Here is a 70,729-nt window from a genome sequence, read left to right as displayed (position 1 = left end):
ACAAGCGACCGTGTTAACAGGCCCTTTCAGTTCAATTCTACCCCCGCTCACTCTGCTTGCGGGCCCAAAAATCCGTCTGTTCTGTTCTGGGCACATGTTCTTAGGAGAACCCTTGCACAGCCCGACCTAAAGCCTGACAGAACATAAAAGTGGAAATATGGAGTAAATGAATTGCTAAAGCTGGTGGCAAACCTGTGCATACATTCACACGACCTCTGCTTAATATAAGAGTAATTTATTTCATTTACAATCAAGTTCATCAGTGATGATCAGCACATCAATTTTATTTGGTATGCCGGTGATAGCCAGCCACAAAATCTTAATGATATCTGTCAAATTTGACAGATTTTGATGCTTTGGATGCAAATAGAGGTAAAAAAAAATTACTTTTTTTGGTACATTGATTATAGGCATATAATCAATTGAAAGTGGCCCCGTTTATTCCGGAACTCCCGCAGTGTCTTATACCACTCATCACACTCCCATGAACCTTCTCAAACACCATTGTGTCCAGCCTGCACCCATGCCACGCCATGCCCATACTCAATTTTTTTTTAAAAACTTCAAGTTGTTGATGGAGTTTTTTTCCAAGAAAAAATGTGAAGAAAAACTTGTGATTATTCTCCTTAGAAAAAACTTTGCTTTTCTTATGTGGGCCTGTTTAAAAAAAATAATAAATCTCACAGATATTAGTTGAGTGAACAAGATTGTGGCTGCGCCACATACTATATACAAGAAACAGGCAGTTTTCTGGTAAGATTTTAATTTGGTCCGATTTGAGGCGACGATGCTTGTCATAGCAGTAGAGTATGCACATTTGATGTGCGGTCTGTGCTATATTCATAATAACTCTGCAGCTGCTCCATTGACATCTGCATCCAAAGGTTAGTACTGCAAGTCCTTAAGTATTCTGCCTGTCAGTATTGTCTCGTTAGCATAAGGATGAACCAAGTCCTGCATAGTTCACTCAGCCTGTCAATAGTGTCAAGAAGAGAAATACACGAGCACCAGAAAAGGCCTCTCAGAAGACTTAAAGTGGAGGTTCCCCTAAGGGAGTAATTTGCTTTTCTCTTTATGATAATTATAAATAATAATTTAAAAGGTCTATAGTGTAAAAGTATCTAAGCTCTAGGCCATGAACAAGCTCATAGACATCAATCTGCGGTTGCATCCCAATAAACAACATCACTTGTACTATCAGAGGTATCAGAATTATCATACACATCATAGTAATTTGCTGGAGTGTGTCAGGGGGAAACCCTGATGCCGTCACTTGATCCCATCAAGCGCCGCGTCTCCGCTCGCGTCTCCGCGTCTCCGCTCGTGTCTCCGCGTCTCCGCACCCTGACACTCTCCCTCCACTGCCCACACCACATCCCACATCCAGTGATCCCCAGTCTTCGACTTCCCTGGCCACCCCTTTCCGGGAGTCTCTCCGCCGGCGGAGTCACCATCAGGGATCACTAATGCCATCGGAGACCTCTCCGGATGTGAACGCACCACTTCCCTCTGAGACCTTGAGCCTATGGCCTTCTAGCCTCTCCGGGCTGTTACTTATCAAGGTCTCCTTACGATCTCTACCCGCTGGACCTCTTGGGTGTCCCCAACCTATGTCAGCGTTCGGGCTTATGTTCGGATGGCTGAGCCTCGCCATGGCTCCGCTCTCCACTCCGCCACCACGGCCCCCGTCATCGGGTCTTCCCCTGGGTGAGGCCTACTGCCGTTAAGGCTCGTGCCTACTGCAGCGCCCCAGGCTGCACGCCCTCACACCTCCACCTCTCTGGAGACGTCCGGGGACGTCTCCGAGTGACCCCTGTCGCTACCCTCCAGTGGTCATGGCTGGCCGCCATTCCCATTGGTCCTCTCCGACACTCCCCGGCCCTTGGGCTAGACCAGACTCCTTCCCTTTCCGCTCCACGCCTTCCCTCTCCGTTTCCGGCCGTCACGTCACGGTCACACACCCGGAGTCGATTCCGATTCCGGTTCCGACTCCGGTTGTCACGGTCACGGTCACAAGCGGAGACGCTCAGAGGCAGCCTGGACCTCCCGAAGCCCTTCTTAGGCCTTCTAAGGATGCCTGGGCTCCTCCCTTGGCATCACGGTCCCAAACCTGCCTCTCCGGAGCTTCAAGGGCTACTCGACACTCACCTAGGGTCCATTAGCGACACCTGACTTCTCCCATGCGTCGTTCGTCGCTATGCAGTCACTCTATCATTACTCCGGTCACTAGTATATAGTAGTGCACCTGAGCAGAGGGCTCCTTGGCTTGTTCTCTAAGGATTCCCCCTCTGCTCAGGTGAGTCTGTAGCGTCCCTTCCTGTTGTAGTAGTTCACTAAGGATTCCCCCTCTGCTCAGGACTCTGATTTCGAGCCTCGCGAGGTTGCCCTTACAGAGTGCTAGAAAATTCTATGCCACAAATTAGATCACATATAGTGCAAATCAATGGTTTATGTGGTGTCAAGACATAGCTTCCCATCTCCGGTTGAAGCAGAAGTGACCAGATGGTGCTTTATGTCACTGCTTTGTAAATGACTGGATATTCTTTCTTGGCGCCAGCATTGAGTAAAATGAATATGGCACTGATTTTAGCACCTAAATGAGAATTCCTAGAATGTGAGGCAGCAAGCAGAGCTGTTCTATACTTTCCACTAACTAAATTTACCTGTGCACCAGCACTAAGTAGAAGTTTGAGATGCTCTGTGTCTCCTCTATATGCAGCGGCCTGGAGAGCTGTTCCATGCTCACCAGCAACCAGATCCACCTGTGCATCTGAGTTAAGAAGAAGCTGGACAGATTCCAGTTGTCCTTCCAATGCAGCAGCCTGAAGAGCAGTGCCATAGTATCCATCAACTAAATCCACCTGTGCACCAGAGCTGAGTAGCAGCTGGAGAGTTTCTGTTCCCCACCATGATACAGCAGCAGCCTGGAGAGCTGTTGCATAGAAGCCAGCAACCAAATCCACCTGTGCCTCTAAGTTGAGCAGAAGCTGAGCAATTTTTGTGCGTCCTTTGTGTGCAGCAGCCTGCAGAGCTGTTCCATAGTAGCCACCAACCAAATTGACATTTGCACCTGAGTTGAGCAGCAGCTGGACAATTTCTGCTTCCCCCATATATACAGCAGTCTGAAGAGGAAATCCATAGTGGCCACCAACCAGATTGACCTCCGCACCTGAATTGAGCAGCACCTTGACAATTTCTATTTCTCTCACATATATAGCAGTCTGCAGAACACTTCCATAGTAACCAGAGATCAAATTGATCTGTGCACCTGAGTGGAGTAGGAGTTGAACAATTTTTGTTTCCCTTGTGTATGCAGCTGCCTGCAGAGCAGATCCATAGTATGTAGGAGCAACTAAATCCACCTGTGCACCTGATTTAAGCAGAAGCTGGACAGCATCTGTCTGTCCATTCTGTGCTGCAGCCTGGAGAGCACTTCCATAGTGACCAGCAATCAAATCTACTAGTGCACCTGAGTTGAGCAGCAGTTGAAGAGTTTCTGTATGTCCCTTAAATGCAGCAGCCTGGAGAGCTGTTCCATAGTAACCAGCAACTACATCTACCTGTGCATCTGAGTGGAGTAAGAGCTGAAGAGTTTCTGTTTTTCCTGTGTATGCAGCTGCCTGCAGAGCAGATCCATAGTATGTAGGAACAACTAAATCTACCTGTGCACCTGATTCAAGTAGAAGTTGAACAATATCTGTGTTGCCACATAGTGCTGCTGCCTGGAGAGGACTGCCATAGTAGCCAGCAACCAAATCTACCTTTGCATCTAAGTTGAGGAGAACCTGAACAATTTCTGTATATCCCTCATATGCAGCAGCCTGAAGAGCTGTACCATAGTAACCACCAACCAGATCCACATATGCACCTGAGTGGAGTAAGAGCTGAATAATTTCTGTTTGTCCTGTGCATACAGCAGCCTGTAGGACTGTTCCATAGTAGCCAGCAACCAAATTGACCGGTGCACCTGAATTGAGTAGGAGCTGAACTATTTCAATGTTTTGCTCATATACAGCAGCATGCAATGGAGTTCCAAAGTAACCAGCAATCAAATCCACCTGTGCACCTAAGTTTAGTAGGCATTGAACAGTCTCTGTCCGAGTCCTTCCCATGTATGCAGCAGCCTGGAGAGCTGTTCCATCTCGACCCACAATTAAATCCACCTGTGCACCATATTTTACCAGAAGCTGTATAATCTCAGGATATCCTGCATATGCAGCAGCCTGAAGGGCTGTATAATACTTTCCAGCAACCAGATCTACCTGGGCACCTGAGTCAAGCAGAAGCTGAACAATCACTGTTCTTCCTTTCAATGCAGCAGCCTGGAGAGCTGTTCCATATTTGCCTTCAATTCTGTCTATTTGACAATCCTGCTCTATCAGAAATTGGACAATTCCTTTATTGCCACTCCATGCAGCTGCATGTAATGCAGTCCCATAATGTCCATCAAGAAAATTTATTGCACCTTGCCTATCCTTTGAAAATAATGTTTTAAACAGTTCTTCATGACCTAATAGAGCAGCAAAAATTATTGCTATATCTGGCCCCTCCATACTACTTGAGAGATGCTCTGATAACTGAAGCAGATTTCCAAATACTGCAATAGCGATGGCCAAGTCCGGTTCGGTCCGGTTCTTGGCCATTTTTGGCCGAACGCCGTGTCAGGGTTCGGGTCGGGCCAACGGGCCCTATACGGCCCATCGGGCCCTCACCACCCTTAGAGCCCTAGGGCTTGACAAGCCCTCATAATTCACAAGCTCAAAGCAATGAGCAACAACACTAATATCCCAGAGAAGGGACATAATCACGGATCGCGCTTTAGTCAGCCATCAAGCCATCATGACCCGCCATCAGGGATCATGATGCGCCGCCGGACGCCCTTGACAGCGGGCCCAATCGGCCCTAGACAACCACAGGGTCCAGGAGGGAGCTCCTTACTGTTGCATTGCCAAACACTCCTTAGTGTCGACTTTGGCATGGCTCCTTTCCAGAGGAATGGTCCCTGGGCTCCTAGCGGAGCGACCAGGGACGACCAGAGACATCCCCTGCTCCCTTCTGATCGACCCTCAGCGGGCCCGATCGGCCCCTAGCGCCCACAGTATATAAAGACTAGAGTATTACTCCTGTACCTTAGGTTTAGCATTGAAGTCTCTTCCTTTGAACCCTACTCCGGCCTGGTCCCCTAGAGCGGGGTTGCTGCAACCATACCCCGGGAAAGGGGCGTCTAGACGACTTCCAACACCCAGGCTAGCTTGCCTCATTGACCTGAGCCCTTGGTTGGGCTGGACAGCTCAGGCTCTTGTCTCTTATGTTCACCCTTGTCCTAGCCACTTCTTCCTGCTCTCTGGCCTCAAGCTCTGGGTTCCCCTGGTACGGGGCGATGGGAGGGTGCGGGCCCGATCGGGCCCGCATGTCACGCGTCACACCGCGCCGTCACGCGGTGTCTAGGAGCCACAGCGACTCGTTACTCCAGGAAAGGAGATATGTCGCCCCTTGGACTGGCAACCCTTCTCAAGCGCTCCAGGGGTCTCGGGCCCGCAGCCCCTGTTGCGGGGCGACTCCCCTCGACCCCCGAACCGTCGGGCGTGACCGCGTTACGTCACGCCCCGCCCGAACGGCTTGTTCAACTGGCCCAGCCTATGCCTTGCCCTATGTCTTGGGCACCAACTCTACTAGGCAGCGATCTTTGGCTATGGACTCGTTCCCTTCAGCAGGGGTAGGAAACTCTAGACGACTACTCGTATCCTGTGACACCGCTGTCACACAACGTGGCAGGGGCGTCTCGAGTCGCCCCGAGCTGTCCCTACCCTGCTCTCTATTGCAGCAGTGGCCCCATCTACGCTGCCTGGTTGCCAACCACCCAGCTATGGGGGTTGAACCATCTTTCCCACACTTGTCAGGCTGGCAGGAGACCGTCACGTGGGCCCGGGCCGGCCCTGTTCCTGACACGCCGGACCGCCGGTTCGGTTCAAAATCGGATTTGGCCGAACGTGAACGCCGAACGGCGGTTCGAACCGGCCCCGAACTGGCACTTTTTAGCCCAAAATGGCCGAACCTGGCCGAACCGAGGGCCAGGTTCGGTTCGGAAACGGCATTCGCCGAACCTGAACGCTGAACGCGGGTTCAGTCCGGTCCGGTTCGGGTTCGAACCGAAATCCCGAACCGGACCTGGCCATCGCTATACTGCAACAGAAAGAGGTGTCAATCTTAAATCTATCTTTCTCAAATTACGCCATGGCACTGACCACCATTGACCATACACCAGTCTTTTTGACAAATAAATGATGTGTTCTATACATTTGATCAACTCAGATTGAAGTACTACTTCTGCTGAACCCTTTGCATGGAACAGAATATTTTGGGCATATTCAAACAGATAGTAATCGTCTATATTTCGCTGAGCAGTCAGGGGGACCAGTCCCAAATAGATACACAAGATATGTGTGATCCTGATATGCATATCTGAAAATGGGGCATATTTGATTTTCTCTAGAAAGTCCTGGGCTGTATAGTGCACAAGCCGTATATCTGAGGACTTGTCCTGGATAATGAGCCCACCACATATCTTGATGATATAGCCAATTCTAACCAGCTGCTTAGAACTAGGCAGTTGTGTAGTTTTTGTTGTCATAGCAAGTGCTGTCTGCAGTTCAGATCCTGTCAGTGGATATCTGGCATGTGAAACCCATCCCAGAGCAAGCATTGCAAGCTCTGCTTGCTTTGCTGGTTGATGCTTGATATGCTCTATGGTTCGGCTATATCCAATGTCCAGATCATCTGGCAAATCATCCAGTGCTTGCTCCAATGCCTCCACTGTTAGCACAGTACTTAAAAGCTGGATGTGTAGCTGGACCATCAGGAACCTAGAGATACCTCAGCCTGTTACATATTTATATATGCATAAACTTACATGCCATTAGCCTTGATAATCATTTTGTTAATCACTTCCTCTCTAAGATCAATATCTTCAGACAGAAACTCCCTAAGAGTTTGATGCTGGTCTATCTCTGCTGTGACATATGATTTTATATCTTCTTCATTTGCCTGCAATGCTATCATAGTCATTGAATACTGGGAGGGCAGAACTAGATGAGGCCTTGACATTATCATCAAGTTCACATTCCCTCCAAACTGGAGAAATTGTGTGAGTAATGGATGATATTCACCATGCTGGTATTCATCCATTGCATCCACCACAATATAGACAATTCTGAAAGTAGCTGATAGTGAAGAAACAAGCTTTTGGATCTCAGATAAGCTGGGATGGGTGCCCTTTTCCCTATGGGAGTTGTAGAGATCTCTGGCCTGTAAGATATCCTTATTTATCTTGAGCTGTCTCCAGATAGCTGCCACAAGATTCTTTTCAGTTTGGATCTCTGTCTCCTTGAAGTTCAGATAAACTGCAGCCACTCCAATTTCAGAATCCAGCTGTTGAAGCTGGGAAAAATAGTCCACCACTTTAGATCTGTAAACAATTTCTTAGTATATATGGTCCAGTCAAATCTGGAATATTACGCCAGCACTGTTTTCCCCATTCCAGCTGGTAACATAAGTAACTACTAGTCTAAAATATATCTTGTTGACTCACGGATGCCTGTACACCAAAGTATGCTTCCTGTTGTTGATTTCCATTTCACGAATTCTGGATGCTCCAACAGCCAGTCTCCAGTGTTCTTCTTCCTGATCTCAGAGATAGCCTGATGCCGAAGGAAGAAGTTGATTGGCGAGATCCAGTTGATTAGATACATGTCTTCTTGGACTGTGATAGCTTATAATTATGGCATAACACTTGCTGGAGGTGGACCTACACTCTGTGTTTGCTGCACCATGTATGCTATACATTTTAGGTGAGATTGATAGAGCAAGTTGAACACTAATACACACTGGGTATAGTCTCCAGTCACATAGATCTGTGGGCCATGACCATCACCTCCATGACCCCCATTCAGACCACCACCTCCACCAGTTCCACCTGCAGCAATCACTTCAAATGCGGCCCTAAGCCAGGGCAAGACCATACCTGCGACATTGACGACAGACATTGCGGGGGTATGAGAGGATGCTGGTCAAGAGCAAGATGCAATGCGCATGGGAGTCGGGGCTTCCGCAATGAATTGGCTTGATGCTGCGAGGCAAAGAAGCAACACATCTGACCAATCACACGTGTCCGACATTGATCCGAGGGTCTTTGATTTGACAGGCCTTGATCTTCTCTCTTGACCTTCGCCGTCACTTACTTTGCCCGCTGGTCGAATGAGGGGCAAGTACGGTGCCTTCCGCGGCGCCGACGGGTCAACCGCCTCCGAGTGGCGCCCACTGCTCGATGGCGCGCCTGGGAGATGAGCTCGAGAGAAAACTTGAACGTGCGTGTGCCTCTCTCTGTTGACGGCCACACACCGCTGATGTGGTGGTATGCTCCTAGGAAAAGGACGCACACCGAGGGCGATGAGTGCCCGAAATCTGCTGCTTTCCTGCTTCGCACTGCTGGTGTATCCCTCAACCGAGTGCACACACGCGACCAAGCTTAAGGCACGACGAGAAAGGCTGGTGCTTACACTCTCCGCTACAACGCGTCCGCTCGATATATCGCGTGTGTCGGTTACGGTGTTGGACCCCCTTTTGGTAGTGTCATATCGAAGGAGGCCGGAGACCGGCCGGCTCCACTTTGCGTCTTGGACAAGTTTCCCTGCCAGCGTATCTGGGTTCGAGCCGAGGTAGACCCGCGGCAAGTGTTCGCGGCTGCTCGGATGCATATTGGGGTCTGTTTCTGTTTCTTTTTTCTGGTCGAGTTTGCACTGGTGGCCGACGCGCGAGCGCCGGGCGGGCTTGGGACTGCGTTGGCGGGGACTCGAAGGGGGGGCGGACCTCTTGGACTAGCAGCGGGACTCGGAAGTCGTGTCATCGTGTCTTGTCTTCACGACGCAATCGATGGGGTTGCAAACTTGTCGAATACAGCCCTGGGCGGAACCCCTGTTGCGCCCGCGGCCGCGCTGTGGTGCCTCTTTGCTTATCACGGCTTGTCGTTGAGAGCTTGCAAAATGACGATTCGTTGGATCCGCGGGGGACGCACGGACGAAATGTTGCGTTGCGAGGGCCGAGTGCGGCCAGATCAGACGCTGGGTTATGCATGACTTCGGTCTTGTCGCTGAGTGAGCCATGGGTATATCACGCCCCGGTCCGACTAGCGCCATGGCCAGGCACCAGCCCAGCCCGCAACGGGTAGATCGATAGCTATCGTATCATGTGCGATATCACTATCGCCATCGCTCTGGCTTGCTTCCGGAGGACGACGCATGCGCACCCGCGGGCGGGAGCTACAACACCACGGCTTAGCCCAGGGCCGCCGCCGCCCAGCTGCAGCGCGTCGACGCTTCCTAAGTTCCTTCCTCCGCTCGCCGCCCTCCGCCGCGCGACCCGACCCGGTGATCTGCGCAGTGGCGCCAAGCGGCATCACCAAGGGGACACGTGCACGTGCCACGGGCGTGCTTACTGCACCCGGCGATCGCTGGTCATATGCTGCTGCGTCGGCTAGCGGCGATCTGCGTTCCTCTCTCTCTCTCTTGTCTTCCACCACCTCCACCTTCCTTTACCGCGCCGCCGCTGACCCCCAAGTAAAGGCAACGATGTCCGCGCCCGGCCCGCCGCCGCCGCCGCCCGACCTCGCCGCGATGTGCGTCTTTGCTGTTGACCGGGGGAAAGGAAAGAGATGACGTATGTGGCAGAACGAGCGCGACGCTGGTCGGGTCGCTGCTGAACTTTATGCTGTACGGCGCGCTCGCGGTGCAAGTCTGTGCGTGTTGCTTTTGTGTTTGACAAAACAAGAGGCTGACAGGGTTAAGATGTTTACAACATCTGCTTCCCGACAGACCGCGCGCCGATAAAGTACCTCGGTGCGCCCCCTTCCTTCTCTCCAAACTACGTAAGCTCACGTGCCCAGTGTACACGGTCTTCGCCCTCCAAACGCTGTGCCTCGCGCTGAACGGGGCAGACGCGCAGTTCTGGTACGCGGCGCATTTCGGGGACCTGCGGGCCTTCGCGGACGTGCGCTTCTCCGCGTTCTACACGCCGATCATGGGCTCGCTCGTCGCGCTCGCCGTCCAGCTGTTCTACTGCGTCCGCATCACGGTGTTCCGCACCGGGAGCCGCGCGGTGCGGGGGGTAGTAGGGGTAATCGCGCTGGCGGCGGTGATGCAGGCGGTCGGCGGGATGGGCGGGGGAATTAAGGCGTATGTCGCGGGGAATCAGGAGCACGACCAGGCGCGGACGGTGCTCGTATACGTGCGTTACCAGTCCTTACCTATGGATACCGGCTTACGAAGACAGATGTGGCTCGTCGGCGACGCGGTCGCGGACATCCTCATCGCGGTGACGATGACGCACATCGTGTGTCCCTTCCCTTACGTTCCGGAGGGAAATGCTGACGTCAGTCCAGCTCCGCCAAGCGACCGCGGAGAGCACGAAGCAGATCGTGCGCGGCGTCGTGCGGCTCGTGATCGAGACCAACGCGCTGTCCAGTGCGTCCCTCCCTCCTCTCCATTCACCGCTCACGTCAGCAGCCACCGTCGCCCTCCTCGGCCTCATCCTCTTCGCCGGCGTCCCCGGCACGACCTACTTCATCGCCCCGTGCGTCCGCTTCCCCTTGCTTTCCCTCCGATTTACCCACTGTCGCAGGACGATGATCCTCCCCGGCCTATACGCCAACACGCTGCTCGTCGTCCTCAACAACCGCGCCTTCGCGACCGGCGCCGCCGTCCGCGCGCTCACCCGGCCCGGCGCCTCCGGGTCCGCCTCCGACGACGTGCGCCTGACGCACACGGACACCGCTTCCGGCGCCGCCAGCCGCGCGCTGGAGGCGAGCCGCACGCGGAGCATGCGCGTGCAGAGTGCGAGCCGGCGGCTCCGGTCCGACACGCTGCAGCCCGTGCGCCGGCCGCGCGGCGCTTCTGACGCCGGTATCGGGCCAGAATCCCCGCCGCCGCTGCCAGATAGGGACGCGCTCGGGTCGTTCGTCGCGGCGCCGAATCCCCGAATGCGACGGGACAGGGACCCGCTAGACACGGGGTTCGAGCCAGAGTACGACTACGACGAATACGATCCGGAGAGCGGCGCATATGTCGACGACCGCGCAGATGCGCTCAGCCTGGACGACGTCGGCGCGTTCGTCGCCGTGCCGGGCTCGCCGGGCGCGGTACATGCCTCGCCGCCGGGGCCGGTGAGAGTGCGCGGTGTGTCTTGGAGCAGCGGCGCGGGGAGCTCCGTGACACGGGCGAACTCGGGCGGGTCGGGGTATCCGGTGCGTGTTTATTTCGTTACTTGGGGAGGGGCGGTGGCTGATGGTGGAATAGGACCGCGAGCGGGGCGGTAGTACGAAAGGCAAGACGTGGCTCGAGCCGTAGCAGGATGTCTGTGTATTGAATGTTTCACTGAACTAATTCTCTCTTTTGTGGGTTTCCCGATGTCACATGTGTGATTTCGTCCTGCACGTATGGACCTCTAGATTCAACACTGCATCGTGGGATTTTCAGATGACGTATGTGTATCACTGATGGGATGCAATAAGCGTCTTTTCACTTGACTTTCACCTCCACCATCAAGGGGGGTTCAAGATCCTTATCAGGCACATGGGGTAGGGGGGAGGGGGGGGGGTCCCCAGGGGGTAAAAAAAACTTTTTGTATTTAAAAGATTTGAGCCTTATATGGGTGTAAAGACACTGGAAATATAGTGTATAGACTCTACTTTCTATAGTTCACAACTCTCATACTTATATCTATATACTTTCAGGCCCATGAGCTTGGATAGCCCACTCTGTCATAGGCCCATCATCAGGTAATGGATGAGAGGTGAACATGTTGAAGAATTAATATGGCCTGCCATATGTGTTTGAAGGTTCCAGGTACATACATACATACACATATATACATACACATATATAAAAAATTTTGCAAAAAAAAGTTTCACAAGAATAAATTTTTATCCAACCTTTTGATCACATCAGTGGTCATATGACGCGAATCGTGGGAACATATTACCCGATATGGCAGGAGGGGGGGTCCCCCAGGGGTCGGAAAAAAACTTTCCGACCCTATATCCATGATTCGAGACTTGAACCCCCGTTGTCCACCATCATGCCTATCCACCCCTGCTTTGCGCCGTCAACCCTGCGCAAGCTGCCTGTCGTTCTACGTGTTTGTCCGAGTCACCCACTCTATACTGGTAGTTGACCTACCTCTTCTTCTGGGGCAAAGCACTGGATGCACTCCGTGGCTCGACACAACAGCTTGTCTTCCTGGCTTAGGCTACCGCCGATAACAGGCTCCATGCAAGCGCAAAAGTATTGCTGGCGCCCGGTCTTTTACGGCACACTTGATCCTAGCGGCATTCCCGCGCTGGAGACCCTCGATACCACGCCTGCACCTGCGCTGGAAGTGATGGCCGCCCGCCTGCTGGTGTCTTTACCCGCCTGGGGGTCCATCTTGTGTGTCAGAGATGCTTTCCCGCTCGCCGTCGTGCCCAATCTCTGGGAACGCATCTGGGCCTGGCTCCAGTTCCTCGACACCGCCCACCCACACCTGCCCCTCGCGCTGGGTGTCAGCTTCGCGCACTCCCCCTCTGTCGCCTTCTACTCCGCAGCGATGGACGTCCTCTGCCAGCTGCTCAACATGACATGCCAGACACCCGCTGCTCACGACACCCTCATCGCCACGCCGGAGCTCTTCCCCTTCCTGGGGCACGCCTGGCGGGCACTCACCGACGTCCCCGAGCAGCACGGCATCCCTGCTTTTTCCGCCGCCGCGATGATGGCCATGCCCCGGGCGGGCCCCGCTACCTCCCCGAGCTGATCCGCGGCGTGGGCGGGCCGGCAGCATTTGTTGCCGCGGCCGTTGCGCAGTGGACGCACACCTGCCGCACCACGCCGGCGCCGCGCCGCACGCCGAACACGCCGTCGCTCTATCTCCCCGCCCGCGATGCTCATCGCGGGGACGGCGTCGGCCCCAGCCTGGCGCAATCCCAGCACGCAGTCCCCGCGACCGCGCGGATCGTCCCCCACGATGGACGTCGCAGTCGTCAGTGCCGGGTCGTCCATTGAAAGGGTCGTCCTGAGCGAGCTCAAGCTTAACAACCGGGAAGACAGGGTGGAGCTTGGAGTAACGGGGGGGGAGGTCGAGCTTGTAGGCACCTTTGCTAACCTCTGCGAGCACCTTGAACGGTCCGAGGCGCTTGTGGGAGAACTTCTCGGAGGGCCGAGTCGTTCTGATGTCAGAAGCGTCCAGCCAAACCTTATCGCCAACTTGAATATTCGGAGCGTCCGAACGTTTCCGATCGTAGTACTGTTTATACTCGTCTTTGGCTTTAACGAGCGCGGCCTTTGCCTCGGAGACGCCGTTAGCTATCCGATCGCGAAACTCGTTCACCGACTCCAACTCTGAGCAGGCGCCTGGCTCGAAACCCATTCGGGGGAGCCGACCAGTGTCTGTCACAAAGGGTACCTGTTGAGTGGAGGAGTGAACATGGTTGTTATAGGCGAACTCAGTGGCGGGGATAAGCTCGTCCCAGTCGTCTTGTTGGTAGTTGGTGAAGATCCAGATGTACTGCTCGAGCTCTTGGTTAACGTGTTCGGTTTGTCCGTCGGTTTGCAGGTGGTAAGCCGTAGAGGTGGCCGGTTTGACGCCAATTAAGCGCCAGAGTTCGCGCGTGAAGTCAGCGATGAACTGCGAACCACGGTCCGAAATGTACTTCTCGGGGGGTTCCGTGGTGCCTCCAGACATTCCGATAGTACAACCGGGCGGCTCCGACCGTGTCTATTGTCGTATGGCACTCGGTGAAGTGGGCGCGTTTGCCAAGAGCGTCGACGACTACCATGACCGCGTCGTACCCCGTGAGCCTCGGGGAGCTCGACGATGAAGTCCACCGTGACGGTGTGCCAGCGTTCGGGGGGGACTTCGGTCGGGTGTACAAGTCGCAGGTCGCGACGTAGCGTCCGATATGGCGGGACATCTGTGGCCACCAGTAGTTGTGCGAAACCAGCTCTAGGGCTTTGAACCGACCGGGCGTGTCCGCCCCAGCCTGGCGCAATCCCAGCACGCAGTCCCCGCGACCGCGCGGATCGTCCCCACGATGGACGTCGCAGTCGTCAGTGCCGGGTCGTCCATTGAAAGGGTCGTCCTGAGCGAGCTCAAGCTTAACAACCGGGAAGACAGGGTGGAGCTTGGAGTAACGCGGGGGGGGAGGTCGAGCTTGTAGGCACCTTTGCTAACCTCTGCGAGCACCTTGAACGGTCCGAGGCGCTTGTGGGAGAACTTCTCGGAGGGCCGAGTCGTTCTGATGTCAGAAGCGTCCAGCCAAACCTTATCGCCAACTTGAATATTCGGAGCGTCCGAACGTTTCCGATCGTAGTACTGTTTATACTCGTCTTTGGCTTTAACGAGCGCGGCCTTTGCCTCGGAGACGCCGTTAGCTATCCGATCGCGAAACTCGTTCACCGACTCCAACTCTGAGCAGGCGCCTGGCTCGAAACCCATTCGGGGGAGCCGACCAGTGTCTGTCACAAAGGGTACCTGTTGAGTGGAGGAGTGAACATGGTTGTTATAGGCGAACTCAGTGGCGGGGATAAGCTCGTCCCAGTCGTCTTGTTGGTAGTTGGTGAAGATCCAGATGTACTGCTCGAGCTCTTGGTTAACGTGTTCGGTTTGTCCGTCGGTTTGCAGGTGGTAAGCCGTAGAGGTGGCCGGTTTGACGCCAATTAAGCGCCAGAGTTCGCGCGTGAAGTCAGCGATGAACTGCGAACCACGGTCCGAAATGTACTTCTCGGGGGTTCCGTGGTGCCTCCAGACATTCCGATAGTACAACCGGGCGGCTCCGACCGTGTCTATTGTCGTATGGCACTCGGTGAAGTGGGCGCGTTTGCCAAGAGCGTCGACGACTACCATGACCGCGTCGTACCCGTGAGCCTCGGGGAGCTCGACGATGAAGTCCACCGTGACGGTGTGCCAGCGTTCGGGGGGGACTTCGGTCGGGTGTACAAGTCGCAGGTCGCGACGTAGCGTCCGATATGGCGGGACATCTGTGGCCACCAGTAGTTGTGCGAAACCAGCTCTAGGGCTTTGAACCGACCGGCGTGTCCGGCGACTTGCGTATCGTGGCAGAGCTCGATGATGCGCCTCCTCAGGTCCTTGTCTTTGGGTACTACGACCTTGCCGCGGAAGTACAAGAGATCGCCCGAGACGGCCCACTCGTCCGAACATGATGAGCGGGGGGCCCCGAACTTGACCTCGGACCTTCAAGAGTTGCCGGGCCGCGAGCGCGACGGGCTCCTCTAGGTCAGGCTCACCGGATAGCGCTTCCTTGATGTCGTGGACAAGTTCGGACCCCGGCCCAGAGACAGTGACGGCCTCAAGCGCGCGAACGTGGAAGAGCTCAGGGCGCAAGAGGGTGATGTCCGAGTTGTCTTCAGAGATGCCGTGGTCAGGCCGGCGGGAGAGAGCATCGGGGCGGCCCATCTGGCGACGCGCAGGGATTTTTGATACTTTCCTTCTAATATGAATTGACAGTCAGGTATACCGTCACTTCATATTAGAAAGGATATGTGGGCGGAGACGGATATCGGAGACGGATGCCGGAGTCGGCACGGATATAACAGTATCCCCCTCTTGCATTTCTTGCCCACAAGAAACAGGAGCAATGGTCGTAGAGGTAGGAGTCGGAATCAGAGAGAGTCGGAGTCAGAGAGAGTCGGAGTCAGAGTTGGACTTGTGAAAATTTTGAGTCGAAGGCCGGAAAGGCCGAGATCACCGAGGAAGCCGGTGAGAATGTGATAATAGCAAGAAGGACGGAAAAGGAAACGGGTGACAAGAAGCACGTCACCGGATTGACATCAATCTCTCCATCTTTTACCCACACCACCATGTCGCAAGACAGCGAGAAGATCGACTACGTGCCAAACCTGTTCGCAGAAGACGTCGAAGCGGTATCGACGATATCGGAGACGGAGAGGGTAGGGGATTGGGTGGATGAGGAGGTAGCGCGGGCCCTGGCTGACGTCCTGCCTGATGGGAGTCTAAACCCACAGGTGGAGATGCGGGGGCAGATGGATGACCTGCGGAGAGAGAACGAGGTTCTCCGACAGCGCGCACGGCATGGAGTCCCTGTGCCACCTACACAAGATGGGGAGTCGCTCGCGTACGACCCAAAAGACCCAGCGAACCACGAGCGCATATCGGAGTCGTCATCCGAGCGCGGATCAATCGTGGCACCGCTGCAGTACAACGAAGAGGAGATGGCCGAGCAGATCTCACTGGGTTACCGTGAGCATCAGTGCCGAGCCGAGGAGCAGGAGCGGGCCGAGACTAGGCGGAGACGGAAAGAGGAAGCGAAAGCGGCGAAACAGAGGCGCCGAGCCGAGCAAGCCCGAGGCCGAGTACAGGCTAGGCTATGCCAGGGTCTAGGCCCGCTTACACGTGGTGATCGCGAGGCCGCCGAGGCCCAGATCATTAGCCAAGTCGAGGCTCGAGGCGAGAATCCCGAGAACGCCGAAGAAGCCCAGACCGATGGGTCAATTGCGGGAGTCGATGAAGAAGGCGAAAGTAAGTGCCAAAAATGATTTTGAAATATAATCCTGACCCGATTTGGCAGAGAAATGCCTCAAATGCGTCAAGGCTGGCGTCTTGTGCGTATGGCGCGTGCCGAAGGCCAATACCACCTGGCACGGCAAGATGTCATGTGAAAGGTGCCGAAAACTCAAAGCACGCTGCGAAGACGGTACCCCGCCCCTGCGTTTCCGCAAGGACGAGAAGGAGGCCGGGATGACCAAAGAGAAGGCGAAGAAAAAGACGGCTGCGGGGCCATCGAAGGTCCGACTGGTGCCAAGAGCGGTCGAGGAAGAGGTACCTGCGGAGACACCTGCGGAGTCGTCGATTCCGACGCTCAGCAACGCGGCGCTTTCCGCGGTACTGGCCGACCTGTTGGTACGTCAAAACCAAGACCACGAGCAACTCGGCCGGTTGGTCATGGGGTTGCAGAACCTTGGCCGCGAGATTCGCCACAACGTCGGGCGGGGTCAACTTGGCAACAACAGCGCAAGAAGTGGCCGAACACGTACAGGGTATCGAGAAAACCCTCGATCACTGGGATGCGTTCATTCAGGAGGAAGGCCATCGATGGCGGACTCGGGACAGGGCGGACTCGGAGTCCGTGGACGCAGAAGGCGAGCCATACGAGGAGGAAGGGAAAGAAGTCGAGGAAGATGATGCGATGGATGTGGACGAGGAGCTCCCGGCGAAGGTTGACAAGGGAAAAGGGAGAGCCGAGTAGCGGAGTCGGAGACGCCTCGGGGCGGAATCGAAAACAAGACGATATTAGAAGTATAATGTAAATAGAATTATAATTTCCTTATCTCGAAAATCCGGAACGGAGTGAGATTGAGTTGAGTGATGTTAATCCAACTTAGGCTTGTTGGGGTATTGACGATGGAAGGATTCAATATACTCTTCAGCTTCCAAGTCAGGTGCACCAACCCAAGTGAATTGTTCATCAGTGTTCTCGTAACCAAGCCATTCGACCAGGTAGCGGAGTCGAGCCGGACCCTTGAAACGGCGATCAATCTTGGAGTCAACAATCTGTTTGATTTCGAAGTGTTCTTCTCCATCGACTTCAATTGCCGCAGGTCGTGGCTCTTCGCGACCAGGGAATTTGTTGGGTGTGTGGATTTCGATTTGGGAAACGTGAAAGACGGGATGAACTTGAGAAAGGGATTTCGGGAGACGGACTTGATAGGACGCAGCACTGGGCTTTCCGATGATCTCGAAGGGACCAAAATGCGTTTCCGAGAACTTCGGAGACGGACGCTTGGTCTTGATGTACTTGGTCGAGATAAAGACTTCGTCACCAATAGACGGAGACGGATCCGGAATGCGTTTCCGGTCCGCAGTCTCTTTGTATTGCTCCTGAGCATACTTGATCTGTTCCTTGAGGAACTCGTGCAGCTCTTGGAGATCGACGATGTAGTCCTTAGCATAAACATTAGCCACATCACGCTCTGGATGAATCGTAATAGAGGGATCGTAGCCTTTGTTCGCGAAGAAGGGTGAAATGCCAGTAGAAGCGTTAGGAGCATCATTGAGTGCGAACTCTGTGATCGGCAGTAACTCGTGCCAATCATCCTGTTGGTAAGAACAATAGATGCGAATATATTGCTCAACAGTTTGGTTCATGCGCTCCGTTTGCCCATCAGCAGAAGGATGATAACCCGAAGTGTAGTGGAGTTCCATGTTGGGTAGTTCTCCAAGGGAACGGAAGAAGGAGGACACAAATTCCTTTCTGCGGTCAGAAGTGACGTGGGATGGGACTCCGTGTTTCGAGAAGACGTGAATGAGGAAAAGTCGAGCGAGCTCCGGAGACGAAATATGAGTGTCGCACGGAATCAAAATGACCACCTGCTAATCCCAAATATCTACTCTAATTAGAGTAGATGATATCAAACTCCCTATGTTGCAGTAATGTACAGAATATATCTGCCATAACTTGAATAACTTTGCAGCATAGCAGCATACTTTTATCTCAGTGCCTATGCTGCAACTATAGTACCTATGCTGCAAATAAAGCTTCACTTATAAGGTCATAACACCTATACTACACCTCTGATACCTTTGCTCTGATAATATCTGGTACCCTATTATCTTCTAACCCAGTCACCAGATGAACCAAAAAAGGAAATTTTTTCGAAAATTTCTGACAAATACAATACTTGGCTTACTAGTCCCATGCCCCACGCTCCTCTTCATCCAACCCAATACCAGCCAAGTAGTAGGTGATATCAGATATATATGCATCGTGCGCGCGTCATCTCCTTCATCATCCGAGTCCTCGTCATCAGGGTCATAGCCCTGGATATCTGGCATGCTATCCGCGTCATCCACCGGCAGCGTATACAGAATGTCCACATCCAGGTCCATCATGTCCGGCACCACCGAAGGTCGTACGGCATCACCGTAGGCGAGTGACCCAGTAAAGCCATCTTGTTTGGCTAGAGCTTTGAAACGATCCCTGTGTGTTTCGTCGAAACGGTGTCGGAGAGATGTGTACTCTGCCAGTTGAACAGCAAGGAGAAGGTCTTGCTGCGCTTGCTCAGGCGATTTTCCGGACAAATCCCGCAACGAAGCCTCCACACCCTTCAAGAACTCGTAGTTATCCCGCATCCAGGTCATCAACCGACGGATTTCCACATTCAAGCGCAGAATTTCCTCCTGAGCCCGCAGGGTTTTGTAATAGCGATGCATAAGGTCACAATAAACGGGCCGCGCCCATCGTTGTTGCTGTACATTGTGGGTACTATCACGTAGCAAGTTGAACTCGGAAAGGAAAGTGTGTGTTGCAACGTCCTTCCATTCAAGTGTGGGTTTTGGCGGGTCTTGCAAGACTGCGAGTAGATTGTATTTCTCGACAGCTGCTCGGACGGTCTTGGAACGGACTTGAATAGACTTTCCCAAATGAGTCCGCATTTTGTAACCTTCGTGCAAGCATCAGATCTGGATGTCTTTCACAGAAAAAGAAACCCACATGTCTCCGAACGATGTAGCTTCGACAGCTCCAAAAGCCTCTGTACAACCAACAACTCCAGATGATCTACTGTTTGACGGTATTGGAGGGCTAGAGCATCCTTCTCCGCTTGTTGGTACTGGGTGTCGTCAACTTTCCATCGTTGAACGATGTCCAGTTTAAGTTCAAGCTCTTCGACAGCCTTGGTGTCCCGCTCCAGCTGATCAGTAGCATGACGTTCTTGGATCTGCGCCTTCGTTCGCCCTGGTACATAGTTGGCATCATCGGCCTGCGCTCGACGGGGCGGCACTGCGACATTCTCGCAGAATAAGAACTGAACTAGTGTGAGTATGGCTAGAGCACTGTAATAAGAACATACGTTGATGATTCCAGTTTTTTGAGTGACTTGATATACCGGGTGGTATCTGTCTCCATCGGCTTAGCGCTCTCTTTCAACTCCAATAAATGCTTCTTCTCCTCCTCCAGTGCTTGATCGAAATCCGACACGTCATCGATACCCTCCTGTGCCATCAGGGCGCGAAGACTTGACTCGTCGTCCAAGATGTCGAGGGCTTGGTTGTAATTATCACAGATGAATTTGCCTGACTTGAGTTGAGACAATGAATTGAATGAAAGAGAGCACACGTACTCAGGTTCGCACTTGTTTCAAACCCGTCAACGTGTTTGAAATATGTGGTGATCTCTTGCTGGCGATGGAAAGCGCTTGAGTTACGACACGCTCGAGCAAGTGCATTAGAACGCGAAAAGAAACACTCTAATGTCTCGAGGTCCTCCAGTCCCAAACCCTCAATATAGCTCGCCAGGAAGGCCAGTTGGCAGAGGCGGTTATGGGCATGTCCGTGAAAGGTGCCGACAAGACAGCGGAAGCCCTTGGCAGCCGCCAGATCGGCCAGGGGGCTGTTGGCGATGGTCTTCTCCAAGTTACACCCAACATCATAGCCTCCTCCTCCGTCTTCGTCGTCTATCAGCAGAAGAATGGTCTGAACAACCGCGAGAGCATATTTAGCACTAGAAGGTTTTCAGCACAATAGCAACAACGAAGAAGAGAAAAACAAGTACAGTTCTCCACTCTGTACCATATCCGCAGCCACCATAACATAGCCATGACGACAAAGGGACAGAAATATCCCAGTCTTGTCAAACATCCCCCACATCTTCGCGGTAACATCGTTCTTGATGTTTTTCCATCGCTCGGCGCAGGGGTTACCGGGACCGTGAGACCAGAACAACAATATTAGCTGGATGATCTCCATTATGAGCCATAACAAACCTCGTCCTTGGTTGCCATCCTACCGGAGGGTGTTTTTGCAAACTCGTCGACCCGTCCACGCGGAATATAGTAACCGTTGCTCGCATCACGCGTATCAGGACGCTCCTTGCTTCGAAAAGATTCGCCGTCTTCGTTGAGCTCCTTCCTCGCCACCCTCTTCAAAGAATTGTTCCCATCCATCGAGAAAAGGAAGCCAAATGTGAGCTTCGGCTCATCGCTGAGCTTGTATGTACAGGCCGGACAGACATTTTTAAGGCGCCAAGCTCCGTTGTTGCGTCCGAGGACGGCAAGTACTTTGGCTTCTGCTCGTTGTCGTAAATCGAGTAGAATGTCATAGGCGATAGAGAATTGCTGAACCAAGTAAGGCCGGGGGGGAACCTGAGAAGTACAAAGTAAGTAGTGAACTTGTAGGAGAGAATGAGATAGACGCACACCGTGTAAATCGTTCAAAGTCTGAACGAAGGCATTGATTGTGTATTGAGGGCATCGGGCGTGGGCGACGCGATAAAACTTCAGAGTTTTGAAGGAGATTGCAAGGCTGGGAGACCATGGCGCGCATGGAATAAGCCCTTGAGCAATGAGCGCTGACGCGATGCCGCCAGCACTGGGGTCCAGCCAGATCTCTTGATTATATTTGGTTTCTGCCAAGAGTGAGCTTTTGGATGAACAACATAGTAGGGCGTACCAAACATTTCGATGACGGTAAGACGGTACAAGTCAGCATCCTCCTGGTTGGGTAAGGGCGTAGTCGATGGGTCATCAGCACAAAAACGGAGATATGCTTGGAGCATCTGCGGCGCTTGAATCGCAAATGCGTCCACTCGAGTTTGTGTCCGTTCTCGACGAGTTCGCCAGTCGTGGTATCGAGCTCTAAGAAACATCAATGACAGTAAAACCACGAGGTATCGACTAACCGGGAAGGCTTCGTTTGCTCCAAAAGCCCCTCTACGTCCTCAAAATCTCCTCCAGCATGACTTATCTCTGCTCTGCGAGTACCATCCAGCACGTCGGCAATGCTCGTTATGTTTTCTTGAGACACAAGATCAGACGCATCGAATTCGTCGTCATTTGCAAGGTTTTGAAGGGTCCTGAGGGTATCCAAAGAGCCGGAATCCATGACTGTGAGTAGGTAAGTGTACGGTTTTGGAATATCGATGAAGAGGCGAACTTTCTCTGTCTGCTTCCATCGCCTTTGCCTGGTCAATACGATACTTCTTGATAGCGCTGGAGTTGAGGAAACGGCGTTCAGAGACGGCAGAGGAGAAGATGCCCGAGCTAGGATTCGAGCTGCCCAGCACCGTTAACCGGGCAGACCGAGCAGCAGACCGTCGCATGGTTAGAGGTGGCTCATGTTTGGTCGTGTTGACAGTGACGGTGTGACACTGCTTCTTCCATGACTCGTTCCCGCCATTTGTCTTCACCTTCTCGTCTGGGTCAACCAACCTCTTCCAGCATCCCTGATTGTTGACTGTTCTGCTGCGCAAATGGTATGTACCCTCCTTTACTCCTCTCTGCCTTGTCGCCTTGTCTGACTCCACCTGTCGCAGCCACTTCGTTTCTTATCGGCTTGCGACGACCACCCTCTGCGACGCTCAAGGGTTTAAAGGTATGTTATCCGCTGCTTGCACACTCCTGCAGCGGTTTACCTCTATTGAATAGCTATGCCCTGTCTCTGTCCCCTTCCATCCACATCCTCTGCGACACCCTCCCACTCGTTCTTCTTCCCTCATCACTACCAAAGTACTGTTCTCTCATAACTACGAAAGCGCACCTTATATCGTCAACTCAATCATCTCCACCCACTCTGTACCTCGTTGACTTGCAGCACGGAATGCTCGATGGCCAATATATGTTACCTTTACTCTACAAACACTCCTTTACCATACTGAGCATGAAACGCTCAATTTCTACTCCTTTACTTACCTTGCTCCGCTGCTATTCAACTCATACAGCCTGTGGCCTATCGCCACAGGTTGTCTTGCTGTCGCTGCATAGCGCTAACCCTAACCCTAACCAATAAGAGTAGATAACAAAATAAAAGTCGGGGTGGTTTGATTCTCCTCGATCTTGTAGGAACCCTACATATAACGGTCCAAAGTGTTAGATAAGACTCATAGTACCTGCCCGAGTCAGTAGATGTTGAAATATAAGCTCTGTAAGCTTCCTATTTTTCGGTCGCTGCTGGTCGAGTGGATCTGTCTGGTGTCACACAACAATCCAACAATCATTACTCGTCCAAGTACCAACTTGATACTTGCTTGACTTCTCTCCATGGGCCGCAAGCGCAAACACAATACAGCCGAGCAACAAGCAGCTGCTCGCCGTGTCGCAAACCACAAATATGATACCAGCGAACGGTATGAAACAAGCCCCACTCCCACATTAACTAACAACTGACAGAGGGCACTCAATTCGCGTTGCTCGAGCACGGCGCCATCAGCGTAAAACGGCAAAATCTCGCATCCCTCGCCTAGTACTCCCTAACTTGGTCGAGCACTGGGCAGCTGCTGAACTATACACTGAACGCTGGATCTTTCTTGATGCACAAGAGAACAACTTCAACGACAGAGAGTACAAGCATTGGATCCAACCTCCACCCTTCGATATATCGCTCATCTTGCGTGTCGATGGCCCACCAGAAGAATGCGACCTTATGAATCTCTGCTGTGCCATCGATGGCCTTTTGAAACGTCGTGAACGTCTCTTCGAGGCCAAGCTCTATAACGAGGTGGGGGATGTCCGTCGCCCAAAGGCCATGGAAGCTCTGCGCACTCATGTCAAGTCACTATTGAAGCATGACTGGGCCACCATGCTGGGATATCAGACACTGTACCCAGTACAAAGTCGGGAGTACTTTGTGCATCAACGACACCTGGTATTTCTAGCGCGAATACATCGCATTTATTACCTGGAATTTACTCGTACAGAGTAGTACAGTACCACCACTGTAAACGGGCTCTGAGTTGGACTTCAGAATAGATACTGGGATTTTTGAGAAATTTCTCCCTGGACTTTTGCGAAGTAACATGTGACACGCGACACGCAAGGCTTGACTGCATCGCATCCACTTCAAATGGACCAGTCGAGCGGGTTCTGCCTTCCACCTTTCTTCCCAAGTCCCAACTACCGGTCATTCATGGCTCACGAAGACTCCGACAAGCTGCTTTACTGGCTAGTGCCAAGTGTCGGCGGATTTACCCTACAGTGCATACTTTTTTTTGTCTCATGAATTGCACTCATATCGTTCAGAAGCGCTGCGTTGGCGGCTCCTGGGGCAACTCGGGACAATGTTACTGGACATGCGACATGGAAAGGTCTGACAAACTCATGGAATCTGATTTGCGCACTGGACCACGACAACCCCAAAACAGGGCTACACGATACTCCTCCCTCTACACCCACTGGCGCGACGCTTCCGACTCATGGAGCTACCACCCACACCAGCATTACCACCACAAGTACTACTCCTTCGTCCACAAAGAGTGTGGCCCGGAAGACCTTCACAAGCAGCGATGTCCCGCCTGGTGCTCGTTTCCTTCTCCCGGTCGCTCAGATCGAAAAATACACACACCACTTGGCTTTACCCTCTGCCTCCGAGTCCACTGCCAGGGCTCAACCCCTCACTCGTCGAAAAGGACCAATCTCAAAGCCTGGGTCATCCTTCGATTACGCAGACGAGTCAATCTTGACAGCCGGTCGCATTTGGAATGGGTATCGCGGTAACACAACGACCAGACAAATCTCGCCAATCGCTGAGCTACAAACCGAGCACGCAAATGAGGAAGCACCCGCAAATGAGGAAGCACCACCGACGACTGTTCCAGCCAAAGGAAAGGCGCAGCCAACTCGGCGCGAAACTCTATTTGCGTTCAATTCTACTACGAGAGAAATCTATCGTGACTGGTAAGTTGTCACTTCTGAAGAGTATGGTGTGGATTAACAGGACTTGTGCAGTATCATGGCTGTCGATGAGCTCGAAAGCGGGAAAATTGAGCTCCACAACCGCGCAAGCCTCCAACGGCGCCTTGGTTGTTGACTATCACACAAATCACAATTATCACACTACCCACAATTCGTAGTTCCGTTTTTGCTAGAAATTCAATCCACCTTTAGCACATTCCAAACACCGAACACGGCATCTACGACTCTTCACAAGTGACGAGCACGTCGAAGTTCACCCCTGTTTCGACCCTTTGCTTGTGCACATGGGCACACACATTCGAAGGCATCACATAGGACGAAATCGTACGACCACCACCCTTTGCTCGCACACATCCGAAAGCATCACGTTAGGAGAGTCAGAAACTCATACGACCACCTTCGCTCTTACCACCACTTGACTCGCCAACCTCGTTGCCAACCTCATCTTGGAGAATGCCCTCTGAAGCTCCCGACGAAGTTCCTGGCGACAATCTGGAGGACGTTGTACCCATCGAGGACGATGGAAACCATGATTGGGTTGACGAGTCGCCGCTCAGCAATGTTACTAGCACCCACGCCAGTCGCAATCCCACTGTACCCATCATCGTCAGCCGTCGCCAAAGGCCAGTCAAGAAGGGGGCCAATTATCGTGCCAATCAGCGAGCGCGTCAAGCTGCTAAGGCAAACCGCGGCCAGAATCTTGCTGCCGCTATTCAAGAACTTCTCAAGCCTGTACGCCAGGCAGTTCCTCGGCTTGCCCGGGAGCATGGAATGTCTGAGGCGCAAGTCATACAACGAATCACCAATGCGTCGCGGCATGCTGTGAAGAAGCGGCGGGTTGTGAGCATCCATAACGCGAAGATGAAGTACCTTATGTCTGAACTCAATGCTGGTACGCTTGTTTTTCCGTGCTTCAGGCCCAAGTTCATTGGAAACAGACCGCTCAGTCGGGAGCAAGCTCAAATTGAAGGATGTCCATGCTATGATAGCGGCAGACCCCAGCCTTCTGGACAATATTGCGCAGGAAGACATTGATGCGGCTGTAAACGATATCAAGGCGCAGCGGGAAAACGAACGAACTGGCGTACGGGCAGACAACAAATCGGCAACCATGGATGCCGTCCCACGAGCTCAAGGCAATCGCAACCGATGTGGGTCTTGATCCTCTTCGATTCATACAATGGTAATGACTGAGGGTACAAATTTACAGATGACCCGGCTCAATCAGCGCACGGGGATGATCGGCGCCGCAATATTTTCGCGGGGACACCTCAACGATACTATTGCGCCAGTCGCAATCGATGCTGGCGGCGGCCTTCGCTTCTTTGCAGAAATTCTTGGGAAAGATAGCTCGGAGTTGACTGTGTTATTGGAATTGTGGGCTCTCGCTCGACACAAAGGTATGTATACATATCAGCTTTGGCTTGAGGTCTGACACCATTCTGTCAGGCAAAATAACTGCACCTAACCCGCAAAAGATGAGAACGGAGGCGTCAGCGATGATTCAGAGCATGCTAAGTATGTGTCTGCGTGATTCGTTGGGGGGGTTATTACTGTATTGACTCCTTCACCTTAGACGACATCGTTGGCAAGAATGTCAGGATGAACTTCGACAATTTTGGCAAGAAGATCATTGCGGCGCACAATGTCACTATCATTTGGCCAGATGGTGTTCCATTCAAACGGATGTCGTTGCAAAACAACACGGACACGCGTGTAAGGGCAACCTCGCGAGGCTCGAAATCAGAGTCCTGAGCAGAGACGCTACAGACTCACCTGAGCAGAGGGGGAATCCTTAGAGAACAAGCCAAGGAGCCCTCTGCTCAGGTGCACTACTATATACTAGTGACCGGAGTAATGATAGAGTGACTGCATAGCGACGAACAACGCATGGGAGAAGTCAGGTGTCGCCAATGGACCCTAGGTGAGTGTCGAGTAGCCCTCGAAGCTCTGGAGAGGCAGGTTTGGGACCATGATGCCAAGGGAAGAGCCCAGGCATCCTTAGAAGGCCCAGGAAGGGCTTCGGGGGGTCCAGACTGCCTCTGGGCGTCTCCGCTTGTGACCGTGACCGTGACAACCGGAATCAGAATCGGAATCGGAATCGATTCCGGGTGTGTGACCGTGACGTAACGGCCGGAAACGGAGAGGGGGGGGCATGGAGCGGAGAGGGAAGGAGTCGGTCTAGCCCAAGGGCCGGGGAGTGTCGGAAAGGACCAATAGGAATGGCGGCCAGCCATGACCACTGGAGGGTAGCGACAGGAGGGTCACTCGGAGACGTCCCCGGACGTCTCCAGAGAGGTGGAGGTGTGAGGGCGTGCAGCCTGGGGCGCTGCAGTAGGCACGAGCCTTGAGCCGTAGTGGTAATATTTAGGCTAAAAAGCTCTAGGAATAGCTAGAATAGCGGTAGCCTAGAAATCTAGGTATTCCTAGTCCCTATGTTTTAGTAGTGTAATTACTATGATATTATTCTTTATTTATTTATTTTCTGCCTTTATATTGCTTTAATTTTGATGGGGATTGTAATCCTTCATATATATTATTGATGTGGAACGATTTTTGATGGCCATCAGTAGTTTTGATCACTGTGTCAAGCTATATCATTTTGGTCCCAATTAGGATAATCCTGAACACAGGCCTTTCCCACTATATACCGGGTTATCGGCCTGAAGAAAAGGAGTTAGCATTACTATATATAGTATTTTTAGCATCAAATCTATCAATTTGATGTATTAATAACCCATTTCTAAAGCCTTTCTTGGCTGGGAAAAGTCTTCCTAGAGTTTTAGGCTACCGCTATTCTAGCTATTCCTAGACCCTAGCCTAAATCTTACACCTACGGGTGGAGCCTTAACGGCAGTAGGCCTCACCCAAAGGAAGACCCGATGACGGGGGCCGTGGTGGCGGAGTGGGGGGCGGAGCCATGGCGGGGCTCAGCCATCCGAACGTAAGCCCGAACGCTGACATAGGTTGGGGACACCCAAGAGGTCCAACGGGTAGAGGTTGCAGGGAGACCTTGATGAGCGACAGCCCAGAGAGGCTATAAGGCCATAGGCTCGAGGTCTCAGAGGAAAGTGGTGCGGCCACATCCGGAGAGGTCTCCGATGGCATTAGTGATCCCTGATGGTGACTCCGGAGAGACTCCCAGAAAGGGGTGGCCATGGGAGTTGGAGGTTGGGGACCACTGGATGCGGGATGTGGTGGGAGAAGTGGAGGAGGAGCGTCAGGGTGCAGGAATACAGAGACTCGGGTGGAGACACGGAGACGCAAGTGGAGACGCGGAGACGTGAGCGGAGACGCGGCGCTTGATGGGATCAAGTGATGGCATCAGGGTTTCCCTGACAACGCGGGTCATCTACAAGGCACTCAAGGACAAGTCATGCAAATGGCGACAACTCACCGATGAGCAAGTCGATGAAGAGCTGGCGCGATGGCGGCGACTGCAGAAGAACAGCTGTCAACTCATCCTCCGACTTGGACTCCGAGCCAGAGTCTGACAAGGAGGCCGACACCCAAGAGAGCAATGTTAACGCGAGCTCTGCTGCTGTTAAGGAGAGACGAAAGCTCCTCACAGCGCTGTCGCGGGCAACGGCGGCTCGTAAGAAGGCCAAGGGGACGAAGCAGAAGCAGCCCAAGAAGAAACAGCGACAGGAGGATTCGGGAGAAAGGCGGGGCGAGGAGGAGAGTCGAGGACGCAAGCGCAGACGTGGAGATAAGGACAAGGAGAATCAAGACGTCGACGTCAACTCTCAGGGTGACGACGGTGGGGTCGCCCTACGTCGGCTTCAGCGCCCGAATGAGCTGCGGTAAACAACCACCTCGACCTCGACCACGGCCTGCATTTGCTGGTGCTACTGCCCAGGCAGCAGCCCGCGGTTTTGTCAAAGGCACGAAGGGGAAAGGCCCACCTGGCCGCCGCAACTAAGTAACTTCCTCAGCTTCTCATTCGCATATCTTTCTGACCGTGACTTTGGTATCTTACTGCTTTTAATGGACAATCAATAGACTTCATACTGTTCCTCACACAAGTATTGTATTTGTCAGAAATTTTCGAAAAAATTTCCTTTTTTGGTTCATCTGGTGACTGGGTTAGAAGATAATAGGGTACCAGATATTATCAGAGCAAAGGTATCAGAGGTGTAGTATAGGTGTTATGACCTTATAAGTGAAGCTTTATTTGCAGCATAGGTACTATAGTTGCAGCATAGGCACTGAGATAAAAGTATACTGCTATGCTGCAAAGTTATTCAAGTTATGGCAGATATATTCTGTACATTACTGCAACATAGGGAGTTTGATATCATCTACTCTAATTAGAATGAATAGCCCATTGGTGGAGGAGAGAAGGCAAGCACAGTAGGGTGAGGACGAATATAGGAGATAGAGAGGATCAACTGGGGCTAGAAGAGTGCCAGAGTCGATATAGAGGCTTTGGTATGCTGTCAGGGGATGAGGGTCCAGGTGCCTAGTTGATACCAAAGCCGGGGGAACAGCCCCACAGCCAACTACTTAAGTACAGGGATATCTGGGCACGGACCAGTCACGTGATCAGTCACCGCTCTCACATCACATGCTCCCTTACAGTATCGAATTCACCAGATGTGGGGAGCTGCTCAATGAAGTCCATAGAGATAGAATCCCAAGGACGGAGAGGAACGGGGAGAGGCTTTAGCAGACCATAAGGTCGATGCCTTGGCTTCTTGTTGCGCTTGCATGTGATACAAGATGCACAGTAGTCCTTGACGAAGGTTCTGAGTTCTGGCCAAGTGTATTCGCGTCGGACAAGAGCGAGAGTACGATTTTGGCCAAAGTGACCGGAGAGGATATGGTCGTGATGGTGTCGGAGTACAGTAAGTCGCAACTCCGGAGACGTACCGGAGATGAGTGGTACCCAGATTCGATCGTCGTAGCGTAAGAGACCAGTGTCATCGAGTTTCCAGCGCGATGAGTTGCCAGATTTCGGGCGGAAAGGCCGGAGACGGCAGCGGGATCGTCATTGATGTGAGCGGGATGTCGTCGTGAAGCTTCTTGACATCCAGAATGACGGAGGCACGAAGCACAGGTTCTTCAAGGAAGGTAGCGGAGAGAGGCGTTGAGTTGTTCAGACGTGAAAATAGGGCGAAAATTTTGCGGATTCAATTTTCCATAGGACTTATCCCCCTCTTTTGGGTAGACGTCCCATTGTCTAGTTAACGCATCAGGCTTACCCCCAAGTTTACCTGGGGGAATCGGATTGTCATGTTGAAACGACAAAGATACTCGGACCAGCGGACCTGGCGCCGAGTTAGAACCTTGGTAGTAGAGAAATACTCAAGGTTCTTGTGATCAGTGACCACATCGACCGGAATCGGGGCGCCTTCAAGATATTGACGCCAGTGAGTAAACACATCGAAGATAGCAAGTAATTCCTTATCGTGTGTGTCATAGTTGAGCTCTGATGGCCCCAGAGAGCGACTCCGGAAAGCCACAGGATGGATTTCACCATCATCGCCGGAGACGGAAAGGATAGCGGCGATAGCATAGTCAGAGGCGTCCGTTTCTAGGGTGATTTGGCGGTCTGGGACCCAGTGATGAAGGATCGGAGCCTCGACAAAGGCCTTCTTGAGGTAATCGAAAGCCTCTTGACACTCAGTGGACCAGTTCCAGCGGACGTTGGCACGAGTGAGACGAGTGAGCGGAATCGTGATGTCGGAGTAGTTGAAGATGAAACGTCGATAGAAGTTGCAGAAACTGAGGAAGGATTGAATATCCTTAACCTTTCTAGGCGTAGGCCCGTCCGTGATCGCGGAGACCTTCTCCGGAGACATGCGAAAGCCGTCAGGGGAGAGAATGTAGCCCAGATACTCGGTAGTCGTGACGCCAAATTCGCACTTTGGCAACTTAAAGTAGAGTCCGGCTTCGCGGAGACGCCGTAGGACTTCCCGAACATGCTCGACATGCTTCGACTTGTCGTCTGAATAGACTAGGATGTCGTCAAGATAGACGATAACTGTAACATCCAGTAAGTCGGCGAAAAGACTATTGAGAAATCTTTGAAACGCAGCAGGAGCATTGGTAAGACCTTCAGGTACAACCCTGAACTCGTAAGAGCCATAGCGAGTGCAGAATGCCGTTTTCGGTTCGTCTCCGGGTGCGATGCGGAGAAGATGATAGGCGTGGCGCAGATCGAGTTTTGTATAGATACGTGCCTTTCCCGGTGCGTCAAGCAAGTCCGAGATCAGCGGAAGCGGGTAGCGGTCCTTCTTCGTGATGCGATTGAGTCCGCGATAGTCAACACAAAGGCGAAGGCTGCCATCTTTCTTCTTAGCAAAGAGAATAGGCGTGCCATGACTAGAGCGCGAAGGATAAATGAACCCGGAGCGGAGATTCTCGTCGATGAACTTGCGGAGAGCTTCCAGCTTGTTCTGAGACAGAGAATAGACGTGTCCGATGGGTGGTTCTTCACCATCAACGGTCTCGATCTTGAGATCAAACTCGCGATGGGGCGGAAGGTTGAAGGCTTCCGTTTCCGAGAACACATCGGCATAGTCTTGGTACTCGGGTGGGAGACCACTAACCTCAGGCTCGGTTTGAGCTGCTCGAGCAAAGGCTTCGTCAGAAGGGACTGCACGAAGAGTGTACTGATACGTATCTTTATCCGCAATAACACAGCAATAAGCCGCAGCAGAAACAAGAGAGATTTGGGGCGCGACAAGAGGAGTCTTGCGCGTTAGAGTTATGGCCGGAGACGGAGTGTCAACCGGAGACGGATCGTCCAATACAGGACCAAGATTTGTTGGCGAAGGGGGCGATATAGGAGCAACCGGAGAGGGCGGAATCGATTCCGATTCCGGAGTGTCCTCGCTCGTAGAGGAGCTGATCGCAACAGGAGCAGGCGTGATAGTAGCCAGTTTTGTCGACAAAGACTCCCTAGACGTGTTGGAATGGAAAGAGACAGTGGCTTCAGACCAGTTAATCAACGGATTAAAGCGGTTGAGCCAACTATATCCAAGAACCATTTCGCAAGGAGAGTCCAGATGGGTAACATAGAATTCCACAAGGTGGACTTCGCCAGACGGAAAGCGGATGAGAAGACGGATTTGTTGGTTGATGGTTGATGAGGAGCCGTCGAGGTACCGTAACTTGACAGGCGAAACAGCATAGGGCAAAAGATTCTTCATTTTACAGATAGAGGCAGATATAAAACAATGAGATGATCCAGAGTCGATAAGAGTCCTCAAGCGAGAGTTGAATCCCGCCGCTATGCGTTGTACGATGGAAAGAGTTGGGGTTGAACCAGACTCTATTCCTGACAGGATCGAGTCCGGGACCCCCGGAGACGGGACGAGAGCGGAAACGTGAAGATCGAGAAACAAGGCGTGAGAAGAAAGAGCGGACGCGTTGAGATGTACCTCCGGTAGCAACCTGGAATCAACGCGGCTCGGTTCGGCTGCAAGAGGGACCGAGTCGCTGACTATTTTTTTTTGACTCAGTGTTGTCGACCGGAGTGGCGACCGCCGGAGACGCAGCCACCGGAGTGATGGTAGTGGCGCGTGCGTCCAACATAGCCTTCTTCTTTCGACACTCGTTGGCCATATGCCCAGACTTGCCACAGAAGAGGCAAAGCTTGTTCTTGATTCTGAACTCGCGTATTTCTGGCTTCAACTTCCCATCAGGACCAAGAAGGGAAGCATGCGCTTTGGCTGTCTTCGTCTTGTCGTTATTGTTGGAAGACGACGAGGAAGCCTGCTGCTGAGAGCTGTTGGAGCCCTTGTTGCCAGAATTCGAATTACCACCAGAGACGTTTCCGTTTCCGGAGTTGTTGCCAGAGGAGCCAGAAGAGCCAGACGATTTTTTCGAAGAGGAGTCCTTTTTAGAACCCCCAGACCCAGAATTCGAGCCGCCAGAATGGCCACCGGAATGGCCAGAGCCCGAACCAGAACCAGATTCACCACCATGAGAATCTCTTAACTCCCGCTCCCTCTGCTTCTCCGCTTCACGCTTCCAATACTTGCCGTCGATGAGACGGGCAGTTTGCTTGACTCCATCCAGCGTATTAGCATAGACGTAGTGCATCATGTCGTCCTTGATACGTTTAGGAAGACCGGAATAGAAGGTATCTCGGAGAGCAGCATCACCCCAATTGGTGATGAGAGCGAGGGTGTCGAATTGGATAATGTAAGTGGTGATCTTATCACCGGACTTCATCGTCACATTCCGGATTTTGTCCTCCGCGTCGCCAACCGGGTCCTGAGGACCAAAGTTGTCCTGGAGTTCCTTGATGAACAAAGGAAAGTTGCCGTCCCAAGGCGGAATCGCAATAGCCTGGCCCTGATTTATGGCATACAGATTAGGCGTAAAGTACGCCAATGCGTTTCCGCGCAGATACGAGGTGATGTAAAGTATTTTCTCGTCATCAGTAGAGAAATCTTGCTCACGCTCGGCAAAGTGCATATAGCACTGGGTGAGGAAAGGGACGAGCTTCGCGGGCTCGGAACCGTCGAACGTGTCCGGTGCCCGGAGAAGACTCCGATTGGAACGGGGTGCAGCATTGTTGCGCTGAGGAAAGTTGGTGAGGAAATGTTGGAAATTTTGGAGAGCGCCAATCATAGCGCGTTGAAGATCACGGGCCGGAGAGCCAGCTCGAGGGACTCCGGCACCACCACCTCCACCAGGTGGCCCACCACCTCCACCTCCACCTCCTCCGCCGCCTCCGCCACCACCACCTCTAGGGGGACCCCAGAATGGATTTCCAGATCCACCAGGGCCGCCACCAGGACCACCAGGTCCACCACCACCAGGTCCGCCAGGTCCACTACCGCCAGGAGGTCCACCTCCAGGAAAACCAGGAGGGGTCGTAGATGGACTAGATGGCGAAGTCAAGAATGGACTCGGCTTGCCACTAAGAGTCGGAGAGGGGTTGCGGTTTGGTTGACCTTGACCGGAATCGTTTCCGTTTCCGGAGCGACCTTGAGCAGGGCTCATGGGCCTGCTAAAAGCGTGCCGATACATCGGAACTGGTTCGCTTTCTTCTTCAATGTCGTGAAGGCGTGTGGGAGTGAGGGGTCGGTAACGAAAAGTAGGAGAGACGGGAGGGGAACTGACGCTAGAGAAACGACCCGTGTTTGGATACGGAGTCGTCGTTGGCATAGGGATAGTACTTGGATCAGGATCCTGCGGAGACATGACAAAACCAGGCCGGAAAGGGTTGGTCATGCCAGTAGGTGTCCGAGGAACGGGAACAGGAACCGAAGTGACAGGAGCGCCAGCGTTGTAGGTGAAGTTCGCCATAGGCGAAGTGAGAGGAACCATTTGTTCGTAGAAGCGGGATGAACGCCGTTGACCAGTATTGGCAGGGTCAATGTTGTCAGAAGAGAGGTGTACGTTTGACAGGGTCAAAAGGAAGTGAGTTTGTAAATACTGTTAAGTGCCGTGTCGACCAAAGGGACGGAGACAGAGACAGAGACGGAGTCGAAGTCAGAAACGGAATCGAAGTCGTAGAGCACTTGGGGCGGAACACCACAGAAGGATGTTTGGGTGACCGGGGCTTCCAGTTGACCAAGACAAGACAAGAGGAGAAGAGCGGAGTCGAGACGACGCTGGGAGATAGAGACCAGCAACGTTAATTTACAAACTGAAGTACGTGATAATACATCAAAGTATTTATAGTACGAGAAGTAACGGAAACGGAATAAGGTATAACAAAGTAAGTAATGAGATTAGAACAAAGTCAAGTAAAGTAGAAGAGGAGTTGCATACGAGGAACAAGGTATAGATGATTGCATAGATCATAAGTCGGGGTAATTGGAAACGCTCAGTAAATCTTCATTGCGTAAAAACCAAATACCGGAGACGGATATCGGAGACGGATGCCGGAGTCGGCACGGATATAACAGCACCCGCAAGCAAGCGCGATTTAAGGAGTCGGAGGTGCCGAACCTCAGCGCGCTCGGTCCGTTCCTCGTCGCGGCAAGTGGAGCAGCTTCGGGGGCAGCGGCTCATCTTCACCTCCTTCGTTTCCCAGTTGATCTCGGGATTATGCTTTTTGAGCCAGGAGTACCCGAGTATCAAGTCCTGTTTCCCAAGGTGGGTTACAGCCAGCTGAACGCGTTCGGAGTGTCCGTTGTACCATAGAACGAGGTCCGCGATTTAACGAATAGACCCAGCATAATTGGGGGTGCTGTCGACATTGTAGACCGGTATGGGTACTGAGAGATTTCGGACTGGCACGTTGTTTCGGTTGACGTATTCTGTGTCGATAAAGTTCGAAGTGGCTCCGCAGTCGACCAGACCTGAGAGGGAGAGCTTGAGCGCGTTCATAGTGGACTCAAGTTCGAGAGGAAGGTGGAGCGAGTTAACCCCAGGAGCGGCAGAGATGGTATAGCTGCCAGGTAATTTTTTCTCCCAGGCAAGTCGGCGAATCCGAACGGGGGCTTCGGAGGGGGCAGGGGGTGCGTCTTTCGTTTCAGGCTCGTTGTAGGGCAAGGGAGTTGATTCATCATACAAACAAGTGAAACGATTTATGGACGCGAACGAGGGCACACCAGTCACTCGTCGCGGGGGACAAAATCCTCTGCCGGAGCCTCCGAATGCGCCTCCGCTAAGGCCGCGGTATCGGACAGCCGCGCAAGCAGCTCTCCCAGCATCTCGTCGCCAAGTTGCTGGATTACCTCGTCAAGGATGTCCACATGGCGAACATCGGCGGGGAGCGGACAATCCCGAGCCAAGTGATTGGGGTCGCCACATCTGAAGCAGGCTCGACGAGGGGCGCCCCGAGCCCTAGTACGATCCAACTCCATAGGGACGGGAGCCAGAGGTACCGAGACGGGGGCGCGGGCCGCGGTTGGCGCAGGTGCGGCCACCGGGCGGATGGGGAACGGAGTTGCCGAACGGGCGATAGGGAATGCGCCACGCGGAGCCCCCGAAGGCATCCGTGGGGTGGTCCCTTTGATGAGCTTCGCCCGCACCAAGGCTTCGTATTGGCGGAAAGCCCGAGTGCGCCAGCCAAGATAGTCACGGAGGTCTGGGGGGTCGTTCGAGGACGTGATGCCATTGTTGATCGGGGGGTCAAGTCCATGGCGGTACTTGGTCACTTTAACCAATGCGTCTTCGAATCCGGCGAGGTCCATTAGGTCCTCGAAGTCGTCGGTGTATCCGTAGACATCCCGCGTTCCCATGTGATAACCCGCGCTCTCCAACTTGGCAAGCGCTGTAAGGGCAACCCCGGAGGCCTGAGATCAAGGTCCTAGCAGAGGAGGATCCAAAGCGTGAACATTGGTAAGCAAATACAAATGAAGCTGACCTAGCAGGGGAGGATCCAAAGAGAAGAAACTCTAAGGGTCCGCCTGCTAGGTAGCTGACTATATACTGCTTGTCCGTAGCTGCCGCTGTCGGGCACAGAAGGCTTGGGCGGCGTCGCAGGCGAGGTCCCAGGGCGACCGTCGGGAGGGCGTTGACGGATCGGTGATTGTGCGGGCAAGATGGAGGGCCGGACCGGAGACGGAACCGAGTCGGACCGGAATCGGAGGCGTCTCCGAGGGGCCGAAAGGGAGGTTCCCCTGACATCACCCCCCCTTTGAATGCGGCGTCCCGACGCATAGACCGGAACGGAATCGAGTCGAAGGTCGCAGAGGCGATGTGTCGTGGGCTTGCCAGGGTACTTACGATAGAACTCCGCAATTTTCTCCGGGCGAAGACGGGTCGAAGCGGACCCATTGGTCGTGCGATGCGTCGTAGCCTTTCCATCTGACGAGTAGTTCAGCCGTTTATACCTCACCCTTGCGTCCCAGGATTTCCTCTACTTCCCACTCCGGAACTCCGTCCTCGAGGTCCGGAGGGGGCTGGTCATAGCCGAGGCGTCCGTCGAAGGGGTCGTCCTGGGCGAGCTCGAGCTTGACGACGGGGAAGACCGGGTGGAGCTTCGAGTAGCGCGGAGGGAGGTCGAGCTTGTAGGCACCTTTGCTGATCTCCGCGACTATCTTGAACGGTCCGAGGCGGCGATGGGAGAACTTTTCCGAGGGGCGAGTCATCCTGATGTCAGAGGTATCCAGCCAAACACGGTCGCCAACCTTAAACTCCGGAGACGGTGATAAGCCGCAGTCTGGGACAGACCAGGAAACGACTATTTTCGTCTCAGAGTTGACATGAGTCCCGAATGGTCAACTAGGGAGTTACCTGCACAAGAACCAGTCAAAATCCAGTCAAAGTCTACCAAATCGCTCTCAGTGATTCCAAAATCTTGACTAGGAAAAGTTTGCAGAGCCTGTTTCTCGCTAGAATCTATCCAATTCTATGCAAAATACCCAAAGGGAGTGTATTCTAAAAGGCATATTCGGTTTGGCGCGCAGCGGAGACTCGAGATCGACTTCTCCTAGATAAGGGACACCCCTATCTCTGTTGGTATCGACAACTGACATCATTGGAACGTGGTTTCGGATCATGCTGGAGGATCGAGAGTGCCAAGGGATGGTTAAACGGCGAAAACCTACTCAATTGATTGGGGCCTGGACCTGTGATCAACGGCGACTCTAAAACACTGTCGAGGAACTGATCATCTGAACATTGGAAATGCGCCAGGAGAATTGGGAGAACCACCGCTGAGGCCATACGCACAAGATACGAGTTATGGGTGTCAATCGAAAGCTGGGAAGCAGAGCTATCCACTTATCCTACTCAAGATCGAGGGATACTTCACAAACAAAACTAGATGGTCGCGAACACGGAAGATTTACACAGGTCATTGACACCAATACACGCGATACCAGTCATCTGGACCTGGATTTTCGACTCTGGGCCGTATGGCGAAACAATACCTATACAATTATGCACATGGACTACTTTTCTTACTCGTGATTTTCCCTGATTCTATCAATTTCTGCTTAGTATTTATATCTCTGTTTTGTATTTGGCAGGTTCACGGATTGCCCCGCTTTACTAGGTGCATCTGGGGATCTAGCTCGTCAATCTATCTTGCTAGCTCTTTCGAAATAGTATCATCGCATCAGAAGGATTATTGGTTGAGGGTTTCGGTTGCTGAATACAAGAGGTCTGGTTGCTGTTTATTGGGTTTCGGTTGCTGGTCGAGAGTTTAAGGCAGTTAGTTCCTGACTTGAGACAACTCAGAGGGTTTAAGGCGGTTGGTCCTGATCCAACGAGTATAAACTCTCCGGGCATCGTATTGGTCTCCGGTCGTAGTAGCGCTTGTACTCCTCTTTGGCCTTAGTGAGCGCGGCCTTGGCTTCAGCAACACCGGTGGCGATCCGGTCACGGAACTCGTTCACTGACTCCATGGCGGAACGGACTCCGGGTTCGAAGCCCATGCGCGGGAGCCGTCCCGTGTCCGTCATGAAGGGGACCTGCTGTGTGGAGGAGTGAACATGGTTGTTGTAGGCGAACTCCGCGGCCGGAATCAGCTCATCCCAGTCGTCCTGCTGGTAGTTGGTGAAGATCCGCAAGTACTGCTCCAGCTCCTGGTTGACGCGCTCTGTCTGACCGTCTGTCTGCGGGTGGTATGCGGTGGACGTGGCGGGCTTGATGCCGATTAGACGCCAAAGTTCTCGGGTGAAGTCCGCGATGAACTGCGAGCCGCGGTCGGAGATGTACTTCTCCGGAGTCCCATGGTGCCGCCAGACATTCCGGTAGTAGAGGCGGGCTGCCCCTACTGCATCGACCGTCGTATGACACTCCGAGAAGTGGGCGCGCTTTCCGAGGGTGTCAACGACGACCATGATCGCGTCGTACCCATGGGCTTCGGGAAGCTCTACGATGAAGTCGACGGAGACGGTATGCCAGCGTTCCGGGGGCGTTTCCGTGGGGTGCAGCTCTCCATCGGGCAGTCTCCGGAGTGCCTTGGTGCGACAGCACAAGTCGCAAGTTGCGACATACCGGCCGATATGACGGGACATTTGGGGCCACCAGTAGTTCCGGGAGACCAACTCCAAGGTCTTGAAGCGACCTGCGTGTCCGGCGACTCGGGTGTCATGGCAGAGCTCGATGATGCGTCTCCAGAGGTCCTTGTCCTTTGGTACGACGATCTTTCCTCGGAAATGGAGAAGACCGCCGGAGACGGCCCACTCGTCAGAACGTGAGGAGCGGGGGCCTCGAGCTTGACCTTGAACCTTAAGAAGTTGCCGGGCCGCTAGTGCGACGGGCTCCTCCAGGTCAGGCTCACCGGAGAGGGCATCACGGATGTCGCGGAGGAGTTCAGAGCCGGGACCGGAAACGGAAACGCCCTCGAGTGCGCGGACGTGGAAGAGTTCAGGCCGCAGAAGGACGACATCGGAGTTGTCGGAATCGACTCCGTGGTCGGGTCTCCGGGAGAGGGCGTCAGGCCGACCCATATCGCGGCCAGGCTTGTGGTGCAGCGTGAAGTCGAACCGGGAGAGGTACAGAGACCACCGGGCCTGTCTCCGGTTGAGGTGCTGCGTCTTCCTGAAGTACTCCAGGGGCAAGATGGGGTACACCTTGCAGTTGGTGGGCTTAGCGTCGGGGACAAGCTCAATGGCGTGGTCCCAGGCTCTCCGCTCCGGTAGCGTGTCGAAGGACTTCTTGTTGAAGACATCCTGGAACTCCTTAGCCCAGTCCGGGATCTCGGAGGGCGGTGGGGCAGAGTTCTTGGCGAAGGCTTCGGCCAGATGCTGTGAGACGGTGTTCGCCCCAGGGGCAGCGGCAACAGTGTACTGCTTGGGCAGTTTCTTTTCCCAGGCAGTGAGGCGGCGAAGGACGATGACTGGAGTCGCAGGCGGAGTCGGAGACGGAGTCGAAACGGGGGCGGGGGAGGGTGTGTCTTTCGTTTCGGGCTCATTGTAGGGCAAGGAACTGCATTCATCATACGAAGAGGCAAAACGATTTATAGACGCGAACGAGGACACACCAGTCACTCGTCGCGGGGGACAAAATCCTCTCCGGCCATCGACTCCGCTGCCGTCTCCGGCAGGGCAGCTGTGTCCGTGTAGCGGGCGATCAACTCCGCTAACATCTCGTCACCGAGTTGTTGGATCACCTCGTCGAGGATGTCCATCGAGCGGACATTGGCGGGGAGGGGGCAATCCCGGGCGAGATGGTTTGGGTCGCCGCACCTGAAGCAGGCGCGGCGAGGGGCACCCCGAGCCCTGGTGCGATCCAACTCCATTGGGACAGGAGCTGGAGGCGCCGGAGCGGGGGCGCGGGCCGCGGGTGGCACGACCGGAGCCACCGGGCGGAAGGGGGCCGGAGCCGGGATGCGGTTGACCGGAAACGGAGTCCGAATCAAACCGCCAGGCGTCTTGGGGGCGGCTGACTTGATCAGCTTGGCCCGGACCAGGGCCTCGTATTGACGGAAGGCCCGGGTGCGCCAGCTAAGGTAATCCCGGAGGTCCGGGGGGTCGTTCGAGGACGTGATTCCGTTGTTGATCAAGGGGTCAAGTCCGTGGCGGAACTTGGTCACCTTGACCAGCGCGTCTTCGAATCCGGCGAGGTCCATCAGGTCCTCGAAGTCGTCGGTGTACTGGTAGACATCCTTTGTGCCCATGTGATAGGCGGAAGTCTCCAGCTTGGAGAGAGCGTGATCTTGCTCGTTCTCCTCAACGAACCGGAGTCGAAACTCGGAAACGAATGAGCCCCAGGACGGAAACGGAAACGGGGCTTTGCTTCCGTGGCGCTCCGCCCATTGCTGAGCGGGTCCTTCTGCCATAAACGACATGGCATAGCGGACGGCCTTTTCCTCGCTCGCCTCTCCGTTGACCACGAAGGCCTCAGGGGCAAGGCGGGCGTAGGTGCCAAAAAGGGCTTCGGAGTCGCCCTGGACCGGAGTCGGAGTCGGAATCAACGTCTCCGGCGAAGGTGTTTGGGGTCCGCCAGCATTATTAGCGGCGGCAGCGGCAGCGGAAGCCTGGTTGGTGAGTAAAGCAAGGGCCGCAGTTAGGCTATCAATTTTCGCCTCGAGTGAGTCCAGCCGGGCGTCTGCGGTAGGAGTGACTCCGGACGGCATGACGGGTGCGGGGACCACAGGAGTAGAGGAGGAGGGGACAAGTGGCAGGGGCGGTGACGAGGGCGGAACGGACTCGTACTCCGAGCCTGAGTCAGCGCCCGAACCTGGCAATCTTGTCCGGTTGATCCCGTAGAGAGTTTCTTCTGCTGTAAGGGCAACCCCGGAGGCCTGAGATCAAGGTCCTAGCAGGGGAGGATCCAAAGCGTGAACATTGGTAAGCGAATACAAATGAAGCTGACCTAGCAGGGGAGGATCCAAAGAGAAGAAACTCTAAGGGTCCGCCTGCTAGGTAGCTGACTATATACTGCTTGTCCGTAGCTGCCGCTGTCGGGCACAGAAGGCTTGGGCGGCGTCGCAGGCGAGGTCCCAGGGCGACCGTCGGGAGGGCGTTGACGGATCGGTGATTGTGCGGGCGAGATGGAGGGCCGGACCGGAGACAGAACCGGAGTCGGACCGGAATCGGAGGCGTCTCCGAGGGGCCGAAAGGGAGGTTCCCCTGACAAGCGCAAGGTCTTGCTCGTTCTCCTCAACAAGCCGAAGGCGAAACTCGGAGAGGAATAGGTTCCACCGAGGGAAGGGGAAAGGGGTTTTGCTCCCATGACGCTCTGCCCACTGCTGAGCAGGTCCCTCCGCCATATGGGACATGGCGTAGCGGACGGCCTTTTCTTTGCTTGGCTCTCCGTTGACCACGAAGGCCTCCGGGGCAAGCCAGGAGTAAGTCTTGACCACGTATAGGAAGGCACGGCCACGTTTGCGATCTCCGTTAAACGCAAACGGGGGGTTTGGTCGTAAGACCAGTTTTGAGGCGACAGTAATGTCACCAAATAACGCATCCGCGTCGGGGGCATTCGGAGATGCCGAAGGCGGTTCAGGAGCTGCCGAAGGTGGTGCGGCAGCGGAAGCCTGGGAAGCAAGGTGGGTGAGGATATTGGTGAGGTTGTCTAGTTTCGCCTCAAGTGCGTCCATGCGTGCGTCAGCGTCCGGAGCAGCTCCAGTAGACATAGCGGGCATAAAGACGACGAGAGCAGAGGAGGAGGGGTCAAGTGGCAGGGGCGGTGACGAGGGGGGTACGGACTCGTACTCCGAGCCTGAATCAGCGCCAAACCTGGCAATCTTGACCGGTTAATCCCGTAGAGTGTTTCTTCTGCTGTAAGGGCAACCCTGGAGACTCCGACGAAAAGCCTAGCAGGGGAGGATCCAAAGAGAAGAAACTCTAAGCGTCCGCCTGCTAGGGGGCCAACTATATACTGGTCGTCCGTAAATGCCGACGTAGAGCGCAGAAGGCCTGAGCGGCGTTGCAGGCTCTGTCCCAAGGTGATCGTTGGGAGGGTCTTGACGGATCGGTGATTGTGCGGGCGAAGGAGGCCGTGGACGATGGTCGGGGTGGGTCGGAGCGTCCGAGGGGGCTCCGGTCGGATGTGCCTCGGATGCGCTCGGACGGTCCAAAGGAGGCCGAAGCAGGGGTTCCCCTGACAGTTTTGGGGTGGTTGTGGACTCGGAAGGGGTAGTTGAGCTGCCATGCTCGCAGCATCCGCAGGAACATCCTATGTTTTGGTCTTGTTACAGTCACCCACAAGTAGCAAAAAGACTCACACCATGCTGTTCTCTCAGCTCTGGAAGCAAGAGCGGAGTCTGAGTTCACAGGCCAACGACTCAGCGTGTCGAGCATCGAGCGTCGAGCGTCGAGTAAAATATAGGTGTGTGGGAACGGCTGGGATGAGTGTGTGAGAGAAATTGGCCGTTTGGCAGCTGGGAAATTTTCGCTTAATAAAAATATTATATTCTACATTTTTCTATTGCCCGACCTCCGAGAATTGAGCACCCCTAATGCAGTAATCCCAGATAATTTGCATATATTAGCAATAGTTATGGTACATTAGGGGTAGGTTACCCAGGGGGGTATTCCCTGGGACAATGGCCATATTTGCCATCAAGCGTTGAGTTAGATAGATGTCGGGTAAAAATGGTCTCCGGGGGCCAAAATTTGGGTGACTTGCGTCATATTTGGGCAATCTGGTTTGGCTCACAATCTGGCTGACGAAATGCTTGTGCTGCGATTTTTACTGGTCTTGCTCGCATATTAGTGATATTTTAGCAGCCTTTTTGATTTTTACAGCCGATGGGCGACATTCTTTGATTGCGTCGGTGCCTCCAGCAAATTTTGGGTAAGTACATAAAGATGGGCCAGTTTGGGGACTCAGGGGCCAAAGTTGAGCTGGGCCAAAACGACCCCAAAAAAGATGGGCAAGAACTGGCAAGGGGGTCCCAACTTTCAAAAATCAGATATACCGTCGAAAAGTTTTTTTCAGGCCATCTGGGACCCCCCCCCCCTTACCATATCGGGTAATATATTCCCATGATCGCACATCATGTGACCTGTTGATGCGATCAAAAGTGCCGATAAAATACACATTTTGAGTCACATTCAGTAATTTCCTCTTACTTATGAGCAATATATAGGTCTTGAGGCCTTATAGAGTCACTAGTGGACCATCCATGGCTATTTGTAATCAATGAGCAATGACATATCTGCCAGAACCCCCCCAAACTTTTGTATAGCAAAAGTTTTTTTCACCACCCCCTGGCCCCCCCCTACCTCATGTCCGTGATAAGGATCTTGGGACCCCCTTGAGAACTGGCATCGGACATGGGTTGTCGGGTTTCAAGTTTCTCGCGCCAAAAATGCCAAAAATGTCCGGACGGTCCTCCCGTCGGGAACAAGCTTGGGAAGAAGCTGGGAAGAAGGCAGCGGCGTGGCGATGAGTGACATCAGCTGCCGGAAGCAATGCCTCGCTCTCCTCGCTGCGCCTTTGCTAGCCACGGTCCCTGCCCTGCAGAAGGCGCTGTGCTGCGGAGGGTGGTGCTGCGGCTCCCATAGCCTGCCCCATCTGCGTCACCCGAGGCCAGGATCCACGTGCCCGCCGCCCGCGGACGGGGCTTGGCGCGCTCGCCCGTGGCACCCGCCGTCCCTGTGGCCCTGCACCAGCACCGCGGATCCGCGTCGCTTGGCGGCGCGCGCAGCGCATTTATATGCCCCGCCCCGCAGCTTGCGGCCCACCAATTGTCTACCCACGACCCGCCATGCTCCACGTGCTCGTGTTTGCCTTCTTCCTCTCCATCGCTACTGCCCTGGTGCGTCCCCCATATTCCCCCCTCCCCGCTGCCACTGACGCCCCCGCCCAGCCCGCGCCGCCCCCGCCTCGCGCCCCGCTCGTTCCTGCACGACATCTGCACCGAGGCCGAGGGCGCCATCGCCGGGATCTACGCGGGCATCGCGCTCACGTCGCTGCTGGCCGTCATCGTGGCCGTATTTGGCGGCTTCCTCTGCGCCCGCCAGCGCCGCGTGCGCGCCGCCCACGCCGACGTCGCCGCCCTCCAGCAGGAGATCGCGCAGCTCCGCGGCGCGGGCGCGGGCGCGGCCAAACAGTAGGAGGGGGATGATAATTTGAAAGACAAGTTGGAGCCGACGAGTATACTTAGCATGCACACGTGGTGTATTTAATATTGCCTGCGCTGTATTCACGATGTGCAAGGACCGACAGATGCGACAGAAGAATAAGTCCGCCGTTGTAGCCCGATCTTAACGCCCCAAGACGCGTAGTTTGGCGGGAGAGGGCTAAAAGAGGAAGATAGGGTGCTGGCCCGGAGGGGAATAGAGCAACGGCGAGAACAAGGGCCGAGTTCCAGCGCCGGACCAAGTAGGGCTTGGTTTTATAAAATTTTTGGCCTTAACAAACGGTTTGTAAAAAAATCTCCCCAAAACCCTGTTTATAAACCGGTTTTTAGGTTTTATAAACACTTCAGGCTAACGAGCCCAACTGCGCCTCGCGCCATATGATTTTCATATATTTGTCAAGCTGAAATACTACTAATAGTAGTCCCAGGTGAGGCCCAGAAGTTTCCCTTCAATATCTACTATCTCAGCTAAATTTTATGTGGTAGAATACTTTTGATGGCAGAGATGTCACATGTTGGCTGACGGTCACACTAGTGTCACATTGTTTACAAACACCCTCTTCCCAGAATACCTGTTTATAAACATATAAAACAGGGGTGTTTATAAACCGGTTTACAAACACCCCTATATAAACCAAGCCCTAGGACCAAGGGCCCGGGGCATATCCTCTGTGGGGCAGCTTCGGGCACGGTGGCTCAGGCTGGCGATGACGACGCGTCCTTGATTAAGGAATGCAGGCTGGACAAGGTACCTGGCGCCATACGCCCCGTCCCGTCTTGCACACTGGCGGCATGCCGCATGCTGTAAGTCCGTGTACCACTCGTTACACCGCCACGCACCTTCGCGAACGCCACTCCTGCGCGGGCAGGTGCGGCGAACACGCACGGCTTGGCGAGACAGCGCGGAGGGCGGAGGCGAAGACGGGATGGATGAGTAAGCAGCGGGCCACGTTGGGGCCACGCCAATATTATGTATTAGTACACCGCGTAGACTATCCTCCTCCTCAAAGTTATTTAGTTATTTATTCATTTATTAGCGCGGAGGTGCGCGAGCTCCTGGCGGAGGACGGCGGCGGAGGCGGCGAGCGCGCGGAGGCGGCGGCCCTTGCGGACGTACACGAGCGCCTCGGCGGCGAGGACGGCGAGGCCGATGAACCCGCCGAGCGAGAGCCCGATGATCGGCGCGAGCTGCGCGGGGTCCGTCTCGCAGTCGTACCCCTTCGACGGCGGGAACGTGCTCGCCGCGGGGGACGGCGTCTGCGGTGGGGGGGGTCGGCCGATGGCGCGGGGGGCACGGGGGACGTCACATACCTGGGCGTGGACGCTGCTGAGCGCGAGGAGGACGGCGGAGAGGGCGAGGTGGAGCATGGGGGCTGCGATAAGTACCGGGCTGGGTGGGCGGGGCGCGTATAAATATGTCCCGGACGGTGCGCGGGGCGGTGCGCGCACGTGGGATCGTCCGCAGTCCTGCCGGCAGCCTGCGACCGCGCCTGAGTTGGCCCTCGTCTTGGCGGTGCACGCGCGCTTGGCGGGATGGGCGATCGGGAGGATCGTCACGGCATGCCGTGATTGCCGGTGTGACGTGCCTCGCCCTCTTTAAGCTATCACCTGCTATCACCCACACGCCTTCGGCGCGCACAAGCGCGTCAATGATGACGCACTCAAGAAACTAGTCCTCGGACCCGATACTTGGCAAAATACTGGTGTTGTGGGCAGCCGAAAGAAGAAAAATAAAAATTCCTAAAAAGGAAGGAGGGAGGAAAGGAAAAGAGAGGGATTTAAATAGATATCTGCATTGTATTCCTACTGTTTTTACATGCAAAACAAGCCTCTCTCAAGAGTGAATTTCTCTGAGCGGCGCCTGCGGCGAGCAGTTTGATCTGTCACACATCTCATGTGAATATCACAGAATACTGTCAACATTGCCATTTTTGAATATTTTTGCCGCGCGGCACCCGTTGATGGCAAATACTGAACCCAAATCGGGTTTTTCTGGCCGGCTGTTCCCCGGTCCGATGCCCGTCACGTTGTCGTCACGCCATACCCATCAAACAGTAGGGCAGCAGCTCTGCTCACCTACAGAGAGGTAAGTGGTTGGGAGCATGGTCCAAGAGTATAGCTTCAACAGGCTCCCTGCTCTCTAGACCAGATATTAAATTATTTACTCCCAAACATACATTATTATGTCTATTTGATGCCTTGTGCTGTTCCAGAAGTAAATAAATTATGGAGCAAGCCAAGGTTCATGGTACAGTTATAGTAGATAAGCTAAGTCCAGCACAAAGCCCCACTTGAATCAATTATTGTTACAAAAATACAACAGAAAAATCGGGCAAAAGTGTACTTGAACGCGGGCCTCCGAGAATCACGGAGGATCAAACCCCATCCCAAAACGGATATTTGGTGATGTCAGCGTCACACCGTCAGTATTACTGCAGTATTTGCCCACAGCACCAGTATTTAGCCCGATACTTAGCACCAGCCCGGGTTGTGCATCGTCGTATTGTCCTGTTTGCGTCTTCGGCCGACGACCGATATGCGGCCTCGATGGCCCTCCTGCGCCGCACCATTCGACGCGAAAAACGGGACGTCTTCCCAGTCCTGGAGCCTCAGGTCCCCAGCTCAGGCTCCAGTCTCTCGCCGCGGCCAGGTGGCGTCGTGGCGCGCCTTGCTCGCTCCCAGCACGACCCCCAATCCTTGTCACCCCTTCTAGCCCGCGCAACCATCTCATGCTGCTCCCTACCCACTAGCCCGTTGCGGCTGCCCTGCCTCTGCCCGCGATAAAAGGCGCGCGCGGGCCCAGCTCTGCCCCAGCAAACCGCCCCCGACTTGCTTTACACCGCTTGCACAAACAAATGTTCCCCAAGCTCGCCCTCGTAGCCTCCGTCCTCCTCGCGGTGCCCGCCCCCCAGCCTCCCCTTGTCACTACCGGCCGCTGACCACCCACAGACCCTCGCGAGCGCCGCCCCCAACGGCGCGGCCGCCGCGCGGCGCCAGCTCCCGTCCGGCTCCCCGCCGCTCCCGTCCAGCGCCCCGCCGCTCCCGTCCGGCCCCCCGCCGCTCCCGCCTCTCCCGTCCGGCTTCCCGCCCCTCCCGCCCCTCCCGCCGCTCCCGTCCGGCTTCCCGCCGCTCCCGCCGCTCGCGGGCCCGCCCGGCGCGATCACGCCCGTGTGCTGCGCGCAGACGTTCACCAAGGACGAGACGCACTACTTCGTCGTCGCGGCCCTCGCGAGCCGCATCTTCGGCGCGGGCGACCTCGGCGTGCTCGGCGTGAACTGCCCCGAGGCGCCCGCGAACTCGACCGACTGGTGCGTATTGATATTGAAGCTGGAGAGGCAGGGGCGGGAGACTGATGTGTTTGCAGCGCGGCGCTCAACGCGGAGCTCCCCGGCCCGCCGGTCAGCCGCACGTACTGCCCCGAGGGCAACCTCGCCGTCGCAATCCACTGCACCTGAGGACTTCGAAGAGAAGCGTGAAGCCCGCAGGAACGCCGTACTTAGACAGAAAGTTGTGAGGTAGACAGTTTGAAAAGCTCTAGTGATTAGTCCACGATCTGTGATGAGGAGTGTAAGCTCTTGATCAACAGCGGGGGGAGTGGGGACAACTGCGAGGACGATGGACCGGACACCTCACTCTGCACGGAAAAAGACAGCAAATAAGAGAAAACTGCAAAACAGTGGACTCACTGGGAATTGAACCCAGCACCTCTCGCAAAGGCCTTGCAAAGCGAGCGTGATAAACCAACTACACTATAAGCCCATGCGCTGTGAGCCAAATGCCCCCTCCAGTCCGCAGCTCAGTACCAATTGACGCTCAACATCCCAGCATTTCTCATCACAAAGTAGTCTTATATCGTACATGACAGTGTTAAATGTCCACGTAGTCTATATACGTGACAGATCGCATCATCGACCGAAACGAGGGATCTTCCGTCCCGCCCGGCGCGGGGAGTCGCCCTCCTCAATCTCCTCTCCTTCCCGCTTCCGTTTCAAATTCGCGTCCGCCGATGGTGGAGCGTCGCTCATCGGTAGGTCTTCTTTAAGCTCCTCTGCATTTGCGTCGACTTCTGTTGCAGTTGTGCCAGTCGTGGGTGTCCGCGCGAAGGGAAGACGGTGGCCATTCTCGTCGCTTCGGGCACCGCTGGAAGTGCTCGGCCGCGAAGCCTCGGTCTGTCCGTAAGGCTGTTTGATTGCCTGCATGAGACTGAGTCGAGAGGCCGATGACGAGAGAGGTCGATGAGATGGGATGTTGGAAATGCCGCTCGAAGCCAGGGGCGCTCCACTGGTACGGTCAGCATTCCCACTGCGCTGCGACACCAAGTTCGAACGCAGGATTGCTTCCCGTTCCGCAATTTCATTCGCGCTCGAAGCTGATGGGAAGGCAAAGGATACCGGCGGGGGCGCCGGGCTAGGCAGCGTGCCAGACGAAGGGCCTGCCGCCGGCGTCGACTGCGATGTGGGTGGCACTGGATTTTTCCGGCGATTAACCCTTCCCTTGGCTAAATACGCCATGCCGGAGTTATAGGGCGGCCTTTTCTGCCACTTCAAGTTCGAATGGACGTAGGCGTGAACGGCGTTGCACGCCTCCGAGCCCGGTACATCGGCGCCGCCCCGCGCGACAATGCGCGGAATGTGCTTTTTTGTCTCGGCCGGAGGAGCCAGCTGGGGCAATGAGATGAGCCGGACGCGGCGGCCTCCGGGCTGGCCCTGGAACTTTATCCGTGCGATATGGAGGATCGCGGCCGGGGTCGGCGGCGCTGGAGGCGTCGAAGTGTCCGGGAGGTACAACCCCGCCTCTCTTGCGAGGCCTCGACCACTCGGCGCCGAGGGTAGTTCGTTGGGAACAACAGAAGATGACGTAGTCGCCGTGGTGAAAGGGTGTGCATGGGAGCTGCCAGCCGCGTTCTGCTGTTGCGGAGGTGGCATTTGGGGCAGGCGCGAAGCCGACGATGCTGAATGGAGGGAGGGAGTCAACATCCCGGATTCTCTCTCGAGCCCTCGTGTTTGTTGTGGACGATTTGGAGTGGCATGATCATTGACAGCTACGGCCGAAGGCAATTGTTCGGGTACTAGAGGGGATGATTGTGAGTCTTGACTCGGACTCGGAGCTCCAGCTTCAACTTGGTGGTTCTGCGGGGGAACGGGTGGCGCGGAGGGGGCTAAGGGGAAGAAGGCCTCCGCTTCTCTTCTGAGAGGTCGAGTCCGGGGCGCGCGCCGGTTCACCACACGCAATGGTGCGGGCGTCAGACCCTGAAGTTGGGAAGTGAAGGTTGCGTGGGCCGCGTCGATGGAAGGCATGATAGCCGCTGCTTCCCTCGTGAGACCTTGAGTTTCTCTTCTACGCGTCGCAGGCTCGTTGGTCACCATAAATGATGATGCGGCAGCCGAAGGTGCAGCATTGGGGTCGGACATGGGATCCTGAGTGGTGCCACTGGAGAAATTGTAGGGAATCATGATGGGACGACGCGAAGGCGACGGGGGGAGGAGGAGAGAAAGTACAGCAGTGACAGGGTCGGTCACGCGCGGCGGTTATTGCTGGTCAGAGCACAATGAGTCATATTTGAATTGGGACCGCAAGTTGCTGCCTTTGCGGATATCGTCGTTTGGCGCATGACGCTGGTAGAGGGGAGGGAAGGAGAAGGTTCCGGCGGTGGGGATATCTTTATATTCGACCGTCAATGTATTGTTGAGCATAAGTCGAGACATTTTGGCAGGAGACCGTGACCAGTCGATCGATATTGGATGTAATGGAGTTTTTTTCCGTCAAGTCAAGAGAGCGGCGCCGGGAAGAGGTGTCTGTCGGTTGCTTTCGATGCAATTAATAGGTAGCTATTGGAGTCCGAGCCCTTAAGAGCACCTTGCAGAGCTATCTGGGGTCGTTTGTGGGTGAGGGACGAAAGTGAAGGAAGGCGGTGCAAACCGGATCATCCCGGAAAATTTTCTTCTTGACGACGACGACGACGACAACCTCAGCTCCGGAAACTATGAGGCGACGAGGAGGAGGAGGTACTGCCTTGCGCATGCGTCACAGGACGAGGCCGGATGCGCCTTTTTGCACGTTCCACCTCAGAGCGAGTTTGGCTGATCGTAAATTTTCACCCAGACATTGGTGCTCCCAGTGTGTCTTCTCCTTCTATCCCTTTGCCGTCGATGCTCACTCTTCCGTGGTCCTCCTCCTCAGTCGTCAGCTCGGCAGCCTCTCCGGACTCGATCTGCCCCTCCTGACCCAAGCAGCGAACCCCTTTATCCTCATCCGTATCGCCCTCGGTTTCGGGGGACACCAATACTCCAACCGCATGTGCGAATACTCAGCTTCTTTGCTTTCGGGGTCGCAGTAGACATTAGGGCGAAGTCTCGTATGTGATTTAAGCCTCGCTTTTGTCTGGTAAGGACAAGCTGACGTTGTCCAGGCGAGACACTGTCCCATGGCCACCAAGCATTTCTGCACGACCATATATATGTCGAAAGCACTCACTGAGAAGAATAGCTTCGGCGGAGGTCAATCAAAACATCGTTAGAAACCACCACGACCATAGCAATGCGGAGTATATGGAGTCGACAACGCAGATACAGGCCCAACCTATATTCTAGGCATAACGCCCGTGCGTCTATCTTTTTTTTTCCGTTATTGGCCTTGTCTCATTCTATTGTAGAGCGTTTCCTAGCAGAACCCAGCGTTGCGAGCGATGCTTATGGCCGCAAAGCGAGCTTTAACACGACCGCGATGAATTATATTCAGTTGGGCCGAGGCTTCTGGTAGCGACTGGTATTCACCAGTGTTGCGTTGACCCGGGGTCATGTCCCCTGGTCAAGGGTCGATGGTCAACCGGCTCAAGGTTGACCTGACCTGACCCCCGGGTCAGGTAGGGGTCAAGCTGCTGGGCAATTTGCCAGTTCAAAAAAAATTATTATAATTTATACGGCATAAAGTACTATGTACACATTATTCAATATTGATAACTTGTGAATTAGGAAGTGGTGCATCTTCTTCGCAGTGTCAGGGGAACCTCCCTTCCGGCCCGGAGACGCGCCCGATTCTGGTCCGACTCCGGTTCCGACTCCGGTCCGGCCCTCCATCTCGCCCGCACAATCACCGATCCGTCAACGCCCTCCCGACGGTCGCCCTGGGACCTCGCCTGCGACGCCGCCCAAGCCTTCTGTGCCCGACAGCGGCAGCTACGGACAAGCAGTATATAGTCAGCTACCTAGCAGGCGGACCCTTAGAGTTTCTTCTCTTTGGATCCTCCCCTGCTAGGTCAGCTTCATTTGTATTCGCTTACCAATGTTCACGCTTTGGATCCTCCCCTGCTAGGACCTTGATCTCAGGCCTCCGGGGTTGCCCTTACACGCAGTCTGCAAGTAATTTATTGAAGTCCCCCCTGCCATTTACTTGGAAACTTGCCAGCTGACCACCAGAGGCAGACAACAGAAGAAGAAAGCACGTCTTGTCACCCGTGACAAGTGACAAGTGATATTAGTTTTGAATATTTAATTGTGTAGTTATTTCCATATATAGACCTTGACCCCCTCCGAAGGTCAACCCCGAGGTTGTCTGACCCTGACCTGACCCTTGACCCCCCCGGTCAGGTCAACCTCTTGACCTGACCTCTGCAACACTGGTATTCACCATAAAGGTGCATATTCGTTGTCTTGCCACATTTCAATACAGTGAGCTAATAATCATGCCCAAGAGTTATTCCATATCGACGCAACAACCAGCACACAGTTGAATCACATTAGGGCTACATTCAAGGCGCGTTTCCCTAATCTTTGCTGTTATGAACCTTTCTCATACTTCTTCAGAATCTGACGGTGGTTTCATCTCAATGCTTTCGAACCGGACGAAGGGGAGGATAGTCGTGGATTTAGCACGAGACTGTTTGTCATCGTGGTCAATGAAACTGTGCGCATTCATCCTCTTTCGGGGTCTAACTAACTGTTTTCCTTTTTTCAAAGTTCCAGAACGCGGACGTTAAGCAACCCCCTGATTCTTCCGCGCAACAGATACCCTAAGGTATGTGCTACTTGCGTAATCATTGGTTGCCCCCCTCACCCTTTAGCAGGCGAAGTGATTTCTACGACCTGCGAATAACCAGGTCACGAACCTCAGCATACTCCCCTTCACCATTTCCTTTACAAACTCCCATACGATTTCACGGATGACGATGACTTGGGATCGAATCTGATATCGAAGGAAGAGGGACCAGAGAACGGCGTGTGTATTGGGAGCACAGAAGTCGTAAAAATGGCCAAGATACTTGCTGCCAACGCTGGAATGCTGAGCGGTGCGCAAAACCTTTCTTCTTCCCCTCTTGTGATTCAGGTTACTCATTCCGTTTTAGGTCGTCAGCGTCTTCTTTCGCGAGCAGCACCATGACGGAAACGCAAGACAAGCTTGATTTATGTGCGTTTATATCTATGCTTGCATTTTTTGACTCGTCTCATTTTAACGAAGCAACAGAATAAGGAGTTCCGAGTTGTACATCCACAACCGTCTATTCGACGACTAGACGAGCCCCCATCTAATCCTTCCCCAGCCGTTCTTGGGCTCTCTTAGCAACCAGTATACCATCCATGCACGTTATCATATCCGTTTCGATATCTTCCCACATACCATACCTTCCACTAAGCTGTTTCTTTTCTCTCAAAGACCGTTCCTACTTCGACATCGAATACTGCATTCTACAGTAGTATAATTTGCTACACCCTTTTTATATCTTCTCTCTCCACCTCGCCTCCCCTCTACTACGGTAGGCGAGATCAATTTGGTTCGTTTTCAATTTTGAATTTTGAATTCTGAATTTGCTGAGGAAAGATGGCGGATTGGATAGGATAGGATAGGATAGAATTACCGCAGTGGTCCCGAATCGGAAAGCGTAGGCGGGGTCCGTCTACATACTTACAGGTGTCTTGTAGTATGCTACGTATGTAAATAATCACCACTGTTGTGATCAGTTGACACTTATCTGTTTCTCCCTCTGGTTGTGACGTATTGGGTACCTCCCACGACGGGATGAGCAACGCCAACCTCAATGTAATGCAGTGAGGAGTCGGAAGATGGTTCTCCATTTTCCCACATAAATCGTTGACATCCAAAGGATCCACTGATAAGAGCAGACTGTCTCGCAGCTTCAATTTAGATACATGAATGCAACTGGGTTTTTAGATATTAGCCTCTCTCATGTCTGTATGTTTCTTACTACCATTTAATAGAGCAGTAGAAAGTACAGCAATGCTCCTCTGCAATGCTTTTATTTGAACTACTGTGAAGTTCATGATAAGATTGCATGTGTAGGAAGCATGAGAGTCTAATAATGTGTCGGTCCAACATGGTGCAATTTGTGGACAGGTCATTGTTTCAGTCTTCAAAAAATTCAGACATAGGTAAGACCATTTACTCCAAGGGGGGTTCAAGATGCTTATCAGGCACATGGGGTAGGGGGGAGGGGGTCCCCGGGGGGGTAAAAAAAACTTTTTGTATATGAAAGATTTGGGCCTTATATGAGTGTAAAGACACTGAAAATATAGTGTATACACTCTAATTTCTATAGTTCACAACTCTCATACTTATATCTATATACTTTCAGGCCCATGAGCCTGGACCCTATCACAGGCCTATCATTAGGTAATGGATGAGAAGTGAACATATTGAACAGTGATATGGCCTGCCATGTATATTTAAGGGTTCCCGGTATATAGATACCTACACACATACATATACAAATACATAATTTTTTTTTTGAAAAAAAAAGTTTCACAAAGATTAAATTTTTTATGCTAATTTTTAATCGCATCAGTGGTCACATGATGCTAATCGTGGGAACATATTACCCTATATGGCAGGAGGGGGGTCCCCGGAGGGTTGGAAAAAAACTTTCCGACCCTATATCCGTGATTGTTATAACCCGTGCATCTTCGGACGCTCCGAGGGTTATCCTTGGAGCGCAACAGGGTTTTTACGCGATGAAGGTATCTGAGCGTTTCCCTTCAAACAGTTAATCTGCACGCAGACTCTCTCGGACCTGTTCGGACCCTCCGCCCATCAACTCGGATCTTTACCCATTTGGACTTTGGTTTGTTTACTTATATCTGTTAGGCATTCGCCTTGTTTCCTTTGCCTCGTGTATGTCTTCTCGTTCCCCTTACTTACTATGCCTTTGTACTTAACCCGCAGGGAGATCCTGCGGACCACATCGGATCTCCCTGCGAGGTCATATGCCTTATGTTTACCACTTAGTATAAATACTCGTACTCTACGATCCTGTACTTCAGTTTCGTTATTAACGTTTCTTGCCTCGCTCTCCGCTCTCGTCCGACTCCTCCCCGCGTTCTAAGCCTTATCGCCTTCGGCTTCTCCGAACGTATCCGCAGGAGTTCACGTATTTGTTCAGACTTGCTTTCGGCCTGCAAGACGTGTAGTCGCTCACTCCGATATAGTGTTGTGATAGCCACTCGGTTCTGCTTCGGACTTTCCGTTACTTCTTTTCGGTTCTTGCACGGCACTTAACAGTATAACGAAACTCAACTACTCGCCTTGCCATGTCTGGACACTTTTCCCCAACGACTCCCTCTCCCCAACGCGCGGTTCTGTACGCTGCGCCTCACAACCCCCCTTTGGTTTCTCCTTTGGTTCAAATGCCTTCTCGGGATCGACACTCGCATACGGAGCAAGGCCTACAAGTCCGTGTTATGGCCGACCGTCGTCAATCCCGCTTGTTCAGTCAAGTACCTATTTTGCGCTCTCCTACTCAGTACGTCTCTTCCTCTCCTGGTCCAAACACACAATTCATTGTTCCCCCTCAATTCGCGGTTCCCCGGTATCAAGACATTCCTGTCAATACCGCTCCACCATACTTCATGCCTCAACCTCGTCGCCACTCATCTGATGCTATTTTCTTGGATGAATCGCTCCTCCCTCGGCCCCTCCGTAAATACGCCGACACTCAAACTTCGCCCCGTCTTCACGAAATTGTGGAGACTAACGAAGGTGTTGGTGGGGGAAATCCGGGAGGTGATGGCGGCGACGGTGGGGATGAAGGTGGGGAACCCGAGGGTGGAAATGAAGGGCCAGGAGGAGGCGGAGGACCCGATACCCCTCCGAACCGAGGCTCTCCCCTTCCGGGAGGTGGCCCTGGCGGACCTGGTGGACCTGGTGGCCCGGGTGGCCCCGGAGGCCCCGGCGGTCCTGGTGGAGGTGGTGGAGGTCGAAGACCTGAGTCTTCTGTGTCTTCAAATCTGAGCGAAGATCGCCAGTGGTTCCGTAACGGTATGGCCGCCCTGATTGATGTTTTAACTGGCATTCGCAATGGCCAGCAACGTCCAACTACTCAGCGGCAATCCCGATCCAACCTTCGGAACCCCGACCCGTTTGATGGCTCTGAATCCTCAAAGCTAAGACCCTTCTTGGCTATTGTTTACCTGCATTTTACTGAACGCCCTGACGCCTTCCCCGATGATGAATCTCGCATCATCTACGTCCTCTCGTACTTGAAGGGATCAGCACTTGCTTGGTTCGAGCCGGCCATCTACGACGCCGACCCCAACTTCTTGCCAGCCTGGCATAACAACTTTCCAGCTTTTGTTCAAGAGCTGCAAGACCACTTCGGCCCTGTGGACCCCGTCGGTGACGCCGAGACTGCCCTTCGGCATCTCCGTATGTCCTCCGGCGACCACATCTCGAAATACTTGGTCGAGTTTCATCGTCTTGCTTCGCTTGCTGGCTGGGGTCTAGTCGCCCTTCGTTCTCAGTTTTACGAAGGTTTGGCTCCACAGGTTAAGGATGCACTCCTTAATATGGAATACAACACTACTCTCCTCGGCGTCAGCGCGGCAGCTAAGAAAGCTGATCACTGTTACTGGCAACGCGTAGCCGAGAAGAAACGCGAAGGCATGACGTCTGGTAATGCCGGACGCTCCGACTCTTCGAGCTCTGCTCAGAGTTTGAATTCTAACCAGAAGGGTGGTGGGAAGAAGAAGGACAATCATCGGTCCTCTTCGGGAAAAATTCTGGTTGTTCCTCGTCGTCTAACAACTCGGGCAACAACAACAACGGCAACAGGGGAAAGGGTTCGGGTTCTCCGAATACCTCCAAACCCTACGCCAATGTGCTCGACAAAGACGGGAAGCTAAGTCAAGCCGAAAAGGATAGGCGCAAAAAGAACAAGTTGTGCCTGTACTGCGGCGAAGAAGGCCATATGCGGGACAAATGTCCCCATATTCCGGCCAACAAGACGGCTTCTGGGAAAGCGTCGACCGCGGAGACTTCCGGTAAATCCGCAAACACCTCCAACGCTAACGAGTCAAAAAAATAGTTAGCAGCTCTGGCGATACCTCCTCGCACGCCCAGAGCTGCGTTGACTCAGGTGCGAACGCGTCCGCTCTTTCCCCTAATGCCCTTTTCCTTGATCTACTCGTCTCTCTAGTTTCTCCTCTCTCTCTCGGACTATCCCAGCCGTATTCAACCACGGTAGTATCGGACTTAGCGAAGGTAGCTTCGGGTTTCAACATCCTGTTGCGTACTCTTGTCGACTCGGGCTCTTCTCATTGTTTTATATCTTCGTCTACTTGTGAAACGCATCATATTTCCTCGTATTCGATCGCTCCGATTCGACTCCGATACCTCGACGGCTCTTTCTCTCTAATCGATCGGCAAGTCCGATTGCCTATTCGGTTTCCTTCTGGCGAAGTGCACCTCCTGGACTTCTTTGTCACCCGTCTTGATTCTCCCAGTGATTTGGTACTCGGATACAACTGGCTTCACCGCTTCAATCCGTTGATTGACTGGTCGATGGCTAGTATCTCTTTCCGGACTACAGTTATTGAAGATTCTGTGTCGACACACGAGCCTCTGGCTCCTTCTGCTTCGGAAGTTCCGCATCTGCCCCGAACTGTCCCTAGCTCGCACCCTGCCAACCTTCCTCGGGCTCACGACCCAACTTTAACACCTTCTTCGGATCCTATTCCTTATTCCCTTCCCTCGACATCAGAAACCCCCATCTCCGCACCGCTTGTCTCTCTGGTCTCCGCTAGTGCTTTCTCTGCTGTTCTCGCTCAGAAAGGTACAGTTCAGTATGTCCTCCGAATGCAACCCTCGGAGGAAGCACGGGCACGAGCCGGGTCTGTTGATGAAGACCTCTCGGCTCTTCCGAATGAATACCGGGAGTTTGCTGACGTTTTCTCTGAGTCAGAAGCCTTCAACTTACCACCTCATCGGGAGTACGATTTGCACATCGAAACCGAACAGGGTGAAGTCCCCCCAATTGGCCATATCTACTCGCTCTCTGAAAAGGAGCTCGCGGCCCTTCGGGATTTCCTGGACAAAAACCTTAAGTCTGGCTTCATTTACCCTTCTAAATCGACTCACGGAGCTCCCATACTTTTCGCGAAAAAGAAGGACGGTTCGCTTCGCTTATCGCGTTGACTATCGTGGTTTGAACAAGATCACGAAAAAGGACCGTTATCCACTTCCTCTTATCGCTGACCTTTTGGACGCTCCGGGACGGGCCCGAATCTACACCAAACTCGACTTGCGGCACGCTTACCACCTACCTCCGCATCGCTGAGGGCGATGAATGGAAGACGGCCTTTCGCTCTCACTACGGCTCTTACGAATGGCGAGTTGTACCTGAAGGCTTGACCAACGCCCCTGCAGCCTGGCAACGCTCGTCAACAGTCTGTTCGCAGATTTGCTGGACGTGTGCGTTATTGTTTATTTGGATGACATTCTGATTTACTCGGACGATCCGAAACAACATACGGCCCACGTTCGGGAAGTCCTAAAGCGACTCCGCGCTGCCAACCTTTACTGCAAGCTTCCCAAATGCGAATTTAGCGTCACTACGACAGAGTACTTGGGGTACATCCTCTCCCCCGACGGTTTCCGTATGGCTCCCGATAAGGTCGCCGCCGTCGTTGATTGGCCTACCCCGCGTAAAGTCAAGGACGTTCAGTTTTTCCTTGGCTTTTGTAACTTCTACCGGAGGTTCATAGACGGTTATTCGGACATTACTGTCCCTCTTACCCGTCTAACGCGTACTAACGTCAAATGGGTTTGGTCTTCTGATTGTCAAAAGGCCTTTGATCATTTAAAGGCTGCTTTTTCTCATGCACCCATTCTTCACCATTGGGTTCCCAGTCGGCAAATCACGGTTGAGACCAATGCCTCCGACTATGCTATCGCGTCTATTCTTTCGATTGACGGCAACGATGGCGACATCCACCCTGTGGCTTTCCGAAGTCGCACCCTCGGACCTTCCGAATTCAACTACGACGTTCACGATAAGGAGCTCCTCGCTATTTTCGATGCTTTTTCAGTGTGGCGCCACTACCTTGAAGGCTCGGAGACTCCTATCGACGTGGTCACTGACTATAAGAATCTCGAGTATTTCTCCACTACAAAGATACTCACGCGTCGTCAAGTTCGCTGGTCCGAATACCTTTGTCATTTCAACTTGACAATCCGCTTCCGTCCGGGCCGCCTGGGCGGAAAGCCCGATGCTTTAACTAGACGATGGGACGTCTACCCTAAAGAGGGGGAAAAAACGTACCGGCAAGTTAACCCCCAAAATTTGCGTCCTATCTTTTCTTCTGACCAACTATTGGCATCACTACGGGCTACCCTGCTCGAGGACGTTTGTCTTCGCGCAACTGTTGTCATGGACCTCGAAAAACTTCACAAAGACATTCGAGAGCACCTCCGTGACGATCCGGCTGCTGTCATCGGCATTACCGCTGCTGAATCTGGCTCTTCTAACCGCTGGACTCTTGACGAATCTGGGCTTTTACGCCTTGATGGTCGCATTTACGTTCCCTTAACCAACGGGACGTCCGAAGAACTCCGAGTACGTGTACTTCAATATCGTCATGATCATATTCTGGCTGGTCATTTCGGTCAGAATCGTACTTTGGAACTAGTTCGGCGACTATACTTGGCCGGAGCTCCGAACCTTTGTCCGAGTCTATGTTCAGTCTTGCGTTCTTTGCAAGCGCAACAAGAAGCCTCGACACAAGCCATACGGTTTACTCAAGCCGTTACCTGTCCCTCTTCGCCCTTGGCATTCTATTTCCATGGATTTCATTGAAGGCTTACCCAAATCTGGCGAGTACGATACTATCCTGGTTATTGTTGACCGCGCATCTAAGCAAGCGATCTTCATTCCCTGCGATAAACACATCGACTCCCCGGAGCTGGCACGGCTTTTCCTTATCCATGTCTTTTCAAACACGGTATCCCCGAACACGTCACTTCGGACCGAGGTAGAGAATTCGTCTCAGCATTCTTTCGATCTCTTGCTATGCTCTTGAACATGGAGATGCACTATACGTCTGGCTACCACCCGGAGGCTGACGGACAAACCGAACGTGCTAACCAAACCCTCGAGCAGTACATTCGCATGTACACTTCGTACCAGCAAGACGATTGGGACCAACTCTTACCCTTAGCTGAGTTTGCTTATAACAACGCTCCTAACGTGTCTACGGGCATCTCACCTTTCTTCGCTAACAAGGGTTATAATCCAACTCTTACGGTCAATGCTGACTTGGACGTTCCGAACATTCCCGCTAGAGACTACACTGTCGAACTTCAATCGCTTCACGAGTTCCTACGCGAACAAATTACTTCTGCTCAGGAAAGGTATAAGGAGACTGCTGATCGAAAGCGGATTCCCCAACCTGACCTGGCAGTTGGCGACTCAGTCTATGTCCTGGCGAAGTATATTCGGACGACCCGACCAACTCCGAAGTTCTCTGAACAATTCCTTGGCCCCTACGAAATCATTGCGAAACCCAGTTCTGCTTCATATACGCTACGTCTTCCAAAAAATATGCGAGCCATTCACCCAGTCTTTCACGTATCTCAGCTCGAAACTTCCATTCCTAACCCCTTCCTTGATCGCGAACCGGAGCCCCCGGCCGCGGTCGAGGTAGATGGTGAAGAACAATGGGAAGTTAAAGAGATTGTCGATTCTAAGATCGATCGGAGATGCCGAGTTAGACTCCGCTACTATGTCGAATGGCTTGGTTTCGAAAACACTGATGAGCAATACTCCTGGGTTGGCGCTGACGACATCGCGGATGCTCCTGACCTTATCGAGAGTTTTCACAAGAAGTATCCTCAGAAACCTGGGCCTGACTACTAATGCCCTTCGGACTCTCTGTCTTACTCCGACTTCTTACTCTTGGTCACTCTGGTCTTTTCGGCACTTGGTTTCTTGCGGTCTTCTATTTACATTATTCTATTTACTGCCCTTGTCTTGGTCCCTTGGACGACCCCTCACCCTTATCGGCCTCTCCGCCCTTCTCCGAATTCTTCTTCGACTTCTTCTTCTTCTTCTTTGGGGGCTGCTCAGCCTCGGGTTCGGGGGTCGCCGGCTTCTCCTTGCGCTTTGCCTCCTTCTCGTCCTCAAGCCTCCTTGTCTTGTGGCGCTTGTGCTCCATCTCCCGTCTTGCTTTGTCCAACCTATCGCGCCAGTTCGCGTCGTAATCTCGGTCGGTTATGTTCAACCGCTCGCGCATGTCGGCTTGGTTGTGGTAAAGCCGAGCCCGCGCTCGGGACCTCCGCGCCTCGTACGCCTCTTGCGACTGATGCTCGGGTTCCTCCGAGTTTTGCCGAACCCGCCCCGCGACCTCGGTCCGGTACGCCACGTCGTAGTCCAAGAACTCGTAGGCGGTATTTTCCATGTTCTCGTCGCTGTGGTTGCGCGCCAACGCCAAGATGGCGTTTTGATTACCGTGCGCATACGACAACAAGTTGTCGATATCTTCCTCGTTGTCGCGCTAAGGGTTGGTTAGTACTTTGGATATTCCGTTGAGGTCCGATAACGCACCATCGTTTGGTTGAACCCTGCGAGCGACTTCTGCGTCGCGTTCAACTCCAACGTCATGCTCTTGACGCCCTTGCCATACACCCCCAGCCCATCCTCCAGATCCTGCACCCGTCGGCGCAGCCGCGCTAACTCCGAACGAGACCCGCCGCCAGACGCAAACCTTTGCTCGAGGAGTCTCCGACGAGCCTCCTGTGCGTCGCGCAGGTCGCATTTCTGCTTCTGGCGATGGCACCGCGCGCATGCCGGGCCTGGTCCTGGGACGCAGGGCTCCTGCTCCTTGTCCGCAGTTGGCCGACGACTGCAGCGCTTACACTCCGTCAATTGGGTTAGTACGGCCCACTTTGGAGGATCCGTCATGCACCGACTGGTGGCAACTCGGCCTCGTTCGGCCCATCCGAATCGCTAGGCGACTCTTCCCTCGCCGGCTCCTTGCCCTTGCGGGACTTCTTCTTTGGGGCGGCCTTTTTGCTCGGCCCTTGGTTGTTTTTGTTGGGCGGCTGACGGTTGGGTGCTGCGGACGACATGGGGGAAATTGATGGCAATGGTCGGTTTCTCCGCCGCCTTATATGGTGAAAATTTCGGCAATCACCGGCAGGTCACGTTTTGTTCTAGATGGTTCTATGAGTCTTGGGGCGAGAGTCTTAACGGGGGAGTACTGTTATAACCCGTGCATCTTCAGACGCTCCGAGGGTTATCCTTGGAGCGCAACAGGGTTTTTACGCGATGAAGGTATCTGAGCGTTTCCCTTCAAATAGTTAATCTGCACGCAGACTCTCTCGGACCTGTTCGGACCCTCCACCCATCAACTCGGATCTTTACCCATTTGGACTTTGGTTTGTTTACTTATATCTGTTAGGCATTCGCCTTGTTTCCTTTGCCTCGTGTATGTCTTCTCGTTCCCCTTACTTACTATGCCTTTGTACTTAACCCGCAGGGAGATCCTGCGGACCACATCGGATCTCCCTGCGAGGTCATATGCCTTATGTTTACCACTTAGTATAAATACTCGTACTCTACGATCCTGTACTTCAGTTTCGTTATTAACGTTTCTTGCCTTGCTCTCCGCTCTCGTCCGACTCCTCCCCGCGTTCTAAGCCTTATCGCCTTCGGCTTCTCCGAACGTATCCGCAGGAGTTCACGTATTTGTTCAGACTTGCTTTCGGCCTGCAAGACGTGTAGTCGCTCACTCCGATATAGTGTTGTGATAGCCACTCGGTTCTGCTTCGGACTTTCCGTTACTTCTTTTCGGTTCTTGCACGGCACTTAACAGTGATTCGGATCTTGAACCCCCCTTGATTTACTCCTCATGTTGAACTACCCACCCAGCTGTGATTTTAAGGGCCTGCGGACAATACACACATTGGGACTAACAGGCGAGAATTATGTTGACAGAAGTTACAACCTCGCATTGCATAATATCAACGGTTGAAAGTGTTGTGGTGACTGCAACAACTCTACGCCATTGAAGTATTGAGATAGTAGGCCCAAGGTGATGTCGTTGCAAGGAATTATGACGCCAAGGAATATAGCATAAGCAATGAGGTCATCACACTCATCGCGGAGATAGACTGAGACAAACAAGGGCATGCATATTGGTACTCTACTCGCGTTGGTGAGATTGTCATAGAGGGACACCGAGTATTACACTTCGGTTCCTTAGACTAAATTTGACAGCGGCAGTTACAGCAGTGAGAGCATCTGGTTTATTGACTTGCAATCTACTACTTAAAAGTGCCCGCTGACCCAACATTTTGCTGAGTAGCAGTAGTCGAACCCTTTGCATGTGGCAGAGGACATGCACAGGAAGGGGACAGGGCATTGGTGTGTGCACCAACCACAACACAAGGTCCACTGTAACCACATCTTCGAATAGTGTGCACAACATATGTCCAATGACGATGCAATATATGCCCGGACCAGCCTTTCACATCACAACCACAGACTATAGTCTGTATATATCATCCCCGAGCTTTGCCGGGCACCTCGTCCGCTACATTTGAGCTGGATGCGAGGAGATCATTTTGATGATGATGGTAGGAGGAAAGGGGGGTGATGGGAAATTGATGATTGATGTAATGACATGACACAAATTTTCCTTGCCTTCCCCCCACCCTCCAGTCAATCCTGACTGGCGCCCGTGTTAGGGTTGAATCAGACCACATAGTGGGTGTTACTATTGGTCTGAGGTGTCTTTCTTCTCCTTTAATAAGGAATAACATTGGTTTTGGCCTCTGGTAAGCCTTATTCAAGTACAAAAATTATGGTCTAGCTGATGTTTGGTCCAGTCTGTCCTCTAAATCTATTTGCTGTACACAGATAGAAAGATTCCATGCCTAAGATGATTTTATAACTTGTTATTTGGGGGTGAATTCAACACTGAAATAGAATAAACGCAAACGGACCCAAGACGAAGTTAATATTGGGCCTCATAAGGCCAAATCTGGCAAGGCGCCTATAGAGAACAAGTCTCCTCTTTCCAAGAGTTGCAATGTTCTTCCACCATCAACGAACTATGTTGCTCCTGCTGGCTTTCTTCCCTCGAATACTGGCGATTCTTGGAAAAGCTTGAAGCACTACCTAGGCAGATGAATGGACGCTGCGCTAGTTGTGGCTGTGTCACAAACAACACTAATTCAGAGGATGCCAGTTGGCCAGTGAAGGCAAGCAAGAAGCACTGTGAAAAGATATCGTAAAGATGATGGAATTTGAAGACTGGGGTACAAGACGAAATCTACTCTACTTATATACACTACTACCATGTGTTTACCATGCCTAATAACGCGAGGCAATGACATCATACTTTAGCCATGCCTTTACGTTGACGAGCCTGCTCGTCACAAGTCACACTTTGTCACCCAGTTTGATTTCCTATTTTAGTTTCCGCTTCCTTTTCTAGTTGCCATTTCCTACCTTAGTTTCCATTCCCTATCTTGCCTGACATTGTTGCTCATTTTCTATTTGATTTTTAGTTTCTATTTCATTTAGCCCTTATTTATCTAGTCTATAAAAGCTTGTTCATAGTTAGTAGTTAGCATCATAGAGCTGCTTCCCCCTCTTTCCCTTCTGAGTTTGAGTTCTCTCTTGAGTTCTTGAGTTCTTGGTGTTGAGTTTCCTGAGGAGTTTGTTGGCTCTGAAGGCACTTGCACACTTAGTCCTTGTTTGTCTTTTGGCAAGCAAGCACGTCATTTTGGAGCCCACTGCGAGGGTCTTCAAAACCGCTTCCCGAAACTCCTTACAGCTGCCACACCAACAAACCAATACTGATAAATTGCGCCAAGGACTACAATTGGCAATACACACCAGCTCTACAACCACCTGTCGTATTTTCCAGGGAGCCCTACAACAGTTTCCTTCCAGCCTGAGATCACTTGCACTTTACGACCCCACGGCCCAGCGTGCTCCAACCGCCTGTGCTACCCGAGCGACCAGTTCCGCTGCCATGCCTTTACATGCTGTCTGCCTCATGTCCAACTCCACGCTGTCAGTCAACATCAACATCAACATCTGATGATCCAATCACCATCTCATCGTCCATCTTATCTCCTCCTTGTCTTATCTTATCAACCAGGGCCAGAATAAAAGGTTTAAATAGTGAAGAAAAAGGTTTCTTGAACCCAGGGTTTGACAGGCTGATGTCTTTGTCATCGAAAAAACAATACAAAAGCCGAGCGAAGACCAAGGAAAACTTTACTTCCGCTGATGAGTGCGGAGTGCAGACAGCAAATGAGCTCTCTAACGATCCACCAGACGACCAGTTGCAGGAGACGCTGCTGAAGTATGTGAAGCGGGGTCATACCCAGCAGCATAAACTTGAGCGGTTGATTGAAGACCACCAACTCAAGATCAGGTATGCTAAACCTGGAGCCTGGATATAAAAAGTGGTTGTCTGATGTGTTTGCTTGTCTGGTATAGTATTGCTGTCCTCAATTAAACTTGAACAAAGACTAGGAATTCCTTCTGTCAAAGGATCTCAGTGAGTAGCTGCACAAGTGGCTGCACAAGCTGTGATAGATGAACTCAAGAAAGATCTTGCACAAAACAATGGACCAAACTATGTCAAGATGCAGTTGTGGAAACTGGGTGGTCAAGTCCCAGAAACACTGAAGAACGAACCGGGACACAACAGAATCCGGCTATATTCGAGAAACGACGATGTGGTACAGAGGAGAGTGACTAAGGGCTGTGACTATGTGATGGGATGATGTAAGTAAGACTCCCAGGCTTACACCCTCCCCCACTTAAAACAAACCCATCCAGAAGAAAGCGACAGCGAGGCGACAAAAAACGAGCGAAGAACCAACAAGTTGCCAGACCGAGAAGAGCCTACCAAGCAGCCCACCAACCATACAACCGTCACAAGGAAACCCCCTGCAAAGCCTGTATGCTAAGCAGCCTTAGCTCAATACGCTCCAATGGGAACAAGCGGATAGACCCGAAAGAAGAAGTCGATTAAAGAGACGATAGAGTACGGGAAAGGAGAATGGACATCAAAGGCCCGTATCCACAGGGCGCTTAGTCGTCATCGTTATCGTAGTCCGAATCCGAATCGAAAACCATGTCGCGGTACCGAACAGGCATGACGCCAGCCACACGGGGTGTGATCCCAACCGGGTCATCCTCACTATCCGACGAGTCATAGTCCGAGGAGCTGCACCAGCGGCGCGGGATGGCAGCAGCGACACGGCCCACAGAGCGTGCTGGAATACCAAGGGCGGGGTTACCCGGACAGTCACGTTTGTGATGCGGCACCCAGTCGCTATCTGTCGGCGTTTTACGGCAGTGAAAACAACCACGTGCAGCGTAGATCTGGTCGCGTTCGGCCTGCGTGAGAGGCGGCAGTGAAGGAGACGCTAGAGGGGCACGAGCAACCGGCATCGGAGCATCAGGAAAGGCGGAGGAAGCAGGGGCAGGGGCAACATTCGAAGCAGCAGGTACCGGGCGGGGGGGTACTTCTAATCCACCCATTGGTGATAGCAACAGCGTAGAGCCCGTTCATGAGGGCCACAAGTGCAGGGTAGCGGAGGTGGTGGACGTTGAAACCCGGAGACGAGACTGTGTTGGTGCGAAGGACTGGGTGGCAGTTCGCCAGAACGTAGAATTTGACCACCGTCTCATTCAGCTTCTAATCACCGCCAGCCGCGTTAAGGACCCGATTAGCGCGTTCAAAGCGTTCGATATACTCCGTGAATGTCTCGTTATTGCCCTGCTTCACGCCGAACACATCCAACATCGCGTCCATACGCCATGTCGGCGGGACAAACTTGTCGTGCAAGGCTGCTGCGAACTCCTCCCACGAGCCCAGCCGCTGGAGCTCATCGCAGTTCGTGTCCCACCATTCTGCTACTGCAACCTGCTGGAGCTGTTTCCCGGCGAGCACAATCAAAACGGAGACCTGCAGCATGTGGTCTGGGTTGAATGCGCGCCAGCTTTTCAGCTCATCTTGACAGCGGCCAATCCAAGACCGGATCGAAAGTGGCGATGGTTCGTCGGTGAAGAGCGGGAAAGTGAGCTTCGTCATGCGCGACATGCGGGAGGGAAGAGCTGGAGGATTGGCAAGGTGGGGAGGAAGTTGGCGATGAGAGGGAGATGGCGAGCGCGAAGGGACACGCGAGTGGGAGGACGGCGAGTCAGGCAAGCGAGGGGAGCGAGACGGCGACGGCGAGCGAGATGGGGCGGAAGATGGCGAGCGGCCAAGAAGGTTATCGTCAGGCGGCGAGACGGGGTTGCTAGGCACCTCTGCCACGTCTTCAAGTGGCCCAGAGCGGTGCCGCTGACGCTGTGTGGTAGGACGCGTAGATGGGCCGGTACTCGACCCAGCAGCCGATTTACGCAGGTTGGGAGCCAGCGGGGGGCGAACGAGGAGCGATTCGGACGCGTTGGAGACGAGGGGTGGCGCGAGAGGTGCGCGGCGAGAGGCGCAACGGGCGCTACGTGGCAAGAGAAGGGTGGGAACAAGTGTGACAGATCGTGGGAATGCCCCGCGAACGTTCGCGCGCAATCTCCGCGACGACGTCGCTTAGCCCGCCAAGCCCGAAATCGGCCGAAGAAGCACGGCGAGGCCGTCGGGAGGCCGGGAAAGCCGCCGGGAGCGTAGGAGGAGCTGCGGGGAGGTCGGGGGAGCTCTGAGAAGGGCCCGCAAGCTTGGGGAATGGCTGGGAAGCGCGTAGAGCCGTAGATTTCGATGTCCAGCAGAGATAAACGGAATGAGGTTGTGAAAAAAGTGGAAACTGGGTGGTCAAGTCCCAGAAACACTGAAGAACGAACCGGGACACAACAGAATCCGGCTATATTCGAGAAACGACGATGTGGTACAGAGGAGAGTGACTAAGGGCTGTGACTATGTGATGGGATGATGTAAGTAAGACTCCCAGGCTTACAAGTTGCAGAATAAGTTGATATTGGTCCTGCAGTACGTGCATGTTCCTTGTGGGATATCATTTCTAATGGTTGCAACAGCGATGAGATCAGGGCAATTGTTCAACGTGAGCAACCGCTTGGAGCTGAACAGCACTATCCTGGCCGCAAAAAACTCAAATACATCGAACACTGTTATCAGCACTGGGCCCCAGGCCCCTTCCATGAGATTTGTTCTGACAGGCATGAGAAACTGGGAGCACAAGCATTACAGATGGGTGGTATAGGCTTACCAATCTATGCGTTCAAGGACAAGTGGACAGCAAAGCTGCTCAAAATCAATGTTGTCCCAAATGACTGTACGAATGCAGCGGTCACCTATATCTTGATTTTGTGGCCGAGACCGGTGGTATGTCTTCATTTTTTCTTTGTATTGAATGGAGATACTCAGATAAACACACTAGGAACTGGCTTACAGATGACCATTGATAAAGGTTCAGAGATAGGATGGATGCTACAATGCAGGATTGTCTACGGTGAGTTCATTTATCATCATTTTACTTGTAGCTAAGCTAAAATTCGTCGCCAGTGAGATCTTTGCACCGGACATTGATCCTGACGTCTATTCTGCACACATTTGTGTCAAGAGCGTCCACAATACTGTCATTGAAGCATTCTGGCGATGGCTAAAGGTAAAGCGAGGACTTACCATCCATGAGCATATTCTACGTGGTAAGGTAGAACATATCTTCAGCGAGATAACTGTTTACCATTGGTCTGTTCTGCTCATTCCTTCCATTATGATTTTGGCTAAGAATTCCACAGCCATCTCTTTAACTGGATCTTCCCTTCTCTGGTTCAAGCCGAACTCGATGACTTTCATAACTATTGGAATTCCAGCTCACTCACTCAGAAATGCGTGCATTTCCCTGGGTACTGCCATTGGGAAGTGCGCGCATTTCTGGGCAGTCCCCCATGGGTCACATTTGTCACATTTTAAAAGCTTTTGTTTTATTTGTTTTTGAGTCTTTTAACAGGATATCACTGATGGGATTGATTCATCTTAGATCATTTGATGGATGTGGAACGATTTTTGATTATCATCAGACATTTTGATAAATACATAAGGATACATCAATTTAGGCCTAATTTGGACATATTCCTGTTTTGGGGGTTATATAGTATACCTTAATGACATTACGGGTCTTCGGCCTGAAGAAATAGTGATTTGCTTATCATATATGTTATTTGCTTAGTCATATCTATAATATTCAAGGAGATATTCAAGAAACACTAATTGTCACAGTTGGTGTCACATCCTCAGCCTTTGGCCTGCCACGGCCTTGCCCAGGAAATGCGCGCACTTCCCAATGGCAGTACCCAGGGAAATGCGCGCATTTTTAGGTGCATGTCCTGGGAATTCACACAAGATTCGCTATCAGGCAGACAAAATCATGCCTTCAGGCCACATTCCTTCAGACACTGCAGAACACCCTCAGCTGTTTGGAGGTATCAATTGCTTCATCAAGGTACCGGTCGCAACAGTAGAAGACCTTCGCGCTGCATTATCAGATGAGGTTGGACCACGAGAGCACCTGTTGCAGCTGGTCCAATGCACAAGTTGTGGGTTATAACCCAACGGTCCAATGCGCAAGACATGGGTTATATACCAAAATATACTATAAAAGCATAATGTGACTAATGTGACATCGTATATGTTATTGTAAATCACCTTTTCTTCAGGCCGATGACTCGTGATGTAATATTGGGCTCCTAGGAGAGGAGGGAATAGAGATCAATAATAACTAGAGAAGGAGTGATGCAGCATCATGTGATCATCAAAACAATTGATCTCTTGCAAAACTGGTTCAACAAAGGTTAGATTTAGTTTGGACCATCAATCCCATCACTAATATCATACCAAACAGCTCAAAAAAGAATAAAATGAAACCAAGGAATTATTTCTCCAAATTCCCCTGGGCTATAACCCATGTCTTGTGCATTGGACCTTTGGGTTATAACCCATATCTTGTGCATTGTAAGAGGGGCACCAGCTGATGAGAGCAACACTTGCACTGGGTGTCACCTGAGTTTGAGCAGTTTGCACAAACAGTGTACGAATCACTTGGGAAGCCCGACCTCACCTTAGCAAGTAGCTGGGACGTATTCTCGCGGATGTCATTAGAGATTGAGAGACTAGGACCAGATATGTGGCCAGAAATGGAGTAAGTATCACTTAGCATGTATTTCCCTTGCACCTCAACCCATAGACACACAAATCCAGTACTTCCTAACATATAAGACTTGAGAGAAATAATATGAAATAAGTGGCCGCCCTCAGGTTTGAACATCCGCCATCCATCTGTCATTCCCTGTCCTCGGCGAATTCAGAATTCAAAATTCAAAATTGAAAATGAACCGAATCAATCTCGCCTACCGTACCTCTGCACTTCGTAGACGATTGTGTCGACTCGTATCGCGGCCTGCGCGCACGATGAATTCACATTCAAGTACTTATATCGGGGCCTGCAAGCAACGAGCAAAGCAAGCGGATAGCAAATAACGAAGACCGTGTCCGTGAGGCAAGTACTGTATGCGTAGTGGTGGTAAATATGCGTGTGTGCGTGGTGATGTATGCGTATGCGTGGAGGAATGTATGCCAGAAATAAATAGTACCCTGAAAAAAAGAAGAAACCTTTTACTGCATCTGCCGCGTCAGCCGCTCGACATCGACGTAGTTCTTCAGCAGCACCCTGCGGATGCTCATCATGCCCGGCTCGGAGTCGCCGTGGTCCGCGTGTGTGTAGTCATTCCCGCCCGCCGCGACGAGCTCCGCGGCGCTGCGGCGGTCGGCGGGCGCGAGCGGCTGGTTCCACGTGGAGAAGACAAACTCGGCGGGCGCCGGGGCGGTGTGGGCCGCGATCTCGTGCAGCTCGCGCTGAATGGCGCGGCAGAACGCGTCCAAGTCCAGGTCGTTCAGGTCGTATTGGAAGGGATTCTCAACTATTGAACTCAGTTCACAGTTCTTACAATAAATCGGCACTCACTCTCCTGGCCGATCTCGAGGAAGCCGAGCAGCAGGAAGCTCGCAAAGGCAGTGCCGGGGATCGTGAGCCAGCCAAAGGTGCTGATCACCTGGAACGGGAGGAAGAAGAGGTACAGCCAGAGCGACATGCGGAGGTGTGCCTGGTATGCAAACGGCAGCGGCGTCGACCCAATGCGCTCCAGGTTCGACATCGTGTCCTGCAGCGCGGAGATGTTGTTCATCAGCCCCGTCGCAAGCGCGGGCATGAGCCAGCCGTTGCGGAGCAGGTCTAAGGGGAGGGTCAGCTTACTCAAGTAGACAGGCTCAACTCACGAGCAAGATACCCGGACAGGTAAATCGTGATCTCGAGCGGGACGTTGCTC

General features: G+C 53.1%; 5 protein-coding genes across 5 annotated transcripts in view; 1 reads left to right on the top strand and 4 right to left on the bottom strand.

Moving 5' to 3' along the window:
- Window positions 1–6,321: 6,321 nt before the first annotated feature.
- MIND_01264800 (Ankyrin repeat-containing protein) lies at window positions 6,322–8,042 on the bottom strand (the record flags this gene model as incomplete). The annotated part of the gene is made up of 8 exons (XM_037369130.1): window positions 6,322–6,337; window positions 6,375–6,863; window positions 6,911–7,465; window positions 7,516–7,540; window positions 7,589–7,759; window positions 7,809–7,834; window positions 7,885–7,972; window positions 8,021–8,042. The coding sequence occupies 8 exons, from the start codon at window positions 8,040–8,042 to the stop codon at window positions 6,322–6,324; spliced, it is 1,392 nt and encodes a 463-aa protein (XP_037214336.1).
- A 1,251-nt stretch (window positions 8,043–9,293) lies between these two features.
- MIND_01264700 (uncharacterized protein) lies at window positions 9,294–11,396 on the top strand (the record flags this gene model as incomplete). The annotated part of the gene is made up of 8 exons (XM_037369129.1): window positions 9,294–9,670; window positions 9,723–9,790; window positions 9,840–9,890; window positions 9,938–10,278; window positions 10,324–10,383; window positions 10,433–10,623; window positions 10,672–11,293; window positions 11,346–11,396. The coding sequence occupies 8 exons, from the start codon at window positions 9,294–9,296 to the stop codon at window positions 11,394–11,396; spliced, it is 1,761 nt and encodes a 586-aa protein (XP_037214335.1).
- Window positions 11,397–18,684: 7,288 nt separating this feature from the next.
- Window positions 18,685–22,156, bottom strand: MIND_01264600 (uncharacterized protein; the record flags this gene model as incomplete). Its single annotated transcript, XM_037369128.1, has 6 exons — window positions 18,685–19,502; window positions 19,553–19,865; window positions 21,255–21,463; window positions 21,508–21,692; window positions 21,737–21,941; window positions 21,991–22,156. 6 exons carry the CDS (start codon window positions 22,154–22,156, stop codon window positions 18,685–18,687), a joined length of 1,896 nt encoding a protein of 631 aa, XP_037214334.1.
- A 25,891-nt stretch (window positions 22,157–48,047) lies between these two features.
- On the bottom strand, window positions 48,048–49,595 carry MIND_01264500 (uncharacterized protein; the record flags this gene model as incomplete). Its single annotated transcript, XM_037369127.1, has 1 exon — window positions 48,048–49,595. The coding sequence occupies one exon, from the start codon at window positions 49,593–49,595 to the stop codon at window positions 48,048–48,050; it is 1,548 nt and encodes a 515-aa protein (XP_037214333.1).
- A 20,424-nt stretch (window positions 49,596–70,019) lies between these two features.
- Window positions 70,020–70,729, bottom strand: part of MIND_01264400 (uncharacterized protein) — a gene marked incomplete at both ends in the record, with an annotated part of 1,638 nt that continues 928 nt past the window's right edge. The window contains 3 exons of the mRNA XM_037369126.1: window positions 70,020–70,324; window positions 70,369–70,635; window positions 70,680–70,729. The exon at window positions 70,680–70,729 is cut by the window's right edge and continues 437 nt beyond it. Of these exons, the coding sequence (XP_037214332.1) occupies window positions 70,020–70,324; window positions 70,369–70,635; window positions 70,680–70,729 (622 nt within the window). The remainder of the gene's footprint in view (window positions 70,325–70,368; window positions 70,636–70,679) is intronic.

This window comes from Mycena indigotica, assembly GCF_014461135.1.
Source record: "Mycena indigotica strain 171206Taipei chromosome Unknown Mind.scaff0013, whole genome shotgun sequence".
NCBI classification, from domain to species: domain Eukaryota; kingdom Fungi; phylum Basidiomycota; class Agaricomycetes; order Agaricales; family Mycenaceae; genus Mycena; species Mycena indigotica.
The sequence above is the reverse complement of the archived record's forward strand: the minus strand, read 5'-3'. Positions and strand labels throughout refer to the sequence as shown.